The 69,816-nt window shown below is 51.5% G+C and overlaps 5 protein-coding genes across 5 annotated transcripts in view; 4 read left to right on the top strand and 1 right to left on the bottom strand.

Moving 5' to 3' along the window:
- The first annotated feature begins 18,023 nt into the window (after positions 1–18,023).
- LOC116406491 (extracellular calcium-sensing receptor-like) lies at positions 18,024–22,369 on the top strand. The gene is made up of 2 exons (XM_031902830.1): positions 18,024–18,320; positions 22,057–22,369. The coding sequence occupies exons 1-2, from the start codon at positions 18,115–18,117 to the stop codon at positions 22,367–22,369; spliced, it is 519 nt and encodes a 172-aa protein (XP_031758690.1). The 5' UTR covers positions 18,024–18,114.
- A 588-nt stretch (positions 22,370–22,957) lies between these two features.
- LOC100496596 (extracellular calcium-sensing receptor-like) lies at positions 22,958–30,353 on the top strand. Its single transcript, XM_031902831.1, has 4 exons — positions 22,958–23,812; positions 28,231–28,449; positions 28,881–29,004; positions 29,452–30,353. Exons 1-4 carry the CDS (start codon positions 22,961–22,963, stop codon positions 30,351–30,353), a joined length of 2,097 nt encoding a protein of 698 aa, XP_031758691.1. The 5' UTR covers positions 22,958–22,960.
- Positions 30,354–35,780: 5,427 nt separating this feature from the next.
- On the bottom strand, positions 35,781–43,084 carry LOC116410829 (WAP four-disulfide core domain protein 12-like). The gene is made up of 4 exons (XM_031901962.1): positions 42,825–43,084; positions 36,632–36,805; positions 36,179–36,320; positions 35,781–35,909 (listed from the first exon to the last, which is right to left on the bottom strand). The coding sequence occupies exons 1-3, from the start codon at positions 42,904–42,906 to the stop codon at positions 36,184–36,186; spliced, it is 393 nt and encodes a 130-aa protein (XP_031757822.1). The 5' UTR covers positions 42,907–43,084; the 3' UTR covers positions 35,781–35,909; positions 36,179–36,183.
- Positions 43,085–46,293: 3,209 nt separating this feature from the next.
- Positions 46,294–56,213, top strand: LOC116410827 (whey acidic protein-like). Its single transcript, XM_031901958.1, has 7 exons — positions 46,294–46,436; positions 48,391–48,600; positions 48,832–48,981; positions 50,214–50,354; positions 54,891–55,040; positions 55,552–55,720; positions 55,960–56,213. The coding sequence occupies exons 1-6, from the start codon at positions 46,361–46,363 to the stop codon at positions 55,707–55,709; spliced, it is 885 nt and encodes a 294-aa protein (XP_031757818.1). The 5' UTR covers positions 46,294–46,360; the 3' UTR covers positions 55,710–55,720; positions 55,960–56,213.
- Positions 56,214–67,665: 11,452 nt separating this feature from the next.
- The window catches only part of LOC116410826 (keratin-associated protein 10-4-like), a 7,180-nt gene continuing 5,029 nt past the window's right edge, over positions 67,666–69,816 (top strand). The window contains exons 1-3 of the mRNA XM_031901957.1: positions 67,666–67,816; positions 69,105–69,317; positions 69,406–69,555. Coding sequence (XP_031757817.1) covers positions 67,738–67,816; positions 69,105–69,317; positions 69,406–69,555 — 442 coding nt within the window. The 5' untranslated portion in view covers positions 67,666–67,737. The remainder of the gene's footprint in view (positions 67,817–69,104; positions 69,318–69,405; positions 69,556–69,816) is intronic.

A 69,816-nucleotide genomic window follows, 5' to 3' on the forward strand; every position in this document is an offset into this window, starting at 1 on the left:
AGATCACCCTATCTGCCCCCACTCATGCCAGATTATAAGATCACCCTATCTGCCCCACTCATGCCAGATTATAGGATCACCCTATCTGCCCCCACTCATGCCAGATTATAAAATCACCCTATCTGCCCCCACTATGCGATTATATCACTATTGCCCCACTCATGCACGATATAAAATCACCCCTAACTGCCCCCACTCATGCCAGATTATAAATCACCTCTATCTGCCCCACTCATGCCAGATTATAAATCACCCTATCTGCCCACCTCATGCAGATTATAAAATCACCTATCTGCCCCCACTCATGCCAAGATTATAGGATCACCCTACTCTGCCCCCACTCATGCCAGATTATAAGATCACCCTATCTGCCCCCACTCATGCAGATTATAAGATCACCCTATCTGCCCCACTCATGCCAGATTATAAAATAACCCTATCTGCCCCCACTCATGCCAGATTATAAAATCACCCTATCTGCCCCACTCATGCCAGATTATAAATCACCCTATCTGCCCCCACTCATGCCAGATTATAAAATCACCCTATCTGCCCACTCATGCCAGATTATAAATCATCCTATCTGCCCCACTCATGCCAGATTATAAAATCACCTATCTGCCCCTCACTCATGCCAGATTATAAAATCACCCTATCTGTCTGCCCCACTCATGCCAGATTATAGGATCACCCTATCTGACATATGCCAGATTATAAGAATCACCCTATCTGCCCCCACTCATGCCAGATTATAGGATCACCCTATCTGCCCCACTCATGCCAGATTATAGGATCACCCTATCTGCCCCCACTCATGCCAGATATAAAATCACCCTATCTGCCCCACTCATGCCAGATTATAAGAGCACCCTATCTGCCCCCACTCATGCCAAATTATAGGATCACCCTATCTGCCCCCATCATGCCAGATTATAGGATCACCCTATCTGCCCCCACTCATGCCAGATTATAAGAGCACCACTATCTGCCCCCACTCATGCCAGATTATAAGAGCACCCTACTTGCCCCACTCATGCAAATTATAGGATCACCCTATCTGCCCACTCAATGCCAGATTATAGGATCACCCTATCTGCCCCACTCATGCCAGATTATAAATCACCCTATCTGCCCGCCACTATGCCAGATAATAAGAGCACCCTATGCCCCATATGCCAGATTATTAGGATCACCCTATCTTGCCCCACTCATGCCAGATTATAAGAGCACCTATCTGCCCCCACTCATGCCAGATTATAAGAGCACCCTATCTGCCCCCACTCATGCCAGATTATAAGAGGCACCCTCTCTGCCCCCCACTCATGCCAGATTATAAAATCACCCTATCTGCCCCACTCATGCCAGATTATAGATTCACCGCTATCTGCCCCCACTCTCCAGATTATAAGAGCACTATCTGCCCCCACTCATGCCAGATAAAATCACCTATCTGCCCACCCAGTGCCACACCTACAATATAACTGAAGGGCACATGACCTGTAGGCATTTACGTTTTGATTGGTGAAGAGACTAAGAGGCTAAAGGCCAAGTAGGAACCTTCTGCCATGGCTTCTGGGAACTCCAGTTACAGAGGGATTCTGTCGAGAGGCCCCAGTACCCCCAATATACTGCCGCCAGCCTGTGCCTCCGGGGTATTATGGAAACTCTACCGCCCAGATCCCAATGCAAACACTGCTAATTGCAATTAATTTATTGAGCTAAAAAGGCAATTCCGTTACAAGGTTGAAGGGAGGAGCTAAACAGACTAATGAGAAGGGTGATCACATGTCACTCACCTCAGCCTTAAGGAATCTCTCTGAGGTTATGGGGGTAAATTACAAACAAAAAACTTTTTTGAGGCACCAGTGGCATCTTTGAGCCCTAAAAACCTCCTATTGATCCCTGGACTGTTGCCCCTGTGCCCGGCGGCAGCAAAGTTCTCCCTCTTTGTACCAACCGTCACCCACCCCCAACCGACTCTAGAAACCAAATATTTATGTGTATCAAAAAGTCCCTGTAGATCCCACCTACATAACCCCCCTGTCCGACTATGGCACCCACACTCCCCTGACTACTGTACCCCACTGTTTCCGACTATGGCACCCACACCCCCTGACTACTGTACCCCACTGTCCGACTATGGCACCACACCCCCTTACTGTACCCCCCTGTCCGACTATGGACCCACCCCCTGACTACTGTACCCACTGTCCGACTATGGCACCACACCTGACTACTGTACCCCCACTGTCCGACTATGGCACCCACACCCCTGACTACTGTACCCACTTCCGACTATGGCACCCACACCCCTGACTACTGTACCCCACTGTCCGACTATGGCTCCAACACCCCCCGACTACTGTACCACCCATGTCCGAGTGGTAGTGCTGCACTTTGGCTCCAACAACCCCCTGACTACTGTTACCCCACTGTCCGACTTTGGCTCCCACACCCCTTCCTACTGCATGCCCACTGTCCGACTATGGCACCCACACCCCTGACTACTGTACCTCCACTGTCCGACTATGGCACCCACACCCCTGACTACTGTACCCCCACTGACCGACTTATGGCTCCACACCCCCTGACTACTGTACCCCCACGTCCGACTATGGTTCCCACACCCCTGACTACTGTACCGCCACTGTCCGACTATGGCACCCACACCCCCTGACTACTGTACCCCCACGTCCGACTATGGCTCCCACACCCCCTGACTACTGTACCACCACTGTCCGACTAGGCACCCCACCCCTGCTACTGTACCCCCCACTGTCCGACTAATGGCTCCGCACACCCCCTGACTACTGTACCCCCACTGTCCGACTATGGCTCCCACACCCCTGACTAACTGTACCGCCCACTGTCCGACTATGGCACCACACACCCCTGACTACTGTACCCACTGTCTGACTATGGCACCGCACACCCCTGACTACTGTACCCCCACTGTCCAACTATGCACCCACACCCCCTGACTACTGTACCTCACTGTCCAACTATGGCACCCACACCCTGACTACTGTACCCCACCTGTCCGACTATGGCACCCACACCCTGACTACTGTACCCCACTGTCTGACTATGGCACCACACCCCTGACTAGTACTGTAACCCCCACTGTCCAGCGCCCTGAACACTTACATAGAACCCATTACATGGAAGGGGTATTTAGTCCATAACCGTTTCTCCCCCAATAACTGTTCAACTTCCATCAGGTCTCAACTACGTGAAGAGAACCCCTTTCCGCCCCAACACAGGGGAGCCAATAGCATTTAATGCTGACGGAGATAATCCCACGCCGGCTACCATATTGTCAATGTGCAGATTTCTCAATGGCAGTTTTAATCTGGTAAAAGTGGGAGGTTTGACCCCGAAGCCGGCGACTCCATCCTCCTTGATATCAGCTCCATACGGTGGAACGAGAGATTTAGCCAGGTGGTATCTGCCAGGGCCCAGTCTGACTGGCTGCTCATTGGGTTAGGTTCTGTATATTAAATAGAGAAGATCCGTTGTTTCCTGGGGAGTTAGGGAATGTGGGGCAGTGGGGCAGAGACGCCATAGGGGCAATTATCCAATCATTGTGACCCCTCGAAATACTCATTGGGGCATCTCCCAGCCTTACTGCCCCCCCAAGAACACCTCCAACCACTGCCCATTTTGTGCCTGGGAAAGTGATTGTTGGGTTGAGGGAATTCACCAATAAAACATTAAATACTATTCAGATTATACAAAGGGGCTTGTAGGGCCCCCAGCACAATCTTCTTTAGGGCCCCCCTAAATGTGCACCCAGCCATGTCCCTGGGCTCTATACACTGCGGGGCCCATGTGTGTGAGTTTCTGGTTCTGATCCCATGTTTCCCATCCAGGTGCCCCCATCCATGTGCAGCACCAACTGCCGCCCAGGTTCCTGGAAAGCCCCCGGAGAGGGCAGCCCATCTGTTGCTATGACTGCATCCCGTGCCCCTGGGGGACTAACCAACACTACAGGTTTGTTTCACCCAAAACTGCCGGGTTATTCAGGAGGAAGAGTAGAGTGGTTGCATAGCCTTAGAGTTACAAGGGGTGAGGGTATCACTACTCATGGCACAACACATTGAACCCAACTACAACCCCAGTCTGCACCAATCCCTAGTGCCATCAGCTCCATGCAGATCAGTGTGAGCCATTCTGGTGGGATCACTTAGTCTACACCGACCCATTCAGCCCAACACAAGTGCCACCATGATGGGTCCCTAGGAGATCCTAATCATATGGGTTTCTTCAATGGTTTCTCCTTCAGCCAGGCCTGAAGCCTATTTGTGTGTTCTGGGGGGATTACTCATGGGGGCGCCATTGGGGGGCTCAACAAGGGCCCTGCTATATATTTCTATCAACATGTGAAGCTCAGATGACATTTAGTTGAGGAATAACAGGGCTATCTCTTGCAGACGCGGCCGAATGCTTTACATGCCCCCGGGACAGTGGCCCAATGAGGAGCAGAACATGTGTGTGCCCAAAGTGATAGAATTCCTCTCATATCAGGGCCACTGGGAATCTTCCTGCCGTCACAGTCATCATCTTCTTCCTCATAACTCTGGCCATCCTCTTATCTTCATGAAATACCGGGGAACCCCAATAATCAAGGCCACAAACAGGGAGCTGAGTTTCATCTCCTGGTGTCCTCACCCTGTGCTTCCTCTGCTGCCTCATCTTCATCGGTTCCCCTTCCCCAATTGACTTGCCCCCTGCGCGACCCTGTTCATGGTGGTCTTCTCTATCAGCGCATCTCACTATCCGTCCTGGCTAAGACCAATCATGGTGATTGTGGCCTTCAAAGCCACCAAAATGCACAGTCCCTGAGGAAATGGTTGGACCAAAGATCCCTCGTACGGTGTGGCACTTTGCACCACGGCGCAGGTTGGCATTTGTGGGGCGTGGCTTCTCCTCTCTCCGCCTTTCCCACAAGTGAACGCAGAGATTGAGAACACAAACTGATACGTGAAATGTCACGAGGGCCAAAGCCTTTTCTTTTTATGTCACTTTGGGCTTCATGGGCTTCCTGGCAATGGTCAGTTTCTTTGCTGCTTTCCTGGCACGGAACCTGCCCGGGAGCTACAATGAGGCCAAACTCATCACCTTCACGCATGTTTGGTCTTCTGCAGCGTGTGGGTCTCCTTCATCCCGCCATCTGAGCACCAAGGGCAAGTACACTGTATCCGTACAGATATTCGCCATCTTGGCCCTCCAGCGCGGGGCTTCTAGCCTGTATATTTCTGCCCAGTGCTATATTGTACTGCTGCGGCCTGACAGGAACAGCCGGGGCGTATAACCAAGTTGGTCACATGATCACAGCCTACAGGGAATGGTCACAGCCCCAGCACCCAATCACATTCACACACACTAGGGCCAGTTTTGCCAGGAGCCAATTAACCTGCGATATGGTTTTGGGGTTGTAGGAGGAACCCACAGAGACACGGGGAGACCATACAAGACGCCTTGTGCCCGCAGCAACACTGACAACTGCACCACTGCGCCTCCAACTGCATAATATAAGGATATTAGACTAAGACTTGACTGCTATATAAGCACTTGGCCAGTGAGCTTGCACCTCATAACGCTGATTAGTGACTTCTAGTAGCCCAGAATTGAACCTCAGAGGCCACATTACTATTGTTATTGCCTATTGCCCCCTGGGGCAACCTACAGATGCTGGCACCCCTCACTGTGAAGCCAGTAGGGTGGTTATTACTTTACTAATTCAACCCTATAATTATATTCTTATTATTAGATATTATTATGTCTGAGACATAAATGTCAGTCCCAGGGCAGAGTTGCCCCAGGGGAAGGGGCATTACACAGTTTATAGGGATGGGGCACTGCCAGGCCCAGACTAAGAGCCCCAGAGGGAGGGGGGCCTTGGATCACTCACATAAGAACCACATTTATGTTATTTGTGCTCTTCCCTGCAGTTGGTCTTCTCTGTAGGGGGTGGGGCTTATTCCTATAACTCCGCCTGGGAACAGGTAAGGGGGCATTTCTGCATGGCGCTCAGAGTAGAGAAGGGGTGGGACAGAGTGGGTGCACAGACTGGGTCAGAAACAGGAAGGGGTGGACAGAGTGGGTGCACAGACTGGGTCAGAAACAGGAAGGGGTGGGACAGAGTGGGTGCACAGACTGGGTCAGAAACAGGAAGGGGTGGGACAGAGCGGGTGCACAGACTGGGTCAGAAACAGGAAGGGGTGGGACAGAGCGGGTGCAACAGACTGGGTCAGAAACAGGAGGGTGGGACAGAGCGGGTGCACAGACTGGGTCAGAAACAGGAAGGGGTGGGACAGAGCGGGTGCAGAGACTGATTCAGAAACAGGAAGGGGTGGGACAGAGCGGGTGCACAGACTGGGTCAGAAACCAGGAAGGGGTGGGACAGGCGGGTGCACAGACTGGGTCAGAAACAGGAAGGGGTGGGACAGGGCGGGTGCAGAGACTGGGTCAAGAAACAGGAAGGGGTGGGACAGAGCGGCGTGGCAGGGACTGGTCAGAAAACAGAGAGGGTGGGACAGAGCGGTGCAGGGACTGGGGTTCAGAAACAGGAAGGGGTGGGACAGAGCGGGTGCAGGGCTGGTCAGAAACAGGAAGGGGTGGGACAGAGCGGAGTGCAGGGACTGGGTTCGAAACAGGAATGGGGTGGGACCAGAGCGGGTGCAGAAACTGGTCGAGAAACAGGAAAGGGGTGGGACAGAGCGTGTGCAGAGACTGGGTCAGAAACAGGAAGGGTGGTGACAGAGCGGGGTCAGACCCTGGATCAGAAACAGGGAGGCTTGCCTACTCAGCATTATGGAGGACAAGTAGGAGGCACTGCCTCTGCTGTTGTCGCCGGTTCCTGCCTACTGTGGCCCGAACGTGTGATGCATTCCTCCGCTGGTGGGACTGAGCCCCGGAAAAAAAATGGATTTACTGCTTATTTACGCCTCCATCAAACTCACATACCCTGCCTAGAGTGCCCTGTCTTGGGTGGGCGGCAGGAAATTCTATTGCGTTGCGTCCGGTGCAAGCCATATAACAATGTGCGGGAGGCAGCGGGGAGCCAGGCACAGATATAGGGGAGGAGGGCCCAGAGGAGTAAATTTATCGTCAGCTGGAACCTCACTCCAGGTATCTTTAATGAACTCACTAGATCTGTTTGTACGGTCAAGGAATGTGGAGGAATCTGAATAGGGGCTGCCGTTGGTCAGTTTGGGAAAATGACTTCCTCCAATGCACCCTGAAGCCCAGAGTAAGGTTGGGTCAGTCCATTGGCAGTTTTGCAGGGGGGGTCTGTGTCTCGGGTAAACAAAATGTTTCCCCCACTCCGCGTATAGTTCAGCCCTTTGTAGTTTGTTGTTTTCCTGAGCAATTGCTAGTGGTTCCAACTGCCAGGTGGGGCCAAGAGATGGGGGGGACAGGGGGCAATCCCGGCTGTGCCTCTGTGCTGATGGTTCAGGATGGGGTTTCCATTGACTCTCCACCTAGCAGTGGTTCTCTATATAAAAGTTAATCCAGCCTATAAATCCTCTGCCTGTGTTTAGTGTGGCAGCAAGTCCCATAGGTAGGTTCCTCTAGTGGTTCGCATAGGTAGGTCCCATAGGTAGGGTCCCATAGTAGGTCATCTCGACCGAGCCAAAGGCTTTTCCCAGTCTGTAAGAGTATTGGCCTATTTAGTGTGAGCCGCCTGATGTTTAAGTTGGGGCCCTACTCGTGTGGTTATTAGAGGCTGGCACTTTAGCTATAGACTTGTAATGTCCACATTGAGAAGGGGGATCGTCTGTCATGCCCACACATGCGAGGGATCTCCTCCTGTTCTGGGTATTACATATGACCTTGCCACCCTCAGAGTATTGGGTAGTTTGTCACTGTTTAGGGTGTCTAAAATATGATGTGGATTATAAGTTCGCAGGGTACGCATCCGGCTGGTGATTGTGTGGGGGGAGGCTTTGCGGGCTGCAGTAATTGTGGCTTTTGGTTTATGGTGGGTTAGGTAGTTGGACTGGTGAGTGTCCTCTGTGGGGAGGGGACTGGTGGGGAGGTATCCTGAATTGATCGTTTGGTGGCTCCCCCTGTGGAAGTGTATAGGTGGCATTTAGTCTTTGGTCGTAATATTCTGCCATCGCCGTTGTTACCCTTCTACTGTGACAGTTGGGAGTTTAGCTTGCCGGGCTAGAGTCTGTTCTCTCCCTGCCTCAAATATTCTTGTTGTATAAGGAGTTGTTTTCTGTCAGAATCCACCTTGTTTCCAGTGTTAGAGCTCCAGCACACTTGAATTCCTGGTGGGTTGGCTGCGTAGTCCCTCTGCGCCTGGAACAACTGTAGCTCAAGGAGATCCACTTGTTTCAGTGTTAGAGCTCAGCACAATTGAATTCCTGGTGGTTGGGGCTGCGTAGTCCCTCTGTGGCCTGGAACAATTAGCCTCAAGGAGATCCACTTGTTTCAGTGTTAGAGCTCCAGCACATTGAATTGCCTGGTGGTTTGGGCTTGCGTAGTCCCTCTACGCCTGTAAGAAATTAGCCTCTAAGGATATCCACTTGTTTTCAGTGTCAGGGCTCAGCACATTGAATTTGCTGCGGGTTGGGCTTGGCAGAGTCCTCTACTCGCCTGTACAAATTAGCCTCAAGGAGATCCACTTGTTTCAGTGTTTAAGAGCTCAGCCACATTGAATTGCCTGGTGTTGGTTGGGTGCCGTAGTCCTTCTGCGCCTGGAAAAATTAGCCTCAAAGGAGATCCATTGTTTCAGTGTTAGAGCTCGACATTGATGCCTGGCGGGTTTGGGTCTGCAATATGCCCTCTGCACCTGCACATTACCTAGATTATCCTAATTGTAGTACTATAGGTAGGTGTCACACATTGAATTGCCCTGGTGGTTGGGCTGGCGTAGTCGTCTACGCCTGTAACAAATTAGGCCTCAGGGATATCCACTTGTTTTCAGTGTCGGGCTCAGCACATTGATTGCCTGGACGGGTTTGGGGTGCAGAGTCCCTCTAGCGGCCTGTAACAAATTAGCCTCAAGGAGATCCACTTTTCAGTGTTAAGAGCTCAGCAATTGAATTGCCTGGTGGGTTGGCTGCGTATCCTTCTGCGCCCTGAACAAATTAGCCTCAAGGAGATCCACTTGTTTTCGTGTAGATGCTCCCCACATTGAATTGCCTGGCGGGTTGGGCTGGTAGTCCTTCTGCGCCTGGTAACATATTAGCCTCAAGGAGATCCACTTGCTCTTGGCGTTTTAATGGTCTTGTCTCAATTTGACCCGTATAACTGCTCTGAGGCATCCCAGAGGGCACTTGGGGGGTAGAATTGGCATTGCCCTCCCAATATTGTACAGTGGCTTCAATTGCTGGCTTGGGGATATCAGGGTATTTAAAGCCAGGATGGCGGCTGAGGCGCCAATTCTAGATTGTGCCGGGGGCTTCTTGGTGTCTAAAGTGGTCAAAGTGAGAGCCCACCTGGTAGTACGTAGCCCCCTCCACACAGTGGGACGTGAAGCCTTGAGATACCAGGGTCATGCGGGTGTGTGAGCTACTGAGTGGGCTTTTATCCCAGGGTACTGCAGTCTCCATGGTTTCTTCTGAACGCACGCTAGAAAGCGGTGGAATGTGAGCTCTGCCCAGGGGTATTTTGTCTAACTGGGGGTTCCAACCATATTATGCACAGGGGCGGCAACCAACTAGGTTCAGTATTTGAATCATCATTTATGAGATTTCGGGGTACATATGTCACTGATACAGAATTTTTTTCAAAATGGTGCAGATTTTCGGGGTACATATTCCCGGTGCAGATTCGGGGTATTATTCAACGGGTGCAGATTGGGGTACATATTTCACGGTGCAGATTTCGGGTACATATTCCCGGTGCAGATTTCAGGTACATATTTACTGGTGGCATGATTTCGGGGTAATATTTTTTCCACTGGTGCAGATTTGGGGTACGATTTCCACTGTGCAGATTTCGGGGTACATATTCCACTGGTAGCAGTTATTGGGGGTACATAATTCACGATGGTGCAGATTTTCGGGGTACATATTACCTGGTGGCAGATTTGGGGGTACATATTCACTGGTGGCAGATTTCGGGGTACAATATTTCACTGGTGCAAGATATGGGGGTACATAATTCACTGGTGCAGATTTCGGGTACATATTCACTGGTGCAGATTTTGGGGGTACAAATATTCACTGGTGGCAGATTTTCGGGGTACATAATTCACTGGTGCAGATTTGGGGCTACATATTCACTGTGCAAGATTTCGGGTACATATTCCACTGGTGCAGATTTGGGGGTACATATTTCACGTGGCAGATTTAGGGGTACATATTCTACTGTGCAGATTTTCGGGGTACATATTCACGGTGCACTATTTTGGGGACATATTTAACCGGGTGCAGATTTCGGGGTACTATAATTCCAACGGTGCAGAATTTCGGGTACATATGTCCACCGGTGCAGATTTCAGGGTACATATTCACTGGTGCAGATTTCAGGGTACATATTTACCAGTTCGATTGGGGTACATATTCACTGGTGCAGATTTAAGGGGTAGCATATTCACTGGTGCAGATTTCGGGGTACATATTCACTGGTGCAGATTTCGGGGTACATATTACTGGTGGCAGATTTCGGGTAACATACTTCACTGGTGCAGGATTTCGGGGTACATATTCACTGGTGCAAGATTTCGGGGTACAATTCCTGGTGCAGATTTCGGGGTACATATTCCACTGGTGCACGGGGCATATTCGGGGTTCGGGACACATATTCACTTGGTGCAAGATTTCGGGGTACATAGTTCACTGGTGCAGATTTGGGTACATAGTTCACTGGTATTCGGGTACAGATTCTGGTAGAATAACCGATCAGACCACTGATATTATCCGAGAAGGTTCGGTGGCAGGTCGGTGTCAGTTCCTTAGCTCCTCCCCCAGGGGCAATTTGATGGTTTTCTGTGTATCTAATATAGTAGAAATGTAGGAAGAAAGGAACAATCATTCCCACAACCTTTACCCTCCGAACCCTCCCCTCCCTTGACCCCTCCCTGCCCCTTCCTGCCCCTTCCGCCTCTGACCCCTCCCATGCCCCCTCCCCTGCCCCTGTCCCTCTCCTGCCCTCCCTGCCCCCTCCCTGCAAATGCACATGGGGAATTAATAGCCCTGGGGCAGCAATCGATTTAAGGGGTAACAATGTACTGGAGTTCATACTGGAAATAAGGAGCTGTACTTCCCCCTTCGTATGCACACTCCCTATCTGCACCTAACTTGCCAGCATCTTGTTGCCCCCCCGTGGCACTGCTCAATCCCTGGTGGCACTCGGGCAAGCCTGCCCCGCAGGATCCGTACAGAGCGTCTCTTAAATGGGGGGCAGGGGCCGGACTTATCTGGCAGGGGGGAAAAAAGGATGTAAAAGGCCCTCACGGTGCACAGCAAACCCCTCCCCTCTTGAGCCCAGGTGGCTTCCTCCTGAATGGGAGGGGCTAATGCATGGATGGGGCAGCTGATAGGATTACAGGGAGGTTCTTCAGAATGGAGGGGCCTCCTGTACCAACTGTGCCCCACTTACCAGCAGGGGCAGGAGCCCCACTTACCCAGCGGGGGCAGGGCTAACAGCGAGGAGCCCCACTTACCCAGCAGGGGCAGCAGCCCCACTTCCCAGCAGGGGCAGGAAGCCCACTTGTAGCCATACCGCAGAGGGGCAGGAGACAGCGCTCTACAGCCGAGAAAGCAGCACCTTTCTGCCTTTCAGTCGGTGGGTGGGTCTGACACTGGGGTTTCCCGCTATTGGGTCGATGCCTGCACCGGGGGTAATCCACGTCCATGGGGCACAGGTTGGTATCACAAGAACAACTCAGGCTCTGGAAGCAGAGAGATTAGACATTCCTGTGTTATACAGTACAGGGGGGGTACTACTGTATCTACTGTAGGGGGTGAGTGAGTGTAGGAGGAGGCCAGACCGGGGGGGTGAGTTGAGAATTAGGAGCAGGCAGACCGTGGGGTGATGAGTGTAGGACAGGCCAGACCGAGGTGGTGAGTGGTGTGGGAAACAGGCCCAGCCGGGGGGTGAGTGAGTATAGGACAGGCCAGACCGTGGGTGAGTGATGTAGGACAGGCCAGACGCGGGGTGAGTGAGTGTGGGACAACGGCCAGACCCGGGGGTGAGTGAGTGTAGGAGGGGCCAGACGGGGGTGAGTGCAGGACAGGCCAGACCGCGGGGGTGAGTGAGTTAGGAGCAGTGCCAGACCGTGGGTGAGTGAGTGTAGGACAGGCCAGACGCGGGGTGAGTGAGTGGTGGACAGGCAGACCGGGGGTGAGTGAGTATAGGAGGGGCCAGACCGGGGTGAGTGAAGTATAGGACAGGCCAGACGCGGGGTGAGTTTGAGTGTAGGACAGGCCAGACACGGGGGTGAGTGAGTGGTGGGACAGGCCAGACCCGGGGGTGAGTGAGTGTAGGAGGGGCCAGTACCGGGGGTGGAGTGAGTATAGGACAGGCAGACGGGGGGTGAGTGAGTGTAGGAAGGGGCGCAGACCGGGGGTGAGTGAAGTGTAGGACTGGCCAGACCGGGGTGAGTGGTGTGGGACAGGCCAGACCGTGGGGGTGAGTGAGTGGTGGGACAGGCCAGACCTGGGGTGAGTGAGTGTGGGACAGGCCAGACGGGGTGAGTGAGTGTGGGACAGGCAGACCGGGGGTGAGTGAGTGTAGGAGGGGCCAGAACCGGGGTGAGTGAGTGTAGACAGGCCAGACCGGGGGTGAGTGAGTGTGGGACTGGCCAGACCGGGGGTGAGTGAGTGTAGGAGGGGCCAGACCGGGGGGTGAGTGAGTGTAGGACAGGGCCAGACCGGGGGTGAGTGAGTGTAGGGAAGCAGGCCAGACTGGGGGGTGAGTGAGTGTGGGACAGTGCCAGACGCGGGGGTGATGAGTGTAGGACAGGCAGACGGGGGGTGAGTAGAGTGTAGGACAGGCCAGACCGGGGGTGAGTGTAGGCAGGCAAAACCGAACAAAACAAGGGGGGTGAGTGAGTGGTAAGGACTGGCCAGACGGGGGGTGAGTGGAGTGGTGAAGTGTAGGACAGGCCAGAACCGGGGTGAGTGGTGTAGGACAGGCCAGACGGGGGTGAGTGTAGACAGGCCAGAACCGGGGGTGAAGTGAGTGTAGGTACAGGCCGCCGGGGGTGAGTGAGTGTAGGAGGGGCCAGACCGGGGGTGGAAGTGTAGGACAGGCCCAGACCGGGGTGAGTGAGTGTGGGACAGGCCAGACGGGGTGAGTGAGTGTGGGGACAGGCCAGACCGGGGTGTGAGTTGAGTGTGGGACAGGCCAGACCGGGGGTGAGTGAGTGTAGGACAATGCCAGACGGGGGGTGAGTGTAAGTGTAGGACTGGCCAGACCGGGGTGAGTGAGTGTAGGACAGGCCAGACCGGGGTGAGTGAGTGTAGGAGGGGCCAGACCAGGGGTGAGTGAGTGTAGGAGGGGGCCAGACCGGGGGGAGTGTAGGAGCAGACGGGGGTGAGTGAGTTAGGGAGGGGCCTGACGGGGGGTGAGTGTAGGCACTAGACCGGGGTGAGTTGAGAACCCAGTTGGCAGAAATATATTACAATATAAGGCAATACAATCCGCTGTATAAAGGGGGGGCCCCCCCCATTTGGCTTGGCAGCTTAATGCCCAGATGGGTTAATGCCATTTTGCACTGATACTCGGGGGGGGCAGAGGGGCCTGTTGTTGTCTGTAGGGATGGGGCTAAGCTAACAAATGGTGGCGGGGGGGGGGGGGGGGCAGAGCTGTTGGGCGCGCTCCTAAGAGGGTGCTGTGTCCTTAACATGTTAGCCAGTTACACTGTAACTATCTGCCCGACTAATCTGCGCTCTCTCATGGTTGGTTTCCACTCCTGCTGGGCTGGGTATAGTTTGCCCTGTTGGATCTCTAGTAAATACGTAGTTAAGTCATTACCCAGATCCTGCACCAACTGCACTGGGAAGCCAACAAGCGGGGTTACGGGAGGGGGGGCTTAGGGGCGTGCCACCCCAGGGGACCCCAACATACCCAGGGATTCCCAGCCCTGTGGCCCCCAGCTGTACCAGAGGCAGTTGCTAGGGTGCTGACCATGAGGCCAGTTGTTAGGGTGCTGTCCGCAGAGGCAGTTGCTAGGTGCAGTACCAGAGGCAGTTTGCAGGGTCTTGTACAATGAGGCAGTTGTTAGGTGCTAGTACAGAGGCAGTTGCTAGGGTGCAGTACCAGAGGCAGTTTGCCTAGGGTGCTGTACGCAGAGTTCAGTTGCTAGGGTGGCTGTATGCCAGAGTCAGTTGCTAGGGGTGCTGGAGTTGTGGGCAGCCTCCCCAGTAAAGCGCCTCGTGGTAGGGGGGGTAGGTAGGTGTGTGGGGTGTCACGGAAAATTGAATCTGTTTAAACTATGACCCAGTGCTCGTCTGCCCCGGGCGCCCACTGTCATCACTGGATTCCAGTCACTAATCCCTGTAGCGCTGGGGGGGGCAGTCTACACATAGGGGCCCTGTAACAGCATCACATGGTCCTCATTAACCCCTTGCTGGATTCACAGAAGAAACAACTCTGAGCGCATGTAGGGCTTCCTATTTGCCCAGCCCTGCCCCATTGGTTTCTACCCTGAGCTCATGTTGTGGGCCTCTGGTAATAGTTAGCCGGGGGTTACGGCAGCATTTATACACTGACAGGGGGCTCTGTAATAGTTTAGGGGGTTTACGGCAATAATACACTGGTGACAGGGGGGCTCTGTATAGTTAGGGGGGGGTTCACGGCAACATAATACACTGACAGGGGGCTCTGTGGTGCAAAGCTTGAGTCTGGCAGGCCGACGAAATCCAATATGCGGATAGTAGTACACTACCACCAGACTTGCTGGTATATCTATGCATATTGGGCAATCAAACCTGGTTCAGTAGGCCTCTGGTGTTCCTATTGGGGTGTGTGTTGCCTTTGTACACAAGAAATTGTGTGAGATAATGCCGGCAAATTGCAACATTTTTATGCGATTTTCTGAAATATCATAAAAATCTGCAAACTTAGGAAAGCTTTACAGCTTGGTACTTTGGAGTAGAAAGACACGGGTAGCCATTTTAGATTCGGGGGAATGTGTACTTTCCAAAAATATATGGCTTTCTGGGGTGGGGGTACTTTCCAAAAATATATGGCTTTCTGGGGTGGGGGTACTTTTTGTGGCTTTATCCCACATATAATGATGTAAATGTGTTGATTTTGCAGGAGCTGAATTGACAGAAATGACAGTTCATATGGGGGTTCCCATTGGGCCCCTACATGCCACATACTTAGCTAAACCTATACATATTGGGCATCAAACTGTTCAGGGGACCCCTGGCGTTCATATTTAGGGGGTGTATCTGGTTACTTTATGGCCTGTAGGAGATCAGATTCTATAGACTGGAAACTTTGAAGCGATTTTTCAAAAAATTCACAAATTGTGATAAAAAGCAATAAGTTTAGGAAAGCATTGCGACTTGGTAGTTTGGAGCAGACAGAAAGTTCTACCTATTCTGGATTCCCCACAATCTGTTCTTTCCAAAAATGTATCATTTTCTGGGATAAACTTTCTGTTAGTGGGAGTTTTGGCCTTGAAATCTAAAGTCTGCAGCTTTCTGGCCGGGAGTTTGTGGCCTATACACGTGGGAATTCCCCATAAACCTATATGTGTTTGGTATTGGCACCATCAGCAGGGATAGGACTTATCCAATCAGTACAATTATTTCTGTTTCTGGTATATGTGGTTATATTATGGAAAATGTGATTTTATTTTAATTTTTAGACATTTAGAAGCCTATATCTTGTTACAGAATTGGAATTACATGATTTTCCTGGGTAAACTAAAAGCCCCCCCCCGAGGAAAGGCCCCTAAAGTGAAAGAGCGCAAAATGTTCACAAACTGTCTGGCAGTACACGTTCTCTACTGGCCTCACTGTGTAACTATAACTAACCCCTACCGGCCTCACTGTGTAACTATAACTAACCCCTACCGGCCTCACTGTGTAACTATAACTAACCCCTACCCGCCTCACTGTGTAACTATAACTTACCCCTACCCGCCTCACTGTGTAACTATAACTTACCCCTACCGGCCTCACTGTGTAACTATAACTAACCCCTACCGGCCTCACTGTGTAACTATAACTAACCCCTACCCGCCTCACTGTGTAACTATAACTAACCCCTACCGGCCTCACTGTGTAACTATAACTAACCCCTACCGGCCTCACTGTGTAACTATAACTAACCCCCTACCGGCCTCACTGTGTAACTATAACTAACCCCTACCCGCCTCACTGTGTAACTATAACTAACCCTACCGGCCTCACTGTGTAACTATAACTTACCCCTACCCGCCTCACTGTGTAACTATAACTAACCCCTACCCGCCTCACTGTGTAACTATAACTAACCCCTACCCGCCTCACTGTGTAACTATAACTAACCCCTACCCGCCTCACTGTGTAACTATAACTAACCCCTACCGGCCTCACTGTGTAACTATAACTAACCCCTACCCGCCTCACTGTGTAACTATAACTAACCCCTACCCGCCTCACTGTGTAACTATAACTAACCCCTACCGCCTCACTGTGTAACTATAACTAACCCCTACCGGCCTCACTGTGTAACTATAACTAACCCCTACCCCGCCTCACTGTGTAACTATAACTAACCCCTACCGGCCTCACTGTGTAACTATAACTAACCCCTACCGGCCTCACTGTGTAACTATAACTACCCCTACCGGCCTCACTGTGTAACTATAACTAACCCCTACCCGCCTCACTGTGTAACTATAACTTACCCCTACCCGCCTCACTGTGTAACTATAACTTACCCCTACCAACCTCACTGTGTAACTATAACTTACCCCCTACCCGCCTCACTGTGTAACTATAACTTACCCCTACCCGCCTCACTGTGTAACTTAACTAACCCCCCTCACTGTGTAACTATAACTTACCCCTACCAACCTCACTGTGTAACTATAACTTACCCCTACCAACCTCACTGTGTAACTATAACTTACCCCTACCCGCCTCACTGTGTAACTATAACTAACCCCTACCGCCTCACTGTGTAACTATAACTTACCCCTACCGGCCTCACTGTGTAACTATAACTAACCCCTACTGGCCTCACTGTGTAACTATAACTTACCCCTACCCGCCTCACTGTGTAACTATAACTTACCCCTACCCGCCTCACTGTGTAACTATAACTAACCCCTACCCACCTCACTGTGTAACTATAACTAACCTAAGGCCGGTAGGGGTTAGTTATAGTTACACAGTGAGGCCAGTAGGGGTAAGTTATAGTTACACAGTGAGGCGGGTAGGGGTTAGTTATAGTTACACAGTGAGGCCAGTAGGGGTTAGTTATAGTTACACAGTGAGGCCGGTAGGGGTAAGTTATAGTTACACAGTGAGGCGGGTAGGGATTAGTTATAGTTACACAGTGAGGCCAGTAGGGGTTAGTTATAGTTACACAGTGAGGCGGGTAGGGGTAAGTTATAGTTACACAGTGAGGCTGGTAGGGGTTAGTTATAGTTACACAGTGAGGCCAGTAGGGGTAAGTTATAGTTACACAGTGAGGCTGGTAGGGGTTAGTTATAGTTACACAGTGAGGCCGGTAGGGGTTAGTTATAGTTACACAGTGAGGCCGGTATGGGTAAGTTATAGTTACACAGTGAGGCGGGTAGGGGTAAGTTATAGTTACACAGTGAGGCGGGTAGGGGTTAGTTATAGTTACACAGTGAGGCGGGTAGGGGTTAGTTATAGTTACACAGTGAGGCGGGTAGGGGTTAGTTATAGTTACACAGTGAGGCGGGTAGGGGTTAGTTATAGTTACACAGTGAGGCGGGTAGGGGTAAGTTATAGTTACACAGTGAGGCGGGTAGGGGTAAGTTATAGTTACACAGTGAGGCGGGTAGGGGTAAGTTATAGTTACACAGTGAGGCGGGTAGGGGTAAGTTATAGTTACACCTCACACCCAATACACATAGTTACTTTGTTCTTTTGCCAGGAGATCCCTCTGCTCCTGGGGAGCCCATTGGCCGAGCCCCACAAGGTTCCTGCACTGAGGGGGCATCACCCAGAAGCCTCTATGAGAAGATTCCTGCAGGCCCTCCTGCTCCTCTGCTCCCTGGGGGAGGGACACCCCGGCCCGGCCTGCAGCCTCCAAAGCTGGGACATGGACTCATTCTCCCAACCCGGGGATGTTCTTATTGGGGGGGTGTTTGTCATCCACTCTGGCTTTGTATTCCCACGGCCCACTTTCCAGGAGATGCCCCAGCCGGCTTCATGCAAGGAGTAAGTGGTGTGTCAGGGGGTAGAACTACATGGGATCTGATTGGGGGAGCTGTGCCCTGAGGCACTCAGTAAGGATATCACCTTGTAATGCTGGGATAGTGCCCCACAATGCCTTGCCAGGGGTGGGCAGGTTCAACACAATAGGGTAAAGTAGTTTGCCAAACATACCCTGGGGGCCAATGCCAACAGTCTAAGGGACACCACAAAGTCTCTGCTGCCAAGATATGCCCAGCCCTCTGTAGCTTTGGGGCCCAAGTCTCACAGCCTGAGGATGGGACTTAGTTCTCCACTTTGGGGCAGAAAGGATATGTTGTCGACCTTTCTCAGCAGCACAAAGTAGATGGAGGCACCATTGTACCCCTGTTGTACAGCCCTATAGGAGGCCTCTCCCTCTGGGGAAGTGGGGAGAAGTACAATAACAACTAGAAAGGGAAGTTTGAGAACAAACTTCATGTTGGGTTGAAAAATGTGAAATCTGATCTGTTGTTGGCTCCGCCCACTTTTTCTAACCTTGGACCCACAGTATTAAGTAAAAACCACTGTGCAAAGTTTGGGGACCCTGGGTTTAATAGTGTCTGAATGGCAGCAACTAAAATTTCCCCACTGAAAGTCAACAAGTGACATCTGATTGGCGGTCAGTGGCTCCGCCCACTTTTTATAATCTGAAATTGCAGTTCCCAGTGACTAACTGCAAAGTTTAGGGACCCTGGGATTAATAGTTAGAGAACAACAGCAGTTTAAATTTAAACAAAAAAAAAATCAATAGGTGAATTGTGATTGGCTGTTGGTTGCTCCACCCACTTTTTAAAACCTAAAAATGCAGCCCCCTAGTGACCCTGGTGTTAATACTGTGAGAATGGCAGGAGGATGGATTTCCCCATTGAAAATCAATAGTTAAAATCTGATTGGCTGTTGGTGGCTCCACCCACTTTTTCTAATTCTGAACCGCAGTTACCTGGTGCCTAACCCTGCAAAGTTTGGGGATCCCGGTGTTATTACTGTGAGACTGGCAGCAGGTTGGATTTCCACCAAGTCAATAGGTAAAATCCGATTGGCTGTTCACAGCTCCGCCCACTTTTGGGCATCCAGCAATCATTATATTTTTATTCAGGCTAAGCCCATGACTGTGATTCAAGTTTGGGGGGTGTGGCCTCAAAGCTGTAAGATTGGCAGCAGTTTGACAATCTTCCCTGTCAATGAGGTCAATGAAGAAGAAGTTGGGGTTTTCAACCCAACATAATTATCTGTAATGTATTTCTCTGTCCATACTACTGAGGGTTTTCTTCTCTGTATGTTGTTCTGAACATCTTCTTTGTATGTTCTACTGAGGGTCTTCTCTGTATGTTGTTCTGAACATCTTCTTTGTATGTTCTACTGAGGGTTTTCTTCTCTGTATGTTGTTCTGAACATCTTCTTTGTATGTTCTACTGAGGGTTTTCTTCTCTGTATGTTGTTCTGAACATCTTCTTTGTATGTTCTACTGAGGGGTTTTCTTCTCTGTATGTTGTTCTGAACATCTTCCTTTGTATGTTCTACTGAGGCGTTTTCTTCTCTGTATGTTGTTCTGACATCTTTCTTTGTATGTTTCTACTGAGGGTTTTCTTCTCTGTATGGTTGTTCTGAACAATCTTCTTTGTATGTTTCTACTGAGGGTCTTCTCTGTATGTTGTTCTGAACATCTTCTTTGTATGTTCTACTGAGGGTTTCTTCTCTGTATTGTTTGTTCTGAACATCCTTCTTTGTATGTTCTACTTAGGGTTTTCTTCTCTGTATGTTTGTCTGAACATCTTCTTTGTATGTTCTTACTGAGGGTTTCTTCTCTGTATGTTGTTCTGAAACATCTTCTTTGTATGTTCTACTGAGGGTTTTCTTCTCTGTATGTTGTTCTGAACATCTTCTTTGTATGTTCTACTGAGGGTTTTCTTCTCTGTATGTTGTTCTGAACATCTTCTTTGTATGTTCTACTGAGGGTTTTCTTCTCTGTATGTTGTTCTGAACATCTTCTTTGTATGTTCTACTGAGGGTTTTCTTCTCTGTATGTTGTTCTGAACATCTTCTTTGTATGTTCTACTGAGGGTTTCTTCTCTGTATGTTGTTCTGAACATCTTCTTTGTATGTTTCTACTGAGGGTTTTCTTCTCTGTATGTTGTTCTGAACATCTTCTTTGTATGTTCTACTGAGGGTTTTCTTCTCTGTATGTTGTTCTGAACATCTTCTTTGTATGTTCTACTGAGGGTTTTCTTCTCTGTATGTTGTTCTGAACATCTTCTTTGTATGTTCTACTGAGGGTTTTCTTCTCTGTATGTTGTTCTGAACATCTTCTTTGTATGTTCTACTGAGGGTTTTCTTCTCTGTATGTTGTTCTGAACATCTTCTTTGTATGTTCTACTGAGGGTCTTCTTGTCTGTATGTTGTTCTGAACATCTTCTTTGTATGTTTCTACTGAGGGTTTTCTTCTCTGTATGTTGTTCTGAACATCTTCTTTGTATGTTCTACTGAGGGTTTTCTTCTCTGTATGTTGTTCTGAACATCTTCTTTGTATGTTCTACTGAGGGTTTTTCTTCTCTGTATGTTGTTCTGAACATCTTCTTTGTATGTTCTACTGAGGGTTTTCTTCTCTGTATGTTGTTCTGAACATCTTCTTTGTATGTTCTACTGAGGGTTTTCTTCTCTGTATGTTGTTCTGAACATCTTCTTTGTATGTTCTACTGAGGGTTTTCTTCTCTGTATGTTGTTCTGAACATCTTCTTTGTATGTTCTACTGAGGGTTTTCTTCTCTGTATGTTGTTCTGAACATCTTCTTTGTATGTTTCTACTGAGGGTTTTCTTCTCTGTATGTTGTTCTGAACATCTTCTTTGTATGTTCTACTGAGGGTTTTTCTTCTCTGTATGTTGTTCTGAACATCTTCTTTGTATGTTCTACTGAGGGTTTTCTTCTCTGTATGTTGTTCTGAACATCTTCTTTGTATGTTCTACTGAGGGTTTTCTTCTCTGTATGTTGTTCTGAACATCTTCTTTGTATGTTCTACTGACGGGTTTTCTTCTCTGTATGTTGTTCTGAACATCTTCTTTGTATGTTCTACTGAGGGTTTTCTTCTCTGTATGTTGTTCTGAACATCTTCTTGTATGTTCTACTGAGGGTTTTCTTCTCTGTATGTTGTTCTGAACATCTTCTTTGTATGTTCTACTGAGGGTTTCTTCTCTGTATGTTGTTCTGAACATCTTCTTTGTATGTTCTACTGAGGGTTTTCTTCTCTGTTATGTTGTCTGAACATCCTTCTTTGTATGTTCTACTGAGGGTTTTCTTCTCTGTATGTTGTTCTGAACATCTTCTTTGTATGTTCTACTGAGGGTTTTCTTCTCTGTATGTTGTTCTGAACATCTTCTTTGTATGTTCTACTGAGGGTTTTCTTCTCTGTATGTTGTTCTGAACATCTTCTTTGTATGTTCTACTGAGGGTTTTCTTCTCTGTATGTTGTTCTGAACATCTTCTTTGTATGTTCTACTGAGGGTTTTCTTCTCTGTATGTTGTTCTACTGAGGGTCTTCTTCTCTATATGTCTGAAGCTGGTTTGTTCCCAGTATCTTCAAATGGAAATGTTCCCAGCGTGTCCAACATTTTTGCCCTGGATGATGTTGATGATAATAATAACGGCTCCTGTATTTTATCTTACACCAGACACAGATCTGATAAACATGAATAGAAAGTTCTGTATGAGTTTTTTTGTGTCTTTCAGCTTCCAGACCCGATATTACCGGGACTTTCTGGGCCTGATATTTGCCATTGATGAAGTTAATCGTTCTCCTGATCTCCTACCCAACATCACCTTGGGCTTCAGGCTGTTTGACTCTTGTATGTTTGAGCTCCGGGCAACTGGGGGCGCTCTAACTGTCATGTCGGGGATGAGAAATCCGGCTCCTGGATATGACTGCCATGAACACTCTCATGTGGTTGGGATTGTGGGAGAACTGTTCTCTGCCCTCTCTCTGCCCATTGCCAGGGTACTAGGCGTCCTACACGTCCCACAGGTACAGCGCTCTCTGAAATAAACCATTTGTTATTCTATTTTGTATGAAGTCAGTACAAGTGTAGGTTGGATTAAAGCTTTAGGTGGCCATACACAGGCCAATAGGGCCCCTCCCTGCCTGACTGGAATGGTGGCCCTCCTGTTCTTCCGATTGTTTGTGAAAAGTACAGAGTGATTCTTGCAATTGTGCCCCCCATAGTACAATGTGAGACTCAATGTTGGGAGGGAGGGACATTATTTTGGGGGCTTTTAAAAGTATTTTTTTAGGGGTTTCAACACCCACATTGGCATGAGATTCGGCGTAGCTGGGCGGAATGCACAGAGCCATTTGCTCTCAGCCAAACACCGACCTGGGCCCAACAGGCAACAGGGATCTGGGGTACTTGTAGATCAGCACTGTCCCACATACAGAGAGGCCTATGCAGTTCATGGGAGTCAGTCAGGAGGGTGGAAAATACCTTTTAGGGCCCCATGAACCCCTTTGCCCCCAGTTGGACAGCCCTGTGGAGATAATAGACTTGGCAGTTGATGGCATCACCAGTCAATAGCAGGATGGGCCAACAGGACGGTAAGTACTAGTTAGAGTAATAGAGTAATGTCACTACTACTAATAATGTCTCCCTTACAGATCAGCCACGGATCCACCCTATCGGCACTGAGTAACAAGATCAACTTCCCCTCTTTCCTTCGTACTGTGCCCAGTAATATGTTCCAGAACACGGCTCTCACCCGCCTCGTTGGCCTCTTTGGCTGGACTTATGTAGGGATGCTGGTGGTGGACAATGATGCAGGGGAACAAGGGGGGCAGGTTATTCGAGCTGGCATAGAGAAGGCTGGCAGCTGCGTGGCATTTCTGGAGAAGATCCACTTGAGCTACTCCATGGCCCAGATACAAAGGGTGGTGGATGTTATTAGGAAGAGCTCGGTCAATGTGATTATTCTTCACAGCCCTGAGGACCATGTGAAGGTTCTGCTGGATTCACTGTATGATGAGGGGGTGACAAACAAAGTCTTCATTTCTTCAGCTTCCTTTGCGCTTAGACTTGGTATCTTCTCCAGAAAGGCATGGAAAGTCCTAAATGGGACAATTGGACTGATTCCTAGCACAGGCGCCATGCCAGGCTTTGAGGAATTCCTGGGTTCCCTTCACCCATCCAGATACAATAAATACCCCTTGATACGGGCGCTGTGGGAGAAAGCTTTCAGCTGCCGGTGGCCGGGTGGGGAGACCCAAGAGAACAAGACAGAGCCAGCAGTGTTCCTGCCACTTTGCACGGGGGAGGAAGACCTCAGAGGGTTGGTCCCTTCGTTATTCGAGATGAAGGACCTCAGTTACACGTATCATGCCTACCTGGCGGTATTTGCCTATGCCCAGGCTCTGCACTCACTGCTCCTGTGCCAGGCTCCCACGGAGAAGTCTCACTATGGCACGTGTGGCGATGCCAGGGACACACAACCATGGCAGGTAAATGGGAATCTAAATAGAGAAAATATCCTGCCCTTGTTTGTGTAAATAGTGGCCTTCTGTAGCAGAGAATTGCCCCTCCTGGGGAATTATAATTGCCCCTGTAGTTCCCTATTCACTGTACCCCACCATGTGTAACTAGGGACCCTCCTAACTCTGGGCACAGCACTAACAGCCAGAGTCCATTTAGACCATGTACCATTGATATCAGGAGTTCCTTGGGCCTGGGCTTCTCTAACTTCTGCCCCCCACTCATGCCAGATTATAAAATCACCCTATCTGCCCCCACTCATGCCAGATTATAAAATCATCCTATCTGCCCCAGTCATGCCAGATTATAAAATCATCCTATCTGCCCCCACTCATGCCAGATTATAAAATCACCCTATCTGCCCCACTCATGCCAGATTATAAAATCACCCTATCTGCCCCCACTCATGCCAGATTATAAAATCACCCTATCTGCCCCCACTCATGCCAGATTATAAAATCACCCTATCTGCCCCCACTCATGCCAGATTATAAAATCACCCTATCTGCCCCCACTCATGCCAGATTATAAAATCACCCTATCTGCCCCCACTCATGCCAGATTATAAAATCACCCTATCTGCCCCCACTCATGCCAGATTATAAAATCATCCTATCTGCCCCCACTCATGCCAGATTATAAAATCACCCTATCTGCCCCACTCATGCCAGATTATAAAATCACCCTATCTGCCCCCACTCATGCCAGATTATAAATCACCCTATCTGCCCCCACTCATGCCAGATTAAATCCCTATTGCCCACTAGCAGATATAAATCACCTATCTGCCCCCACTCATGCCAGATTATAAAATCACCCTATCTGCCCCACTCATGCCAGATTATAAAATAACCCTATCTGCCCCCACTCATGCCAGATTATAAAATCACCCTATCTGCCCCCACTCATGCCAAGATTATAAAATCAACCCTATCTGCCCCCACTCATGCCAGATTATAAAATCACCCTATCTGCCCCCACTCATGCCAGATTATAAAATCATCCTAGCTGCCCCCACTCATGCCAGATTTATAAAATCACCCTATCTGCCCCCACTCATGCCAGATTATTAAATCACCCTATCTGCCCCCACTCATTGCCAGATTATAAGGATCACCCTATCTGCCCCCACTCATGCCAGATTATAAGATCACCCTATCTGCCCCCACTCATGCCAGATTATAGGATCACCCTATCTGCCCCCACTCATGCCAGATTAATAAATCACCCTAATCTGCCCCCACTCATGCCCAGATTATAAAATCACCCTATCTGCCCCCACTCATGCCAGATTATAAAAATCACCCTATCTGCCCCCACTTCATGCCAGATTATAAGATCACCCTATCTGCCCCCACTCATGCCAGATTATAAAATCACCCTATCTGCCCCACTCATGCCAGATTATAAAATCACCCTATCTGCCCCCACTCATGCCAGATTATAAGATCACCCTATCTGCCCCCACTCATGCCAGATTATAAGATCACCCTATCTGCCCCCACTCATGCCAGATTATAAGATCACCCTATCTGCCCCACTCATGCCAGATTATAAAATAACCCTATCTGCCCCCACTCATGCCAGATATAAATCCCACTCATGCCAGATTATAAAATCACCCTATCTGCCCCCACTCATGCCAGATTATAAATCACCCTATCTGCCCCCACTCATGCCAGATTATAAAATCATCCTATCTGCCCCCACTCATGCCAGATTATAAATCACCCTATCTGCCCCCACTCATGCCAGATTATAAAATCACCCTATCTGCGCCCCACTCATGCCAGATTATAGGATCACCCTATCTGCCCCCACTCATGCCAGATTATAGAATCACCCTATCTGCCCCCACTCATGCCAGATTATAGGATCACCCTATCTGCCCCCACTCATGCCAGATTATAGGATCACCCTATCTGCCCCCACTCATGCCAGATTATAAAATCACCCTATCTGCCCCCACTCATGCCAGAATTATAGAGCACCCTTATCTGCCCCCACTCATGCCAAATTATAGGATCACCCTATCTGCCCCCACTCATTGCCAGATTATAGGATCACCCTATCTGCCCCCCACTCATCCAGATTATAAGAGCAACCCTATCTGCCCCCACTCATGCCAGATTATAAGAGCACCCCTATCTGCCCCACTCATGCCAAATTATAGGATCACCCTATCTGCCCCCACTCATGCCAGATTATAGGATCACCCTATCTGCCCCCACTCATGCCAGATTATAAAATCACCCCTATCTGCCCCCACTCATGCCAGATTATAAGAGCACCCTATCTGCCCCCACTATGCCAGATTATAGGATCACCCTAATCTGCCCCCACTCATGCCAGATTATAAGAGCACCCTATCTGCCCCCACTCATGCCAGATTATAAGAGCACCCTATCTGCCCCCACTCATGCCAGATTATAAGAGCACCCTATCTGCCCCCACTCATGCCAGATTATAAAATCACCCTATCTGCCCCCACTCATGCCAGATTATAGGATCACCCTATCTGCCCCCACTCATGCCAGATTATAAGAGCACCCTATCTGCCCCCACTCATGCCAGATTATAAAATCACCCTATCTGCCCCCCACCCAGTGCCACACCTACAATATAACTGAAGGGCACATGACCTGTAGGCCATTTACGTTTTGATTGGTGAAGGACTAAGAGGCTAAAGGCCAAGTAGGAACCTTCTGCCATGGCTTCTGGGAACTCCCAGTTACAGAGGGATTCTGTCGAGAGGCCCCAGTACCCCCCAATATACTGCCGCCCAGCCTGTGCCTCCGGGGTATTATGGAAACTCTACCGCCCAGATCCCATGCAAACACTGCTAATTGCAATTAATTTATTGAGCTAAAAAGGCAATTCCGTTACAAGGTTGAAGGGGAGGAGCTAACAGACTAATGAGAAGGGTGATCACATGTCACTCACCTCAGCCTTAAGGAATCTCTCTGAGGTTATGGGGGTAAATTACAACAAAAAACTTTTTTGAGGCACCAGTGGCATCTTTGAGCCCTAAAAAGCCTCCCTATTGATCCCTGACTGTTGCCCCTGTGCCCGGCCAGCAAGTTCTCCCTCTTTGTACCAACCGTCCCACCCACCCCAACCGACTCTAGAAACCAAATATTTATGTGTATCAAAAAGTCCCTGTAGATCCCACCTACCATAACCCCCCTGTCCGACTATGGCACCCACACCCCCTGACTACTGTACCCCCACTGTCCGACTATGGCACCCACACCCCCTGACTACTGTACCCCCACTGTCCGACTATGGCACCCACACCCCCTGACTACTGTACCCCCACTGTCCGACTATGGCACCCACACCCCCTGACTACTGTACCCCCACTGTCCGACTATGGCACCCCACACCCCCTGACTACTGTACCCCCACTGTCCGACTATGGCACCCACACCCCTGACTACTGTACCCCCACTGTCCGACTATGGCACCCACACCCCCTGACTACTGTACCCCCACTGTCCGACTATGGCTCCCACACCCCCTGACTACTGTACCCCCACTGTCCGACTTTGGCTCCCACACCCCCTGACTACTGTACCCCCACTGTCCGACTTTGGCTCCCACACCCCCTTACTACTGCACCCCCACTGTCCGACTATGGCACCCACACCCCCTGACTACTGTACCTCCACTGTCCGACTATGGCACCCACACCCCCTGACTACTGTACCCCCACTGACCGACTATGGCTCCCACACCCCCTGACTACTGTACCCCCACTGTCCGACTATGGTTCCCACACCCCTGACTACTGTACCGCCACTGTCCGACTATGGCACCCACACCCCCTGACTACTGTACCCCCACTGTCCGACTATGGCTCCCACACCCCCTGACTACTGTACCACCACTGTCCGACTATGGCACCCACACCCCCTGACTACTGTACCCCCACTGTCCGACTATGGCTCCCCACACCCCCTGACTACTGTACCCCACTGTCCGACTATGGCTCCCACACCCCCTGACTACTGTACCCCCACTGTCCGACTATGGCACCCACACCCCCTGACTACTGTACCCCCACTGTCTGACTATGGCACCCACACCCCTGACTACTGTACCCCCACTGTCCAACTATGGCACCCACACCCCCTGACTACTGTACCTCCACTGTCCAACTATGGCACCCACACCCCCTGACTACTGTACCCCCACTGTCCGACTATGGCACCCACACCCCCTGACTACTGTACCCCCACTGTCTGACTATGGCACCCACACCCCCTGACTACTGTACCCCCACTGTCCAGCGCCCTGAACACTTACATAGAACCCCATTACATGGAAGGGGTATTTAGTCCCATAACCGGTTCTCCCCCCAATAACTGTTCAACTTTCCCATCAGGTCCTCAACTACGTGAAGAGAACCCCTTTCCGCCCCAACACAGGGGAGCCAATAGCATTTAATGCTGACGGAGATATCCCAGCGGCCTACCATATTGTCAATGTGCAGATTCTCAATGGCAGTTTTAATCTGGTAAAAGTGGGGAGGTTTGACCCCGAAGCCGGCGACTCCATCCTCCTTGATATCAGCTCCATACGGTGGAACGAGAGATTTAGCCAGGTGGGTACTGCCAGGGCCCAGTCTGACTGGCTGCTCATTGGGTTCAGGTTCTGTATATTAATAGAGAAGATCCGTTGTTTCCTGGGGAGTTAGGGAATGTGGGGCAGTGGGGCAGAGACGCCATAGGGGCAATTATCCAATCATTGTGACCCCCCGAATACTCATTGGGGCATCTCCCAGCCTTACTGCCCCCCAAGAACATCTCCAACCAACTGCCCCATTTGTGCCTGGGAAAGTGATTGTTGGGTTGAGGGAATTCACCAATAAAACATTAAATACTATTCAGATTATACAAAGGGGCTTGTAGGGCCCCCAGCACAATCTTCTTTAGGGCCCCCCTAAATGTGCACCCAGCCATGTCCCCCTGGGCTCTATACACTGCGGGGCCCATGTGTGTGAGTTTCTGGTTCTGATCCCATGTTTCCCACCAGGTGCCCCCATCCATGTGCAGCACCAACTGCCGCCCAGGTTCCTGGAAAGCCCCCCGGAGAGGGCAGCCCATCTGTTGCTATGACTGCATCCCGTGCCCCCTGGGGGACATAACCAACACTACAGGTTTGTTTCACCCCAAAACTGCCGGGTTATTCAGGAGGAAGAGTAGAGTGAGTTGCATAGCCTTAGAGTTACAAGGGGTGAGGGTATCACTACTCATGGCACAAACACATTGGAACCAACTACAACCCCAGTCTGCACCAATCCCTAGTGCCATCAGCTCCATGCAGATCAGTGTGAGCCATTCTGGTGGGATCACTTAGTCCTACACCGACCCATTCAGCCCAACACAAGTGCCACCATGATGGAGTCCCTAGGAGATACTAATCATATGGGTTCTTCCAATGGTTTCTCCTTCAGCCAGGCCTGAAGCCTATTTGTGTGTCTGTGGGGGGATTACTCATGGGGGCGCCATTGGGGGGCTCAACAAGGGCCCTGCTATATATTTCTATCAACATGTGAAGCTCAGATGACATTTAGTTGAGGAATAACAGGGCTATCTCTTTGCAGACGCGGCCGAATGCTTTACATGCCCCCGGGACCAGTGGCCCAATGAGGAGCAGAACATGTGTGTGCCCAAAGTGATAGAATTCCTCTCATATCAGGAGCCACTGGGAATCTTCCTCGCCGTCACAGTCATCATCTTCTTCCTCATAACTCTGGCCATCCTCTTTATCTTCATGAAATACCGGGGAACCCCAATAATCAAGGCCACAAACAGGGAGCTGAGTTTCATCCTCCTGGTGTCCCTCACCCTGTGCTTCCTCTGCTGCCTCATCTTCATCGGTTCCCCTTCCCCAATGACTTGCCCCCTGCGCCAGACCCTGTTCATGGTGGTCTTCTCTATCAGCATCTCATCCGTCCTGGCTAAGACCATCATGGTGATTGTGGCCTTCAAAGCCACCAAAATGCACAGTCCCCTGAGGAAATGGTTGGGACCAAAGATCCCTCGTACGGTGGTGGCACTTTGCACCACGGCGCAGGTTGGCATTTGTGGGGCGTGGCTTCTCCTCTCTCCGCCTTTCCCACAAGTGAACGCAGAGATTGAGAAGCACAAACTGATACGTGAATGTCACGAGGGCCAAAGCCTTTTCTTTTATGTCACTTTGGGCTTCATGGGCTTCCTGGCAATGGTCAGTTTCTTTGCTGCTTTCCTGGCACGGAACCTGCCCGGGAGCTACAATGAGGCCAAACTCATCACCTTCAGCATGTTGGTCTTCTGCAGCGTGTGGGTCTCCTTCATCCCGGCCCATCTGAGCACCAAGGGCAAGTACACTGTATCCGTACAGATATTCGCCATCTTGGCCTCCAGCGCGGGGCTTCTAGCCTGTATATTTCTGCCCAAGTGCTATATTGTACTGCTGCGGCCTGACAGGAACAGCCGGGGGCGTATAACCAAGTTGGTCACATGATCACAGCCTACAGGGAATGGTCACAGCCCCAGCACCCAATCACATTCACACACACTAGGGCCAGTTTTGCCAGGAGCCAATTAACCTGCCGATATGGTTTTGGGGTGTAGGAGGAACCCACAGAGACACGGGGAGACCATACAAACGCCTTGGGCCCCAGCAACACTGACAACTGCACCACTGCGCCTCCAACTGCATAATATAAGGATATTAGAACTAAGACTTGACCTGTATAAAGCACTTGGCCAGTGAGCTTGCACCTCATAACGCTGATTAGTGACTTCTAGTAGCCCAGAATTGAACCTCAGAGGCCACATTACTATTGTTATTGCCCTATTGCCCCCTGGGGCAACCTACCAGATGCTGGCACCCCTCACTGTGAGCCAGTAGGGTGGTTATTACTTTACTAATTCAACCCTATAATTATAATTCTTATTATTAGATATTATTATGTCTGAGACATAAATGTCAGTCCCAGGGCAGAGTTGCCCCAGGGGGAAGGGGCATTACACAGTTATAGGGATGGGGGCACTGCCAGGCCCAGACTAAGGAGCCCAGAGGGACGGGGCCTTGGATCACTCACATAAGAACCACATTTATGTTATTTGTGCTCTTCCCTGCAGTTGGTCTTCTCTGTAGGGGGTGGGGCTTATTCCTATACTCCGCCTGGGAACAGGTAGGGGGCATTTCTGCATGGCGCTCAGAGTAGAGAAGGGGTGGGACAGAGTGGGTGCACAGACTGGGTCAGAAACAGGAAGGGGTGGGACAGAGTGGGTGCACAGACTGGGTCAGAAACAGGAAGGGGTGGGACAGAGTGGGTGCACAGACTGGGTCAGAAACAGGAAGGGGTGGGACAGAGCGGGTGCACAGACTGGGTCAGAAACAGGAAGGGGTGGGACAGAGCGGGTGCACAGACTGGGTCAGAAACAGGAAGGGGTGGGACAGAGCGGGTGCACAGACTGGGTCAGAAACAGGAAGGGGTGGGACAGAGCGGGTGCAGAGACTGATTCAGAAACAGGAAGGGGTGGGACAGAGCGGGTGCACAGACTGGGTCAGAAACAGGAAGGGGTGGGACAGAGCGGGTGCACAGACTGGGTCAGAAACAGGAAGGGGTGGGACAGGGCGGGTGCAGAGACTGGGTCAGAAACAGGAAGGGGTGGGACAGAGCGGGTGCAGGGACTGGGTCAGAAACAGGAAGGGGTGGGACAGAGCGGGTGCAGGGACTGGGTCAGAAACAGGAAGGGGTGGGACAGAGCGGGTGCAGGGACTGGGTCAGAAACAGGAAGGGGTGGGACAGAGCGGGTGCAGGGACTGGGTCAGAAACAGGAAGGGGTGGGACAGAGCGGGTGCAGAAACTGGGTCAGAAACAGGAAGGGGTGGGACAGAGCGTGTGCAGAGACTGGGTCAGAAACAGGAAGGGGTGGGACAGAGCGGGGTCAGACCCTGGGTCAGAAACAGGGAGGCTGCCTACTCAGCATTATGGAGGACCAAGTAGGAGGCACTGCCTCTAGACTGTGTGCCCGGTCCCTGCCCTACTGTGCCCGAACGTGTATCATTCTCCGCTGGGTGGGACCTGAGCCCCCCCGGAAAAAACAATGGATTATGCTTATTTACCCTCCATCAAACTCACATACCCTGCCAGAGTGCCCTGTCATTGGTGGGCGGCAGGAAATTCTATTGGTTGCGCCCGGTGCAACCATATAAAATGTGCGGAGGCAGCGGGGAGCCAGGCACAGATATAGGGGAGGAGGGGGGCCCAGAAAATTTTGTCACTGGATACCCAGGTATTTAAATGAATCTGCTAGTTGTAGGTCAGGATGTGGAGGACTGATAGGGGCTGCCGGTTGGTCAGTTGGGAAAATGACTTCCTCCAATGCACCCTGAGCCCAGAGTAGGTTTGGGTCAGTCCATTGCAGTTTGCAGGGGGGGTCCTGTGTCTCGGAGATACAACAAAATGTTTCCCCCACTCCGCGAAGTTTCAGCCCTTTGTAGTTTGTTGTTTTCCTGACAGCAATTGCTAGTGGTTCAACTGCCAGGGGGGCAAAGAGATGGGGGGACAGGGGGCATCCCGGCCTTGTGCCTCTGTGCTGATGGTCAAGGATGGGGTTCCATTGACTCTCACCCTAGCAGTGGGTTCTCTATATAAAAGCTTAATCCAGCCTATAAATCCTCTGCCTGTGTTATAGTGTGGCAGCAAGTCCCATAGGTAGGTCCCATAGGTAGGTTCCATAGGTAGGTCCCATAGGTAGGTCCCATAGGTAGGTCCATTCGACCGAGCCAAAGGCCTTTTCCCAGTCTATAGAGAGTATTGGCCTATTTAGTGTAGAGCCGCCTGATGTTAATGTTGGGGGCCCTACTCGTGTGGTTATTACGAGGCTGGCACTTTAGCTAAGACTGTAATGTCCACATTGAGAAGGGGGATCGGTCTGTATGCGCCACATTGCGAGGGATCTCCTCCTGTTCTGGGTATTACCACTATGACTGCCACCCTCAGAGATTGGGGTAGTTTGTCACTGTTTAGGGTGTCTAAATATGATGTGGAATTATATGTTCCGCAGGGTACCCATCCGGGCCTGGTGATTGGTGTGGGGGGAGGGCTTGCAGGGCCTGCAGTAATTGGCTTTTGGTTATGGGTGGGTTAAGGTAGTTGGACTGGTGAGTGTCTCGTGTGGGGAAGGGGACTGTGGGGAGGTATCCCTGAATTTGATCGTTTGTGGCTCCCCCCTTGGAAGTGTATAGGTGGCATTTAGTCTTTGGGTCGGTAATATTTCTGCCATCGCCCGTTGTTACCCTTCCTACTGTGACAGTTGGGAGTTTAGCTGCCGGGCTAGGAGTCTGTTCTCTCCCTGCTCAAATATTCTTTGTTGGTATAAAGGAGTTGTTTTCTGTCAGATCCACTTGTTTCAGTGTTAGAGCTCCGCACATTGAATTGCCTGGTGGGTTGGGCTGCGTAGTCCCTCTGCGCCTGGAACAAATTAGCCTCAAGGAGATCCACTTGTTTCAGTGTTAGAGCTCAGCACATTGAATTGCCTGGTGGGTTGGGCTGCGTAGTCCCTCTGTGCCTGGAACAAATTAGCCTCAAGGAGATCCACTTGTTTCAGTGTTAGAGCTCAGCACATTGAATTGCCTGGTGGGTTGGGCTGCGTAGTCCCTCTACGCCTGTAACAAATTAGCCTCAAGGATATCCACTTGTTTCAGTGTCAGGGCTCAGCACATTGAATTGCCTGGCGGGTTGGGCTGCAGAGTCCCTCTACGCCTGTAACAAATTAGCCTCAAGGAGATCCACTTGTTTCAGTGTTAGAGCTCAGCACATTGAATTGCCTGGTGGGTTGGGCTGCGTAGTCCTTCTGCGCCTGGAACAAATTAGCCTCAAGGAGATCCACTTGTTTCAGTGTTAGAGCTCAGCACATTGAATTGCCTGGCGGGTTGGGCTGCATAGTCCCTCTGCACCTGCAACAAATTAGCCTCAAGGAGATCCACTTGTTTCAGTGTCAGGGCTCAGCACATTGAATTGCCTGGTGGGTTGGGCTGCGTAGTCCCTCTACGCCTGTAACAAATTAGCCTCAAGGATATCCACTTGTTTCAGTGTCAGGGCTCAGCACATTGAATTGCCTGGCGGGTTGGGCTGCAGAGTCCCTCTACGCCTGTAACAAATTAGCCTCAAGGAGATCCACTTGTTTCAGTGTTAGAGCTCAGCACATTGAATTGCCTGGTGGGTTGGGCTGCGTAGTCCTTCTGCGCCTGGAACAAATTAGCCTCAAGGAGATCCACTTGTTTCAGTGTTAGAGCTCCCCACATTGAATTGCCTGGCGGGTTGGGCTGCGTAGTCCTTCTGCGCCTGTAACATATTAGCCTCAAGGAGATCCACTTGCTCTTGGCGTTTAATGGCTTGTCTCAATTTGACCCGTATAACTGCTCTGGAGGCATCCCAGAGGGCACTTGGGGGGGTAGAATTGGCATTGCCCTCCCAATATTGTACAGTGGCTTCATTGCTGGCTTGGGGGATATCAGGTATTTAAGCCAGATTGGGCTGAGGCGCCAAATTCTAGATTGTGCGGGGGCTTCTTGGGTGTCTAAAGTGAGTCAAGTGAGAGCCCACCTGGTAAGTACGTAGCCCCTCCCACAAGTGGGGTGAAGCCTTGAGATACCAGGGTCTATGCGGGTGTGTGAGCTACTGAGTGGGCTTTATCCCCAGGGTACTGCAGTCTCCATGTTTCTTCTGACCACCTAGAAAGGGTGGAATGTGAGCTCTGCCCCAGGGGTATTTTGTCTAACTGGGGGTTCACAACCATATTATGCACAGGGGCGCAACCACTAGTTCAAGTAATTTGATCATCATTTAATGAGATTTCGGGGTACATATTCACTGATACAGATTTCATGGTGCAGATTTCGGGGTACATATTCACCGGTGCAGATTTCGGGGTATATATTCACCGGTGCAGATTTCGGGGTACATATTCACCGGTGCAGATTTCGGGGTACATATTCACCGGTGCAGATTTCAGGGTACATATTTACTGGTGCAGATTTCGGGGTACATATTCACTGGTGCAGATTTGGGGGTACATATTCACTGGTGCAGATTTCGGGGTACATATTCACTGGTGCAGATTTGGGGGTACATATTCACTGGTGCAGATTTCGGGGTACATATTCACTGGTGCAGATTTGGGGGTACATATTCACTGGTGCAGATTTCGGGGTACATATTCACTGGTGCAGATATGGGGGTACATATTCACTGGTGCAGATTTCGGGGTACATATTCACTGGTGCAGATTTGGGGGTACATATTCACTGGTGCAGATTTCGGGGTACATATTCACTGGTGCAGATTTGGGGGTACATATTCACTGGTGCAGATTTCGGGGTACATATTCACTGGTGCAGATTTGGGGGTACATATTCACTGGTGCAGATTTAGGGGTACATATTCACTGGTGCAGATTTCGGGGTACATATTCACTGGTGCATATTTTGGGGTACATATTAACCGGTGCAGATTTCGGGGTACATATTCACCGGTGCAGATTTCGGGGTACATATTCACCGGTGCAGATTTCAGGGTACATATTCACTGGTGCAGATTTCAGGGTACATATTTACCAGTTCAGATTTGGGGGTACATATTCACTGGTGCAGATTTAGGGGTACATATTCACTGGTGCAGATTTCGGGGTACATATTCACTGGTGCAGATTTCGGGGTACATATTCACTGGTGCAGATTTCGGGGTACATATTCACTGGTGCAGATTTCGGGGTACATATTCACTGGTGCAGATTTCGGGGTACATATTCACTGGTGCAGATTTCGGGGTACATATTCACTGGTGCAGATTTCGGGGTACATATTCACTGGTGCAGATTTCGGGGTACATATTCACTGGTGCAGATTTCGGGGTACATAGTCACTGGTGCAGATTTCGGGGTACATATTCACTGGTACAGATTTAAAGATACAGACACAGATATTATCCAGAGAAGGTTCCGGTGCAGGTCGGTGTCAGTTCCTTAGCTCCTCCCCCAGGGGCAATTTGTGGTTTCTGTGTATCTATATAGTAGAAATGTAGGAAGAAAGGAACAATCATTCCCACAACCTTTACCCTCCCTGACCCCTCCCCCTCCCTGACCCCTCCCTGCCCCCTTCCTGCCCCCTTCCTGACCCCTCCCTGCCCCCTCCCTGACCCCTCCCTGCCCCCTTCCTGCCCCCTCCCTGCCCCCTCCCTGCAAATGCACATGGGGAATTAATAGCCCTGGGGCAGCAATAGATTAAGGGGTAACATGTACTGGAGTTCATAATGAATAAGGAGCTGTACTTACCCCTTCTATGCACACTCCCATCTGCACCTCTTGCAGCATCTTGTTGCCCCCGGGCACTGCTCATCCCTGTGGCACTCGGGCAGCTGCCCCCCAGGATCCGTACAGAGCGTCTCATTAAATGGGGGGCAGGGGCCGGACTTATCTGCAGGGGGGGAAAAAAGGATGTAAAAGGCCCTCATGGTGCAAGCAAACCCCTCCCCTCTGAGCCCAGGTGGCTTCTCCTGAATGGGAGGGGCTAATGCATGGAATGGGGCAGCTGATAGGATTACAGGGAGGTTCTTCAGAATGGGAGGGGCCTCCTGTACCAACTGTGCCCCACTTACCCAGCAGGGGCAGGAGCCCCACTTACCCAGCAGGGGCAGGAGCCCCACTTACCCAGCAGGGGCAGGAGCCCCACTTACCCAGCAGGGGCAGGAGCCCCACTTACCCAGCAGGGGCAGGAGCCCCACTTACCCAGCAGGGGCAGGAGACAGCGCTTCCTACAGCCGGAGAAGCAGCACCTTTCTGCCCCTTTACAGTCGGTGTGGGTCTGACACTGGGGTTTCCCGGCTATTGGGTCGATGCCGCACCGGGGGTAATCCACGTCCATGGGGCACAGGTTGGTATCAACAAGAACAAACTCAGGCTCTGGAAGCAGAGAGATTAGACATTCCTGTGTATACAGTACAGGGGGGGTACCTACTGTATCTACTGTACCGGGGGTGAGTGAGTGTAGGAGGGGCCAGACCGGGGGTGAGTGAGTATAGGACAGGCCAGACCGTGGGTGAGTGAGTGTAGGACAGGCCAGACCGGGGGTGAGTGAGTGTGGGACAGGCCAGACCGGGGGTGAGTGAGTATAGGACAGGCCAGACCGTGGGTGAGTGAGTGTAGGACAGGCCAGACCGGGGGTGAGTGAGTGTGGGACAGGCCAGACCCGGGGGTGAGTGAGTGTAGGAGGGGCCAGACCGGGGGTGAGTGCAGGACAGGCCAGACCGGGGGTGAGTGAGTATAGGACAGGCCAGACCGTGGGTGAGTGAGTGTAGGACAGGCCAGACCGGGGGTGAGTGAGTGTGGGACAGGCCAGACCGGGGGTGAGTGAGTGTAGGAGGGGCCAGACCGGGGGTGAGTGAGTATAGGACAGGCCAGACCGTGGGTGAGTGAGTGTAGGACAGGCCAGACCGGGGGTGAGTGAGTGTGGGACAGGCCAGACCCGGGGGTGAGTGAGTGTAGGAGGGGCCAGACCGGGGGTGAGTGAGTATAGGACAGGCCAGACCGGGGGTGAGTGAGTGTAGGAGGGGCCAGACCGGGGGTGAGTGAGTGTAGGACTGGCCAGACCGGGGGTGAGTGAGTGTGGGACAGGCCAGACCGGGGGTGAGTGAGTGTGGGACAGGCCAGACCGGGGGGTGAGTGAGTGTGGGACAGGCCAGACCGGGGGTGAGTGAGTGTGGGACAGGCCAGACCGGGGGTGAGTGAGTGTAGGAGGGGCCAGACCGGGGTGAGTGAGTGTAGGACAGGCCCAGACCGGGGGTGAGTGAGTGTGGGACTGGCCAGACCGGGGGTGAGTGAGTGTAGGAGGGGCCAGACCGGGGGTGAGTGAGTGTAGGACAGGCCAGACCGGGGGTGAGTGAGTGTAGGACAGGCCAGACCGGGGGTGAGTGAGTGTGGGACAGGCCAGACCGGGGGTGAGTGAGTGTAGGACAGGCCAGACCGGGGGTGAGTGAGTGTAGGACAGGCCAGACCGGGGGTGAGTGTAGGACAGGCCAGACCGGGGGTGAGTGAGTGTAGGACTGGCCAGACCGGGGGTGAGTGAGTGGTGAGTGTAGGACAGGCCAGACCGGGGGTGAGTGAGTGTAGGACAGGCCAGACCGGGGGTGAGTGTAGGACAGGCCAGACCGGGGGTGAGTGAGTGTAGGACAGGCCAGACCGGGGGTGAGTGAGTGTAGGAGGGGCCAGACCGGGGGTGAGTGTAGGACAGGCCAGACCGGGGGTGAGTGAGTGTGGGACAGGCCAGACCGGGGGTGAGTGAGTGTGGGACAGGCCAGACCGGGGGTGAGTGAGTGTGGGACAGGCCAGACCGGGGGTGAGTGAGTGTAGGACAGGCCAGACCGGGGGTGAGTGAGTGTAGGACTGGCCAGACCGGGGGTGAGTGAGTGTAGGACAGGCCAGACCGGGGGTGAGTGAGTGTAGGAGGGGCCAGACCAGGGGTGAGTGAGTGTAGGAGGGGCCAGACCGGGGGTGAGTGTAGGACAGACCGGGGGTGAGTGAGTGTAGGAGGGGCCTGACCGGGGGTGAGTGTAGGACAGACCGGGGGTGAGTGAGACCCAGTTGGGCAGAAATATATTACAATATAAGGACAAACAATCCCTGTATAAAGGGGGGGCATTGCTTGGCAGCTTAATGCACAGAATGGGTTAATGCCCATTTTGCACTGATACTGGGGGGGCAGAGGGGCTGTTGTTGTCTGTAGGGATGGGGCTAAAGCTAAACAAATGGTGGCGGGGGGGGGGGGGGGGCAGAGCTGTTGGGCGCCTCTAGAGGGTGCTGTGTGCCTACATGTTAGCCAGTTACACTGTACTATCTGCCCGACTATCTGCGCTCTCTATGGTTGGTTCCACTTCCTGCTGGGCTGGGTATAGTTGCCCTGTTGGATCTCTAGTAAATACGTAGTTAAGTCATTACCCAGAATCCTGCACAACTGCACTGGGAAGCCAACAAGCGGGGTATACGGGAGGGGGGGCTTAGGGGCTGCCACCCCAGGGGACCCCACACCATACCCCAGGGATTCCCAGCCTGTGGCCCCCAGCTGTACCAGAGGCAGTTGCTAGGGTGCTGTACCAGAGGCAGTTGTTAGGGTGCTGTACCAGAGGCAGTTGCTAGGGTGCAGTACCAGAGGCAGTTGCTAGGGTGCTGTACCAGAGGCAGTTGTTAGGGTGCAGTACCAGAGGCAGTTGCTAGGGTGCAGTACCAGAGGCAGTTGCTAGGGTGCTGTACCAGAGTCAGTTGCTAGGGTGCTGTACCAGAGTCAGTTGCTAGGGTGCTGGGAGTTGTGGGCAGCCCCTCCCCCAGTAGCGCCTGTAGGTAGGTAGGTAGGTGTGTGGGTGTCACGGAAATGAATCTGTTTAAACTATGACCCAGATGCCTCTCTGCCCCGGGGCCCCACTGTCATCACTGGATTCCAGTCACTAATCACCTGTAGCGCTGGGGGGGGGGCAGTCTCACATAGGGGCCCTGTAACAGCATCACATGGCTCCTCATTAACCCCTTGCTGGATTCACAGAGAAACAAACTCCTGAGCGCATGTAGGGCTTCCTATTTGCCCCAGCCCTGCCCCATTGGTTCTACCCCTGAGTCATGTCTGTCCCTTTCCCTTCCCTGCACTGCTGGTTCTGACTCCTGATACAACTCCCCAATACCCATTCATCCCTCATTCTCACTGGGTTTATAGTTATGTGTAACTGTCACTATGTCTGTCCCTTTCCCTTCCCTGCACTGCTGGTTCTGACTCCTGATACAACTCCCCAATACCCATTCATCCCTCATTCTCACTGGGTTTATAGTTATGTGTAACTGTCACTATGTCTGTCCCTTTCCCTTCCCTGCACTGCTGGTTCTGACTCCTGATACAACTCCCCAATACCCATTCATTCCTCATTCTCACTGGGTTTATAGTTATGTGTAACTGTCACTGTGTCTGTCCCTTTCCCTTCCCTGCACTGCTGGTTCTGACTCCTGATACAACTCCCCAATACCCATTCATTCCTCATTCTCACTGGGTTTATAGTTATGTGTAACTGTCACTGTGTCTGTCCCTTTCCCTTCCCTGCACTGCTGGTTCTGACTCCTGATACAACTCCCCAATACCCATTCATTCCTCATTCTCACTGGGTTTATAGTTATGTGTAACTGTCACTGTGTCTGTCCCTTTCCCTTCCCTGCACTGCTGGTTCTGACTCCTGATATAACTTCCCAATATCCATTCATTCCTCATTCTCACTGGGTTTATAGTTATGTGTAACTGTCACTGTGTCTGTCCCTTTCCCTTCCCTGCACTGCTGGTTCTGACTCCTGATACAACTCCCCAATACCCATTCATTCCTCATTCTCACTGGGTTTATAGTTATGTGTAACTGTCACTGTGTCTGTCCCTTCCCTGCACTGCTGGTTCTGACTCCTGATACAACTCCCCAATACCCATTCATTCCTCATTCTCACTGGGTTTATAGTTATGTGTAACTGTCACTGTGTCTGTCCCTTCCCTGCACTGCTGGTTCTGACTCCTGATACAACTCCCCAATATCCATTCATCCCTCATTCTCACTGGGTTTATAGTTATGTGTAACTGTCACTGTGTCTGTCCCTTTCCCTTCCCTGCACTGCTGGTTCTGACTCCTGATACAACTCCCCAATACCCATTCATCCCTCATTCTCACTGGGTTTATAGTTATGTGTAACTGTCACTGTGTCTGTCCCTTTCCCTTCCCTGCACTGCTGGTTCTGACTCCTGATACAACTCCCCAATATCCATTCATTCCTCATTCTCACTGGGTTTATAGTTATGTGTAACTGTCACTGTGTCTGTCCCTTTCCCTTCCCTGCACTGCTGGTTCTGACTCCTGATACAACTCCCCAATATCCATTCATTCCTCATTCTCACTGGGTTTATAGTTATGTGTAACTGTCACTGTGTCTGTCCCTTTCCCTTCCCTGCACTGCTGGTTCTGACTCCTGATACAACTCCCCAATATCCATTCATTCCTCATTCTCACTGGGTTTATAGTTATGTGTAACTGTCACTGTGTCTGTCCCTTTCCCTTCCCTGCACTGCTGGTTCTGACTCCTGATACAACTCCCCAATATCCATTCATTCCTCATTCTCACTGGGTTTATAGTTATGTGTAACTGTCACTGTGTCTGTCCCTTCTCTGCACTGCTGGTTCTGACTCCTGATACAAACTCCCCAATATCCATTCATTCCTCATTTTCACTGGGTTTATAGTTATGTGTAACTGTCACTGTGTCTGTCCCTTTCCCTTCCCTGCACTGCTGGTTCTGACTCCTGATACAACTCCCCAATATCCATTCATTCCTCATTCTCACTGGGTTTATAGTTATGTGTAACTGTCACTGTGTCTGTCCCTTCTCTGCACTGCTGGTTCTGACTCCTGATACAACTCCCCAATATCCATTCATTCCTCATTCTCACTGGGTTTATAGTTATGTGTAACTGTCACTGTGTCTGTCCCTTTCCCTTCCCTGCACTGCTGGTTCTGACTCCTGATACAACTCCCCAATATCCATTCATTCCTCATTCTCACTGGGTTTATAGTTATGTGTAACTGTCCCTGTCCCTTTCCCTTCCCTGCACTGCTGGTTCTGACTCCTGATACAACTCCCCAATACCCATTCATTCCTCATTCTCACTGGGTTTATAGTTATGTGTAACTGTCACTGTGTCTGTCCCTTTCCCTTCCCTGCACTGCTGGTTCTGACTCCTGATACAACTCCCCAATATCCATTCATTCCTCATTCTCACTGGGTTTATAGTTATGTGTAACTGTCACTGTGTCTGTCCCTTTCCCTTCCCTGCACTGCTGGTTCTGACTCCTGATACAACTCCCCAATACCCATTCATTCCTCATTCTCACTGGGTTTATAGTTATGTGTAACTGTCACTGTGTCTGTCCCTTTCTCTTCTCTGCACTGCTGGTTCTGACTCCTGATACAACTCCCCAATATCCATTCATCCCTCATTCTCACTGGGTTTATAGTTATGTGTAACTGTCACTGTGTCTGTCCCTTTCCCTTCCCTGCACTGCTGGTTCTGACTCCTGATACAACTCCCCAATATCCATTCATTCCTCATTCTCACTGGGTTTATAGTTATGTGTAACTGTCACTGTGTCTGTCCCTTTCCCTTCCCTGCACTGCTGGTTCTGACTCCTGATACAACTCCCCAATATCCATTCATTCCTCATTCTCACTGGGTTTATAGTTATGTGTAACTGTCACTGTGTCTGTCCCTTTCCCTTCCCTGCACTGCTGGTTCTGACTCCTGATACAACTCCCCAATACCCATTCATCCCTCATTCTCACTGGGTTTATAGTTATGTGTAACTGTCACTGTGTCTGTCCCTTTCCCTTCCCTGCACTGCTGGTTCTGACTCCTGATACAACTCCCCAATATCCATTCATCCCTCATTCTCACTGGGTTTATAGTTATGTGTAACTGTCACTGTGTCTGTCCCTTTCCCTTCCCTGCACTGCTGGTTCTGACTCCTGATACAACTCCCCAATACCCATTCATCCCTCATTCTCACTGGGTTTATAGTTATGTGTAACTGTCACTGTGTCTGTCCATTTCCCTTCTCTGCACTGCTGGTTCTGACTCCTGATACAACTCCCCAATACCCATTCATCCCTCATTCTCACTGGGTTTATAGTTATGTGTAACTGTCACTGTGTCTGTCCCTTTCCCTTCCCTGCACTGCTGGTTCTGACTCCTGATACAACTCCCCACCAGCTGTGCCCACTCGTGCCCCCCAGGCCCCATATCCACCAACTGTATCAACCCCATGCAATGCCCCCAAATGACTTTGCCGAGTGCTGAACTGGGGGTATGTAGATATATGTATATAGGGGGCAGTTAGGGGCCCCAGGAGGGACTTACCTTCAGGGACCACATCTCCGTGGGATATCAAGGTGGTGGCTGAGAGAGTGAGGAGCAAGGGGCCCCACATTAGAGTCATCATGGTGTCCTGACGGGTCCCACAGAACCTGCCCCGCACTGACAGAACCTGCCCCGCACTGACAGAACCTGCCCCAGACTGACAGAACCTGCCCCGCACTGACAGAATCTGCCCCGCACTGACAGAATCTGCCCCGCCGGCTCCTATAGGTACAAGCACAGGGCCCAGTGCACCTTCTCTGTGGAATGACAGAAATTTGGCACCAACTTCCTTGTTCCTCCCCGGTGGGGCCCTCACCCCCCCAGTCACATGTCTCACCCCCCCAGTCACATGCCTCACCCCAAACTTCCTTGTAGATTCTATTGCCCCCCCCGGGCAACTGTAAATCGGGCCCAAGTCTTAGCTGCCCACAACAAATTCTGGCTCCATGACCAGTGGTTCCGTGGGAGAGGGTTGAGCTAATGATGAGTATTGGGCTGACTGGTTCCGTGTTTTGTCCCAGGAAAAACAGCAGGTGGGCCCCAAGCTGGGCTACATGGGCAACACTGGATGGTGCCCCTCCCTCTCCAGGGGGCTCAGCATAGCAGAACATTATGGATCAGAACCACCCAGCAGTATTGGGACTGGGGGAAATAATCTCCCATAGCTTTCATTTCATTTGTACTGGAGTGAGGAACAGGTCTATCCGGCCCGATGGGTTCATCTAAGGATCCGACTGTCAGTGGAACAATAACTCACAGAACTGAGACTGGAAACTTCCATCCACCCAGCCCTAAGCCCAGATCATTCCTACTGCACTGGCCTAGCCCATTGGTGCCCCCCAATATCTACTGGGGTTTCTCACCCTCCTTCTCCATGGGACAGTGACCCCCACATGGCCATATTCTGCCCTATAACCACAAATGTGGCTCTCACTGCTGGCTGAGTGGGAGTTGAGTGGGGGTTGAGTTGGAGTTGAGTGGGGGTTGAGTTGGAGTTGAGTGGGGGTTGAGTTGGAGTTGAGTGGGGGTTGAGTGGGAGTTGAGTGGGGGTTGAGTTGGAGTTGAGTGGGGGTTGAGTTGGAGTTGAGTGGGAGTTGAGTGGGAGTTGAGTGGGGGTTGAGTTGGAGTTGAGTGGGAGTTGAGTGGGGGTTGAGTTGGAGTTGAGTGGGGGTTGAGTGGGGGTTGAGTGGGAGTTGAGTGGGGGTTGAGTTGGAGTTGAGTGGGGGTTGAGTGGGAGTTGAGTGGGGTTGAGTTGGAGTTAAGTGGGGGCTGAGTGGGAGTTGAGTGGGAGTTGAGTGGGGGTTGAGTGGGGGTTGAGTTGGCATTGAGTGGGAGTTGAGTAGGAGTTGAGTGGGGGTTGAGTGAGAGTTGAGTGGGGGTTGAGTGGGGGTTGAGTGGGGGTTGAGTTGGAGTTAAGTGGGGGTTGAGTGGGAGTTGAGTGGGGGTTGAGTTGGAGTTGAGTGGGGGTTGAATGGGGGTTGAATGGGGGTTGTGTGGGAGTTGAGTGGGGGTTGAGTTGGAGTTGAGTGGGGGTTGAGTTGGAGTTGGGTGGGGGTTGAGTGGGGGTTGAGTTGGAGTTGGGTGGGGGTTGAGTTGGAGTTGGGTGGGGGTTGAGTGGGTGTTGAGTGGGGGTTGAGTTGGAGTTGAGTGGGAGTTGAGTGGGGGTTGAGTTGGAGTTGGGTGGGGGTTGAGTGGGAGTTGAATGGGGGGTTGAGTGGGAGTTGAGTGGGGGTTGAGTTGGAGTTGACCATGCCACGCCCCCAAGGAGCAACGTTACAGTAATTTGGCCCATGTAGCCCCCAGTGCCCCATCCTGTTTATTGTCTCAGGGGCCCCTCTGGGCAGCGTCTGGGTTGGAGCAAAGATCCAGGGAGGGAGATAATAGAACATGTTTAGGGCAAATATTGTCAGAAGGAAAAACTGGGCCATGTGACCCCACCCAACTCACTCAGGCCACACCCACATACGTATTGGAAAGTTTCACATTTCCAGGAATGGAGGGAGGGGCCAGTCTGGTTACTGTGGGTGGGGCTCACATTCTCTCTCTCATTAAAGCCTCAATGTGCAGCTGCAATCAGTAGGATTAACCCCACATGCACTTTATATACTGTATATACCTTTATATAATATATACATACCTCTATATATACTGTATATACCTCTATATGGCACTATATATACAGAAATAATCAATGAGGACATTTTGCTCTGAATCCTTCATCCTTTTCCTCTGGAGCTGAAAGTCTCCCCCAAGAAGCTAAATAAGTATAAAGTTCTTCCTTAGTTGTAACCCCCCCGAGGGGCTCAGTAAGGATACATTCAGTTCATTCGAAGGAGTCTCGGGGGGGTTCCAACACCCCAGCAGTGGGGGGAATCTTGGCTCGTTGGTAGGAGTCTCGGGGGGTTCCAACAAACCAGCAGTGGGGGGGGGAATCTTGGCTTCTTGGTAGGAGTCTCGGGGGGTTCCAACAAACCATCAGTGGGGGGGAATCTTGGCTTGTTGGTAGGAGTCTCAGGGGGGTTCCAACAAACCATCAGTGGGGGGGAATCTTGGCTTGTTGGTAGGAGTCTCGGGGGGTTCCAACACCCCAGCAGTGGGGGGGGGTCTTGGCTCGTTGGTAGGAGCCTCGGGGGGTTCCAACAAACCAGCAGTGGGGGGAATCTTGGCTCGTTGGTAGGAGTCTCGGGGGGTTCCAACACCCCAGCAGTGGGGGGAATCTTGGCTCGTTGGTAGGAGTCTCGGGGGGTTCCAACAAACCAGCAGTGGGGGGGAATCTTGGCTCGTTGGTAGGAGTCTCGGGGGTTCCAACACCCCAGCAGTGGGGGGAATCTTGGCTCGTTGGTAGGAGTCTCGGGGGGTTCCAACACCCCAGCAGTGGGGGGAATCTTGGCTCGTTGGTAGGAGTCTCGGGGGTTCCAACACCCCAGCAGTGGGGGGAATCTTGGCTCGTTGGTAGGAGTCTCGGGGGGTTCCAACACCCCAGCAGTGGGGGGAATCTTGGCTCGTTGGTAGGAGTCTCGGGGGTTCAACAACCAGCAGTGGGGGGAATCTTGGCTCGTTGGTAGGAGTCTCGGGGGGTTCCAACACCCCAGCAGTGGGGGGGAATCTTGGCTCGTTGGTAGGAGTCTTGGGGTTCCAACACCCCAGCAGTGGGGGGGGAATCTTGGCTCCTCGGGGGGTTCCAACACCCAGCAGTGGGGGGGAATCTTGGCTCGTTGGTAGGAGTCGTCCCCCGGGGGGGGTTCCCAACACCCAGCAGTGGGGGGGAATCTTGGCTCGTTGGTAGGAGTCTCGGGGGTTCCAACACCCAGCAGTGGGGGGGGGAATCTTGGCTCGTTGGTAGGTTCTCGGCTGGGAAATGTCTTCAAATCTCAATGTTAATTAGTATTCAGCCACACCATGATTTATAATTAGACAGTAATTAGAGGCCCCTCCCTTTCTACTTCCTCGTTCCCTTCGGTCCCTTCCCTGAGCTCCAGGTATAAATCCTGCCGAGTGGGAGATACCTGGGACTCATTGCTCACTCACCGACCAACATGGGCCCGACTGCCACCTTCCTGCTCCTGGGCTTCTGCCTCTGCTCTCTGGGCACCTGGGCTCAGGGACACAACGGTGAGTAGCCCAGAGACCCCCAATCCCTTACTGCCCCTCCCCAGTGTGTGGGCACTCTCTTGCCCTTTGTTGTATTAGATGTGGGCTGCCCCTTGCCTTTGGGGCACTAATGGGTATTTGGGAGATGGACTGTCCCTTGCCCTGGGGCATTAAGGGGTATTTGGGAGATGGACTGTCCCTTGCCCTGGGGCACTAAGGGGTATTTGGGAGATGGACTGTCCCTTGCCCTGGGGCACTAAGGGGTATTTGGGAGAAAGACTGTCCCTTGCCCTGGGGCACTAAGGGGTATTTGGGAGATGGACTGTCCCTTGCCCTGGGGCACTAAGGGGTATTTGGGAGATGGACTGTCCCTTGCCCTGGGGCACTAAGGGGTATTTGGGAGATGGACTGTCCCTTGCCCTGGGGCACTAAGGGGTATTTGGGAGATGGACTGTCCCTTGCCCTGGGGCACTAAGGGGTATTTGGGAGATGGACTGTTCCTTGGGGCACTAATGGGTATCTGGGAGATAGACTGCCCCTTGCCCTTGGGGCACTAAGGGGTATTTGGGGGGTGGACTGTCCCTTGCCCTGGGGCACTAAGGGGTATTTGGGAGATGGACTGTCCCTTGCCCTTGGGGCACTAAGGGGTATTTGGGAGATGGACTGCCCCTTGCCCTTGGGGCACTAAGGGGTATTTGGGAGATGGACTGTCCCTTGGGGCACTAAGGGGTATTTGGGAGATGGACTGCCCCTTGCCCTTGGGGCACTAAGGGGTATTTGGGGGATGGACTATCCCTTGCCCTGGGACACTAAGGGGTATTTGGGGGATGGACTGTCCCTTGCCCTTGGGGCACTAAGGGGTATTTGGGAGATGGACTGTCCCTTGCCCTTGGGGCACTAAGGGGTATTTGGGAGATGGACTGTCCCTTGCCCTTGGGGCACTAAGGGGTATTTGGGGGATGGACTATCCCTTGCCCTGGGACACTAAGGGGTATTTGGGGGATGGACTGTCCCTTGCCCTTGGGGCACTAAGGGGTATTTGGGAGATGGACTGTCCCTTGCCCTTGGGGCACTAAGGGGTATTTGGGGGATGGACTGTCCCTTGCCCTTGGGGCACTAAGGGGTATTTGGGATAGGGACTGCCCCTTGCCTTTGGGGCACTAAGGGGTATTTGGGGGATGGACTGTCCCTTGCCCTTGGGGCACTAAGGGGTATTTGGGGGATGGACTGTCCCTTGCCCTTGGGGCACTAAGGGGTATTTGGGAGAGGGACTGCCCCTTGCCTTTGGGGCACTAAGGGGTATTTGGGGGATGGACTGCCCTTTGCCCTGGGGCACTAAGGGGTATTTGGGAGATGGACTGCCCCTTGCCCTTGGGGCACTAAGGGGTATTTGGGAGATGGACTGTCCCTTGGGGCACTAAGGGGTATTTGGGAGATGGATTGCCCCTTGCCCTTGGGGCACTAAGGGGTATTTGGGGGGATGGACTATCCCTTGCCCTGGGACACTAAGGGGTATTTGGGGGATGGGCTGTCCCTTGGGGCACTAAGGGGTATTTGGGAGAGGGACTGCCCCTTGCCCTTGGGGCACTAAGGGGTATTTGGGAGAGGGACTGCCCCTTGCCCTTGGGGGCACTAAGGGGTATTTGGGGGATGGACTGCCCTTTGCCCTGGGGCACTAAGGGGTATTTGGGAGATGGACTGCCCCTTGGGGCACTAAGGGGTATTTGGGAGATGGACTGCCCCTTGCCCTTGGGGCACTAAGGGGTATTTGGGGGATGGACTATCCCTTGACCTTGGGGCACTAAGGGGTATTTGGGGGATGGACTGCCCCTTGCCCTGGGACACTAAGGGGTATTTGGGGGATGGACTGCCCCTTGCCCTTGGGGCACTAAGGGGTATTTGGGAGAGGGACTGCCCCTTGCATTGGGGGCACTAAGGGGTATTTGGGACAGTTACCACTTACCTTTACGTGCAGGTCACATGGATCACGATGATGATGATGATGGTGATGGGGTCGGTTGGGCGGACAGGCGCCGTGTGAAGGCCGGAGAGTGCCCGGCAGATGTGGACTCCCCCGTGTGTAACGGGACCCTCAGGGCAAAATGTAATCGAGACTCCCGCTGTGACGATAAGGCCAAATGCTGCTTCTCCGGCTGCAGGAACAGATGCCGCCTCCCACTGGAAGGTAAAGAGCAGAGGCGGCTCCTCGGGGGCGGGGACGGGGGCGGCTCCTCGGGGGCGGGGACAGGGGCGGGGACAGGGGGTTCTGAGTTGATTTATACAAATAGAAGGGGATTATTTTAGACAAATTTGCTGAGATGTTTTGTTGTAGTCGGGATTAGCCCTGGGTCTGTATGGTGGGTTGGACCAATCCCGGAGCAGCAATGACCTGCCCCTCACGGGGTATTTCCTACAGACAAGAACACTATGTGCCCCTACTTTGATGCCTCCAAGTGTCCCCTGAAAAATTCCACCATCAATGAGTGTTACAGTGACGTCCAGTGTCAGGGATCCGAGAGGTGCTGCTGCTTCAACTGCCGGCGAGAGTGCACTCCCACTGTGAGAGGTGAGACTCCCTACTATAGCTTTACTAATGGGTGAGTGAGTAGTACTACAGGCTGATCAGTGAGTGAGTAGTACTACAGGCTGATCAGTGAGTGAGTAGTACTACAGGCTGATCAGTGAGTGAGTAGTACTACAGGCTGATCAGTGAGTGAGTAGTACTACAGGCTGATCAGTGAGTGAGTAGTACTACAGGCTGATCAGTGAGTGAGTAGTACTACAGGCTGCTCAGTGAGTGAGTAGTACTACAGGCTGATCAGTGAGTGAGTAGTACTACAGGCTGATCAGTGAGTGAGTAGTACTACAGGCTGATCAGTGAGTGAGTAGTACTACAGGCTGATCAGTGAGTGAGTAGTACTACAGGCTGATCAGTGAGTGAGTAGTACTACAGGCTGATCAGTGAGTGAGTAGTACTGTAGGCTGATCAGTGAGTGAGTAGTACTACAGGCTGATCAGTGAGTGAGTAGTACTACAGGCTGATCAGTGAGTGAGTAGTACTACAGGCTGATCAGTGAGTGAGTAGTACTACAGGCTGATCAGTGAGTGAGTAGTACTACAGGCTGATCAGTGAGTGAGTAGTACTACAGGCTGATCAGTGAGTGAGTAGTACTGTAGGCTGATCAGTGAGTGAGTAGTACTACAGGCTGATCAGTGAGTGAGTAGTACTACAGGCTGATCAGTGAGTGAGTAGTACTACGGCTGATCAGTGAGTGAGTAGTACTACAGGCTGATCAGTGAGTGAGTAGTACTACAGGCTGATCAGTGAGTGAGTAGTACTACAGGCTGATCAGTGAGTGAGTAGTACTACAGGCTGATCAGTGAGTGAGTAGTACTACAGGCTGATCAGTGAGTGAGTAGTACTACAGGCTGATCAGTGAGTGAGTAGTACTACAGCTATCAGTGAGTGAGTAGTACTACAGGCTGATCAGTGAGTGAGTAGTACTACAGGCTGATCAGTGAGTGAGTAGTACTACGGGCTGATCAGTGAGTGAGTAGTACTACAGGCTGATCAGTGAGTGAGTAGTACTACAGGCTGCTCAGTGAGTGAGTAGTACTACAGGCTGATCAGTGAGTGAGTAGTACTACAGGCTGATCAGTGAGTGAGTAGTACTACAGGCTGATCAGTGAGTGAGTAGTACTACAGGCTGATCAGTGAGTGAGTAGTACTACAGGCTGATCAGTGAGTGAGTAGTACCGTAGGCTGATCAGTGAGTAAGCCCTGTGTTTGTGTTGCAGTGAAACCCGGCCAGTGCCCGGCTGTGAGTGGCAAGTGCCCGGCAGTGACCCCCAAGCCTGCCTGTAGGACGGACGATGACTGCGACGGGAGCAAAAAGTGCTGTCAGTCCTGTGGGTCCAAATGTTTGGAGCCTGAGAAAGGTACCGAGGCGCCAGCCCCTCCCTATTGTATTGGGGCATTTGGGGCATTTCCTACAGGTTTCATTGGGAATATTTCATGGAATTAATGGAATGACATGAGCAACTAACTGGCCCTACTGTCTCCGTCTTGTCCTACTGTCTCCATCTTGCCCTACTGTCTCCATCTTGCCCTACTGTCTCCATCTTGTCCTACTGTCTCCATCTTGCCCTACTGTCTCCGTCTTCCCCTACTGTCTCCATCTTGTCCTACTGTCTCCATCTTGTCCTACTGTGTCCATCTTGTCCTACTGTCTCCATCTTGCCCTACTGTCTCCGTCTTCCCCTACTGTCTCCATCTTGTCCTACTGTCCCCATCTTGCCCTACTGTCCCCATCTTGCCCTACTGTCCCCATCTTGTCCTACTGTCTCCATCTTGTCCTACTGTCTCCATCTTGCCCTACTGTCTACTGTCCTACTGTCCCCATCTTGTCCTACTGTCTCCATCTTGCCCTACTGTCCCCATCTTGTCCCTACTGTCTCCATCTTGCCCTACTGTCCCCATTTGCCCTACTGTCTCCATCTTGCCCTACTGTCTCCATCTTGCCCTACTGTCCCCATCTTGTCCTACTGTCCCCATCTTGCCCTACTGTCTCCATCTTTGCCCTACTGTCCCCATCTTGTCCTACTGTCCCCATCTTGCCCTACTGTCTCCATCTTGCCCTACTCTCTCCATCTTGCCCTACTGTCTCCATCTTGCCCTGCTTGTCCTACTGTCTCCATCTTGCCCTACTGTCCCCATCTTGTCCTACTGTCCATCTTGCCCTACTGTCACCCATCTTGTCCTACTGTCCCCATCTTGCCCTACTGTCTCCATCTTGCCCTACTGTCTCCCATTTGCCCTACTGTCTCCATCTTGCCCTGCTTGTCCTACTGTCTCCATCTTGCCCTACTGTCCCCATCTTGTCCTACTGTCCCCATCTTGCCCTACTGTCTCCATCTTGCCCTACTGTCCCATCTTGTCCTACTGTCCCCATCTTTCCCTACTGTCTCCATATTGCCCTACTGTCCCCATCTTGCCCTATTGTCTCCATCTTGCCCTACTGTCTCCATCTTGCCCTACTGTCCCCATCTTGCCCTACTGTCCCCATTGCCCTACTTGCCCTACTGTCTCCATCTTGCCCTGCTTGTCCTACTGTCTCCATCTTGCCCTACTGTCTCCATCTTGCCCTACTGTCCCCATCTTGCCCTACTGTCTCCATCTTGCCCTACTGTCTCCATCTTGTCCTACTGTCCTACTGTCCCATCTTGCCCTAACTGTCTCCATCTTGTCCTACTGTCCCCATCTTGCCTACTGTCCCCATCTGCCCTACTGTCTCCATTTGCCCCTACTGTCCCCATCTTGCCCTCTGTCCCATCTTGCCTGCTGTCCTATGTCTCCATCTTGCCCCTACTGTCTCATCTTGTCCTAACTGTCCCATCTTGCCCTACTGTCTCCATCTTGCCCTACTGTCTCCATCTTGCCCTACTGTCCTCCATCTTGCCCTAACTGTCCCCATCTTGCCCTACTGTCTCCATCTTGCCCTACTGTCTCCATCTTGCCCTGCTTTGTCCTAATGTCTCCATCTTGCCCTACTGTCCCCCCATCTTGCCCTACTGTCTCCATCTTGCCGTACTGTCTCCATATTGGCCCTGCTTGTCCTACTGTCTCCATCTTGCCCCTACTGTCCCCATCTTGTCCTACTGTCCCCATCTTGCCCTACTGTCTCCATCTTGCCCTACTGTCCCCCATCTTGTCCTACTGTCCCCATCTTGCCCTACTGTCTCCATCTTGGCCCCTCTGTCTCCATCGTGCCCTACTGTCCCCATCTTGCCCTACTGTCTCCATCTTCCCCTACTGTCCCCATCTTGCCCTACTGTCTCCATCTCGCCCTACTGTCTCCATCTTGCCCTGCTTGTCCTACTGTCTCCATCTTGCCCCTACTGTCCCCATCTGTCCTACTGTCCCCATCTTGCCTACTGTCCCCATCTTGTCCTACTGTCCCATCTTGCCCTACTGTCTCCATCTTGCCCTACTGTCTCCATCTTGCCTGCTTGTCCTACTGTCTCCATCTTGCCCCTACTGTCCCCATCTTGTCCTACTGTCCCCATCTTGCCCTACTGTCTCCATCTTGCCCTACTGTCCCCATCTTGTCCTACTGTCCCCATCTTGCCCCTACTGTCTCCATCTTGCCTACTGTCTCCATCTTGCCCTACTTTCTCCATCTTGCCTACTGTCCCCATCTTGCCCTACTGTCTCCATCTTGCCTACCTGGTCTCCATCTTGCCCTGCTTGTCCCTACTGTCTCCATCTTGCCCTACTGTCCCCATCTTGTCCTACTGTCCCCATCTTGCCCTACTGTCTCCATCTTGCCCTACTGTCCCCCATCTTGTCCTACTGTCCCCATCTTGCCCTACTGTCTCCATCTTGCCCTACTGTCTCCATCTTGCCCTACTGTCTCCATCTTGCCCTACTGTCCCCATCTTGCCCTACTGTCTCCATCTTGCCCTACTGTCTCCATCTTGCCCTTGCTTGTCCTACTGTCTCCATCTTGCCCTACTGTCTCCATGTTGTCCTACTGTCCCCATCTTGCCCTACTGTCTCCATCTTGCCCCTACTGTCTCCATCTTGCCCTACTGTCTCCATCTTGCCCTACTGTCCCCATCTTGCCCTGCTTGTCCTAATGTTCTCCATCTTGCCCTACTGTCTCCATCTTGTCCTACTGTCCCCATCTTGCCCTACTGTCTCCATCTTGCCCTACTGTCCCATCTTGCCCTACTGTCTCCATCTTGCCCTACTGTCTCCATCTTGCCCTGCTTGTCCTAATGTCTCCATCTTGCCCTACTGTCCCCCATCTTGCCCTACTGTCTCCATCTTGCCCTACTGTCTCCATATTGCCCTGCTTGTCCTACTGTCTCCATCTTGCCCTACTGTCCCCATCTTGTCCTACTGTCCCCATCTTGCCCTACTGTCTCCATCTTGCCCTACTGTCCCCATCTTGTCCTACTGTCCCCATCTTGCCCTACTGTCTCCATCTTGCCCTACTGTCCCCATCTTGCCCTACTGTCTCCATCTTGCCCTACTGTCTCCATCTTCCCCCTACTGTCCCCATCTTGCCCTGCTTGTCCTAATGTCTCCATCTTGCCCTACTGTCCCCATCTTGCCCTACTGTCTCCATCTTGCCCTACTGTTTCCATCTTGTCCTACTGTCTCCATCTTGCCCTACTGTCTCCATCTTGTCCTACTGTCTCCATCTTGTCCTACTGTCTCCATCTTGCCCTACTGTCTCCATCTTGCCCTACTGTCTCCATCTTGCCCTACTGTCCTCCATCTTGTCCTACTACTCTCCATCTTGCCCTACTGTCTCCATCTTGCCCTACTGTCCCCATCTTGCCCTGCTTGTCCTAATGTCTCCATCTTGCCCTACTGTCTCCATCTTGTCCTACTGTCCCATCTTGCCCTACTGTCTCCATCTTGCCCTATTGTCTCCATCTTGCCACTGTCTTCCATCTTGCCCTACTGTCTCCATCTTGCCCTACTGTCCCCATCTTGCCCTACTGTCTCCATCTTGCCCTACTGTCTCCATCTTGCCCTGCTTGTCCTAATGTCTCCATCTTGCCCTACTGTCCCCATCTTGCCCTACTGTCTCCATCTTGCCCTACTGTCTCTCTTGCCCTACTGTCCCCATCTGTCCTACTGTCCCCATCTTGCCCTACTGTCTCCATCTTGCCCTACTGTCTCCATCTTGTCCTACTGTCTCCATCTTGCCCTACTGTCCCCATCTTGCCCTAATGTCTCCATCTTGCCCTACTGTCTCCATCTTGCCCTACTGTCCCCATCTTGCCCTACTGTCTCCATCTTGCCCTACTGTCCTGCCATCTTGCCCTACTGTCTCCATCTTGCCCCCTACTGTCTCCATCTTGTCCTACTCTTTCCATCTTGCCCTACCTGTCTCCATCTTGCCCTACTGTCCCCATCTTGCCCTGCTTGTCCTAATGTCTCCATCTTGCCCTACTGTCTCCATCTTGTCCTACTGTCCCCATCTTGCCCTACTGTCTCCATCTTGCCCTACTGTCTCCATCTTGCCGTACTGTCTCCATCCTGTCCTACTCTCTCCATCTTGCCCTACTGTCTCCATCTTGCCCTACTGTCTCCATCTTGCCTTACTGTCTCCATCTTGTCCTACTGTCCCCATCTTGCCCTACTGTCTCCATCTTGCTCTACTCTCTCCATCTTGCCCTACTGTCTCCATCTTTCCCTACTCTCTCCATCTTGCCTTGCTGTCTATCCCTTCATAATGGAGTTCCTGTGGATGCCCATGAGGGGGCTATTTGGATGCCTATAAAACAAGTCTGACTGCCCCTCTGATCTTAAGACCCCTTATAGATGGCAGTTGGTAAACCGGTCATGTGACAGTGCCACTGGGGACCTTTTGATGCTGAGAGTTGCAGTTCAGGCTGAGAGACACCATTGCAAGATGCAGTAAGTTCTCAGCTGACTCCTATCTGCCCCCCATACAGAGCGCCAGGGCTACTGCCCCCTAAGCACAGAGAACCTGTCGTGCCTTATTACCCCGGGGAAACCCCAGTGCCGGAGGGATGACGACTGCACCAAGAACTGGAAGTGCTGCCTGTCCAATAACAGGATGGAGTGTGTGCGGCCCCTCAAAGGTACCAAGCCCCCCCCCTCACAGCAGTACTGCTGCCAGGGAGGCGTGGCCTAGCAGTTATGGGCGGGATTATGATGGATTGGGGTGTAGTTTGGCTGTGCTCTGGGCAGAGATGTTTGCCAACGAGATCTTTTATCTAATAACTCACAGCAACCAATCAATTTCTCCCTGTTAGCTGCTGTTTGGTTGCTAGGGGCTAGTAGACAAGGAACTAACTGCTGATTGGTTGCTAGGGGCTAGTAGACAAGGAGCTAACTGCTGTTTGGTTGGTAAGGGCTAGTAGGCAAGGAACTAACTGCTGATTGGTTGCTAGGGGCTAGTAGGCAAGGAACTAACTGCTGTTTGGTTGCTAGGGGCTAGTAGGCAAGGAACTAACTGCTGTTTGGTTGCTAGGGGCTAGTAGACAAGGAAGTAACTGCTGTTTGGTTGCTAGGGGTTTCTAGCTTTGGGTTTTTGGCTGATGTGGGCAAATTGGTTAAAATAAAACTTTGACTGATATTTTCCTTTTGCAGAGAAACCCGGGCAGTGCCCAGCGTCCGGCACAAAGTGCCCCCTACCTGCCCCCAAGGTGCCCTGTAGCTCCGACCGTAACTGCCATGGGGGCAAGAAGTGCTGCAAGCTCGCGTGTGGAATGTTCTGCTCTGATCCTGTCTCTGATTGGCTGGTGTAGAGCTGCAGTGGGTAAGGACAGGTGGGAGGGGGCTATTGAAGTCTATCTGCCACCTGGTTGGGTCACATGATCCAGGTGTAAGTGACAGTTTGTATTTTTAAAGGGACAACTGCACGTGTTGTGGGAGGGGCCACGTGGCATTTGGATCGGGAGGGGTTAGTTGCCCCAGGAATGGGTTTGGGCACTTTCCAGGGCCACAAAGGGGCCAAAATGGCAGCGCCAGTAACTCCGCCTCTTTCTCTCTCCCCAGGGGCCCCCCCTCCGGTATGGAACAAGAGGATGTGCCCTCCTGCCGAGCAACAGAATGCTCCTCCCCCCCTAAACCTGCATGTGCCCCCCCCCCTGGAATCAGAATGTGACCCCCCCCTGGAATCAGAATGTGACCCCCCCATGTCCTACCAGAATGTGCCGCCCCCCCCTCATGTTATCAGTCTCTGGGTACCAATTATGAGTCTGTATTAACCCTACTGTGACCAATAAAGTTGCCCATGAAGCAGTTCCTGATTGGTTGCCCTGTACATTAATGGCCGCCGGTTACACAAACGACCCACAAACTCATTTCCTATGAATTTAATGTCACAATAAAAGAGCAAAGTGTAGAGTAAAGGGCAAGTAATGAGCAACGTGTAGAGTAAAGGGCAAGTAATGAGTAACGTGTAGAGTAAAGGGCAAGTAATGAGTAACGTGTAGAGTAAAGGGCAAGTAATGAGTAACGTGTAGAGTAAAGGGCAAGTAATGAGCAACGTGTAGAGTAAAGGGCAAGTAATGAGTAACGTGTAGAGTAAAGGGCAAGTAATGAGCAAAGTGTAGAGTAAAGGGCAAGTAATGAGCAAAGTGTAGAGTAAAGGGCAAGTAATGAGTAACGTGTAGAGTAAAGGGCAAGTAATGAGTAACGTGTAGAGTAAAGGGCAAGTAATGAGTAACGTGTAGAGTAAAGGGCAAGTAATGAGTAACGTGTAGAGTAAAGGGCAAGTAATGAGTAACGTGTAGAGTAAAGGGCAAGTAATGAGTAACGTGTAGAGTAAAGGGCAAGTAATGAGCAACGTGTAGAGTAAAGGGCAAGTAATGAGTAACGTGTAGAGTAAAGGGCAAGTAATGAGCAAAGTGTAGAGTAAAGGGCAAGTAATGAGCAAAGTGTAGAGTAAAGGGCAAGTAATGAGCAAAGTGTAGAGTAAAGGGCAAGTAATGAGCAAAGTGTAGAGTAAAGGGCAAGTAATGAGCAAAGTGTAGAGTAAAGGGCAAGTAATCAGCGCAGATGACGGTACGATCCTGTCTCGGTACTAATGGGCCCCCCTCCTGTGTATATGATACAGGTATTTAAAGAACAGAGGATTGGGGGGGGTCAGCCCCTGAGGGGAGTCAGACCCAGGGGGGGGAAAGGTATTTTCTGGGTTCTCTCCCTTCGGCCCCCCCCCCGGGCTGGCACCCCTACAATTACCCTGCGACACAGGCCGGGTACCATTAGCTGCAGGGGGGAGACTCCCCAACAGAGGGGGGGTAATATATTGGGAGGGGGGGTATTACTGGTGCCAATATGTAGGGAAACTGGTGCTACAGTGACACCTACTGGCTGTATGGGGAGTGGGACCCGAGTGTCACTGCCAGCGACTGACCCATCACTACATGTCACTGTCACTTTAAGAACCCACCTGATGCGTCCAAGCCACTCCCACTACTTACCTGTGTGTCATGGATTTACAGTTACAACAAACAATTTCAAGAAGTGGCATTTAATGAGTTAAACAAGACTAAAGCTCTGCCCCGGGGCCCGTGGCCCATACATACCCAGTAGCCCAGAGTCCCCCCAAGGCACCTCCGCTGCCCCCACCAGTAGGGATAATGTTTACTGATATCCCCATAGCAACCAATCATATCTTTACTTTTACTGTTTAAATGTAATTGCTGATTGGTTGCTATGGGCAACATCACCAGTGATATTAATCTCCAATCTCAGTAAACACGCCCCTTTGTGTATCAATTGCAGTAATACATTATAATGGGAAATGTACCCAGTAAGGGACGTCCAGTTCAGTTTGTGGGCGTGGTTCCTGTTCAGCCAATGGTATGGGACCTGCTGTCTCACGTCAGGGGTTTAGACTGTAAATAGTAGAAGTTTATGTAGGGGCTGAGGGTTTAGTTACCCTTTAGAGTTCTGACACATTAGATAGTTACAGGATTGTCCTGCAGTTCAGTAACCGGCCAGTAGGTGTCAGCCCTGTATTCTGTATAAAGGGGAGCTTCCATGGTCTCTTTGGGTTCTGTGCTGCGGTACTGACAGGGCCCAGTGGGTTCCAGTAGGGATCAGTGTCAGACCGGGATGCCTGGGGCCCACCTGTAAGCACCGTGGCCCCCCCCCCCACTCCTCAATCTCTTTATTTTCCTCATCTTTTCATACAATTACCCTTCTATTTACAAGAACCCAGGGTCATTGATTGGTGCAAATGGCAGGATCAGAGCAGTTAGAGCAGCCAGAGGCTCCAACAAGGGGGCAGTGAGGGTTAGTGCCCAGCGGTGCCAGCAGTGCCAGTGCTGCCAGGATAGGGACCCACAGGCTCAGGGATAGAGAGATTCCTGGAGTAATTGCCCCACTTGGGGCTTCTCCCAGCGCCGGGGATTGTGGCCCCCAAGAACCTTTACCCTCTGTTCTATCATATTTGTTATTTGATCATAAACAATATAAGGGCCCATAGGGTGTAAAACTATCTACCCCACAGAACTGCCCCCACCCCCCATGCCCCAACCCTCACTGACATGCCCCCATCCCTGGCAAAGAGCCTGTGCCAATCAAATAACCAGTCCAGTCCCCACCCCCCCATGCCCCAATCTCTCAGCCCCAACTCATCTCTCTAAAGGAGTCCTGGGAAATCCAAGTCCGGCCTGAACGGAACCGGGGGGGGGGGGTATAACCCCCAATGGTAACGAGTCACACAAAGACAATGGGTCTGGGGGCTGGGGGGGTCATACACTTACACCCAACCCCGTGTTGCACCCCTACACTCACACCCAACCCCGTGTTGCACCCCTACACTCACACCCACCCCCTTGTTGCACCCCTACACTCACACCCAACCCCTTGTTGCACCCCTACACTTACACCCAACCCCTTGTTGCACCCCCTACACTTACACCCAACCCCTTGTTGCACCCCTACACTCACACCCACCCCCTTGTTGCACCCCTACACTCACACCCAACCCTTGTTGCACCCCTACACTTACACCCAACCCCTTGTTGCACCCCCTACACTCACACCCAACCCCGTGTTGCACCCCTACACTCACACCCAACCCCTTGTTGCACCCCTACACTCACACCCAACCCCTTGTTGCATCCCTACACTCACACCCAACCCCGTGTTGAACCCCTACACTCACACCCAACCCCTTGTTGCACCCCTACACTCACACCCACCCCCTTGTTGCACCCCCCTACACTTATACCCACCCCCTTGTTGCACCCCCTACACTTATACCCAACCCCGTGTTGCACCCCTACACTCAACCCAACCCCGTGTTGCACCCCTACACTCACACCCAACCCCGTGTTGCACCCCTACACTCACACCCAACCCCTTGTTGCACCCCTACACTCACACCCACCCCCTTGTTGCACCCCCTACACTTATACCCACCCCCTTGTTGCACCCCCTACACTTATACCCAACCCCGTGTTGCACCCCTACACTCACACCCAACCCCGTGTTGCACCCCTACACTCACACCCAACCCCTTGTTGCACCCCCTACACTTATACCCAACCCCGTGTTGCACCCCTACACTCACACCCAACCCCTTGTTGCACCCCTACACTCACACCCAACCCTGTGTTGCACCCCTATACTTACACCCAACCCCTTGTTGCACCCCTACACTCACACCCACCCCCTTGTTGCACCCCCTACACTTATACCCAACCCCTTGTTGCACCCCTACACTCACACCCAACCCCTTGTTGCACCCCTACACTCACACCCAACCCCTTGTTGCACCCCTACACTCACACCCAACCCCTTGTTGCACCCCTACACTCACACCCAACCCCTTGTTGCACCCCTACACTCACACCCAACCCCTTGTTGCACCCCTACACTTACACCCACCCCCAACAGGAATTGTCATTAATTGGAATGTTCCCTTCAGATCCGGATTGTGTAACACAAAGGGCCGGTGTTGCAATAAACCTTACGGCTTCGCACGACGGGGCAGGTATTTTGGCACCAACAACGAGCAACACGAGGCTCTGTGATTGGCTCAATGTAGGAGTGTTGTGAATGAGCCCCTCTTTAATAATCTGTATTTTGGTTCTTGTGTCCGTCTTGTGAGCTGAGTGTTAGCAGTGTGGTTCCTTCTCCCTTCCCTTCCCACTGCCGGAAGGAGACAGCTGTAACAGTCTCTAAGGCATCGCTAGCTGTCCCTTTGATGCTGACAGTCAGTCCCAGGTTGGTCCCTGCAAGGAATTTCTCTTCCTGTTTATTTATTCGTTCCAAGCTGCCGATATCGAGTAAGAAAAGCGTTTTTTGGGTCACAGAATGGCTTTTTAACTCTCTCTCTGCCAGGTACATTGAATTATCCCAGATAACTACGTTGCCCCCCTGATCTGTTAGTCCGGCCGTCACTCCAGTTTCTCATTTCCCGGAGAGCTGAGGTTCTTATCTACTATCTGGTTGCCATGGTCGTTGCCAGGGTCCGTGCACCCATGAAGGAGTATCAGTACCACAGGGACCATGGGAAGCCCCACGTGCCCAACCCTTCCCATAAGTACAGGGCAAAATGAGGCTGGGGGGCTAGAGACTTCGGCCCCTGAGTTGTAGGACCCCCATTCTCCCTATTCTGCAGGGGGGGAACATTACTTTTTGTTTTTCTTTATTAAGAGGGAAGGGAGTGTAGAGCTGGGGAGTTTCCTGGGGTTCCAAGGAAGGGCACCCAGGGGCCCCATATTGCCCCATGCCAGGTAGGTCGGCTTCTGGTTGGGAAGGGTGTTGTTGACTAGAGTTCTCCAGAATGGGAGGGTTGGGGGGCCAAGGATTTCCATTGTAGAAGAAGGGCTGTTTGGCAGAGTAGAGAAGCTGGAGGTGCAGAGTCTGGTACCGCTGCCCCCTGGGACTGGCCATAGAGCCCTTGGCATTAGCCCTGGCTGCTGTTTGGGTGACTCTGGCACCGGGCGTAGCCGAGAGATTTCCCCATGGCAACAGATATGACGTCACTGCCCATAAAGGTTGTGAAATGGGAGTTAATTGCGACTCCCAGTAATTAAGTGGATTTAGTAAGTGGATTAGGAATTCACTAGTCAGAACCCATGTGGATCTGCCCCACTCGGCTCCTCTTATTGCCCAGTTACTCAGTGCCAACCTCGACCCTCCTCGGGCATCAGCAGGGTCTTGTGCAACTACATTATTCCCATATCGCTCATCAGCACCCGGAGTAACTGCCCCTTCACCCTTGTAGCCCAGCTCAGATGCCCCCTAGATGACTTCATGGTGCCCCAGGCCGGTGGGATTGGGTAAAGTAGTTGGAAGGGTCTTTCATGGGGGCAGGGGGGGTGACACGGGGGCAGGGGGGTGACACCTGGGCAGACAGGTGGGGGCAGAATGTAGGAGTCTGACCCTCCCCCACAGGGCAATGTCCTGATGTTTGTTATTCTGTTATTGGCTCTGGAACCAGCCAATCCGTGGCCCTATGGATATTGTGCATCTGTGTAACTGAATGGGGCCAAATGAAGAGACTCAGGGGCCCCAGGATGGTCTGGATAGGACCCTCAGAGGGAACTTGTGGAACTGCCCTACTGGGTCCCACCCTCGCGGCTCCTCTGTCCCCACTGTCTTGGTATTGGGGCTGGGCCTAGGGGCAGGTAGGGACAAGTAGGGGCAGATAGGGGCAGGTAGGAGCTGGGCCTAGGGGCAGGTAGAGGCAGGAAGGGGCAGGTAGGAGCTGGGCCTAGGGGCAGGTAGGAGCTGGGCGTAGGGGCAGGTAGGAGCTGGGAGTAGGGGCAGGTAGGGGCAGGTAAAAGCAGGAGGGGGCAGGTAGAGGCAGGAAGGAGAGGCACGTGACACAATGGTGAGTGCGGGGCATGTACCTCTCTTGTCAGCCGAACCCTGGCCCCCTGAGGAGCCACTCTCCTTCTCCTTCATCTCCTTCTCCTTCTACTCCTTCTCCTTCTTCTCCTTCTCCTTCTTCATCTGCTCCTTCTCCTTCTTCTCCTTCTTCTCCTTCTTCTCCTTCTCCTCCTTCTCCTTCTCGTTCTCCTCCTTGTCCTTCTCCTTCTTCTCCTTCTCCTTCTCTTTCTTCTTCTCCTTCTCCTTCTTCTCCTTCTCCTTCTTCTCCTTCTACTCCTTCTCCTTCTTCTCGTTCTCCTTCTTCTCCTTCTCCTTCTTCTTCTCCTTCTTCTCCTTCTCCTTCTTCTCCTTCTCCTTCTCCTTCTTCTTCTCCTTCTTCTCCTTCTCCTTCTTCTCCTTCTTCTCCTTCTCCTTCTTCTGCTCCTTCTTCTTCTTCTCCTTCTACTTCTTCTCCTTCTTCTCCTTCTTCTCCTTCTCCTTCTCCTCCTTGTCCTCCTTCTCCTTCTACTCGTTCTCCTTCATCTCCTTCTCCTTCTTCTCCTTCTACTCCTTCTCCTTCTTCTCCTTCTCCTCCTTCTCCTCCTTCTCCTCCTTTTCCTTTTCCTTCTCCTTCTTCTCCTTCTCCTTCTTCTCCTTCTACTCCTTCTCCTTCTTCTCCTTCTCCTTCTCCTCCTTCTCCTTCTTCTCCTTTTCCTTCTCCTCCTTCTCCTTCTTCTCCTTCTCCTTCTTCTCCTTCTCCTTCTGCTTCTCCTCCTTTTCCTTCTCCTTCTTCTCCTTCTCCTTCTCCTTCTTCTCCTTCTCCTTCTCCTTCTTCTTCTCCTTCTCCTTCTTCTCCTTCTCCTTCTTCTTCTCCTTCTTCTTCTTCTCCTTCTACTCCTTCTCCTTCTTCTCCTTCTTCTCCTTCTTCTTCTTCTCCTTCTTCTCCTTCTCCTTCTTCTCCTTCTTCTCCTTTTTCTCCTTCTTCTTCTCCTTTTTCTCCTTCTCCTTCTCCTTCTCCTCCTTCTCCTTCTCCTTCTCCTTCTTCTCCTTCTTCTTCTTCTCCTTCTACTTCTTCTCCTTCTTCTCCTTCTCCTTCTCCTCCTTCTCCTTCTTCTCCTTCTACTCGTTCTCCTTCATCTCCTTCTACTCCTTCTCCTTCTTCTCCTTCTCCTCCTTCTCCTCCTTCTCCTCCTTCTCCTCCTTTTCCTTTTCCTTCTCCTTCTTCTCCTTCTCCTTCTTCTCCTTCTACTCCTTCTCCTTCTTCTCCTTCTCCTTCTTCTCCTTCTCCTTCTCCTCCTTCTCCTTCTTCTCCTTCTCCTTCTCCTCCTTCTCCTTCTTCTCCTTCTCCTTCTTCTCCTTCTCCTTCTGCTTCTCCTCCTTTTCCTTCTCCTTCTTCTCCTTCTCCTTCTCCTTCTTCTCCTTCTCCTTCTCCTTCTTCTTCTCCTTCTTCTCCTTCTCCTTCTTCTTCTCCTTCTTCTTCTTCTCCTTCTACTCCTTCTTCTCCTTCTTCTCCTTCTTCTCCTTCTTCTTCTTCTCCTTCTTCTCCTTCTCCTTCTTCTCCTTCTTCTCCTTTTTCTCCTTTTTCTCCTTCTTCTTCTCCTTTTTCTCCTTCTCCTTCTCCTTCTCCTCCTTCTCCTTCTCCTTCTTCTCCTTCTTCTTCTTCTTCTTCTCCTTCTCCTCCTTCTCCTTCTTCTCCTTCTTCTCCTTCTCCTCCTTCTACTCCTTCTCCTTCTTCTCCTTCTTCTTCACCTTTTTCTCCTTCTCCTTCTCCTCCTTCTCCTTCTCCTTTTTCTCCTTCTACTTTTTCTCCTTCTTCTCCTTCTTCTCCTTCTTCTTCTCCTTCTCCTTCTCCTCCTTCTCCTTTTTCTCCTCCTTCTCCTTCTCCTTCTACTCCTTCTCCTTCTTCTCCTTCTCCTTCTTCTTCTTCTCCTTCTACTCCTTCTCCTTCTCCTTCGTCTCCTTCTTCTTCTCCTTCTTCTTCTTCTCCTTCTACTCCTTCTTCTCCTTCTCCTTCTTCTTCTCCTTCTCTTTCTACTCCTTCTTCTCCTTCTCCTTCTTCTCCTCCTTCTCCTTCTCCTTCTTCTCCTTCTCCTTCTTCTCCTTCTCCTTCTTCTTCACCTTCTCCTTCTTCTCCTTCTTCTCCTTCTCCTCCTTCTCCTTCTTCTCCTTCTCCTTCTTCTCTTTCTACTCCTTCTCCTTCTTCTCCTTCTCCTTCTTCTTCTCCTTCTACTCCTTCTCCTTCTTCTCCTTCTCCTTCTTCTGCTTCCACTCCTTCTCCGTCTTCTCCTTACATAGTTATAGTTACATAGTTACATAGGGTTGAAAAAAGACCAGTGTCCATCAAGTTCAACCCATCCAAGTAAACCCAGCACACCTAACCCACACCTACCAATCTATACACTCGCATACATAAACTATAAATACAACCACTAGTACTAACTGTAGATATTAGTATCACAATAGCCTTGGATATTCTGATTGATCAAGAACTCATCCAGGCCCCTCTTAAAGGCATTAACAGAATCTGCCATTACCCCATCACTAGGAAGGGCATTCCATAACCTCACTGCCCTCACCGTGAGGAACCCCCTACGCTGCTTCAAATGGAAGCTCCTTTCCTCTAATCTAAAGGGGTGACCTCTGGTGCGTTGATTGTTTTTATGGGAAAAAAGAACATCCCCCAACTGCCTATAATCCCCTCTAATGTACTTGTACAGAGTAATCATGTCCCCTCGCAAGCGCCTCTTTTCCAGAGAAAACAACCCCAACCTCGACAGTCTCACCTCATAGTTTAACCCTTCCATCCCCTTTACCAGTTTAGTTGCAGTCTCTGCACTCTCTCCAGCTCATTAATATCCTTCTTAAGGACTGGAGCCCAAAACTGCCCCCCATACTCACGGTGAGGCCTTACCAGGGACCTATAAAGGGGCAAAATGATGTTCTCATCCCTTGAGTCAATGCCCTTTTTATACAAGACAGCACTTTATTTGCTTTAGTAGCCACAGAATGACACTGCCTGGCATTAGACAACTTGTTATCAACAAAAACCCCCAGATCCTTCTCCATTAAGGATCCCCCCAACTCACTCCCATTCAGTAGATAGTTTGCGTTTATATTATTTCTACCAAAGTGCATAACTTTGCACTTATCAACATTGAACCTCATTTCCCAGTTTGCTGCCCAGTTATCTAATTTTGTCAAATCGCTCTGCAAAGCGGCACATCCTGCATGGAACTTATAGTTTTGCACAATTTAGTATCATCAGCAAAAATAGAAACAGTACTGTCTATGCCCACCTCCAGGGCATTAATAAACAAGTTAAAAAGCAAAGGCCCAAGGACTGACCCCTGCGGTACCCACTAACCACACTGGCCCAATTAGAAAATGTTCCATTTACAACCACTCTTTGTACTCTATCCTTCAGCCAGTTCTCTATCCAATTACAAATATTATGTTCTAGGCCAATATACCTTAATTTGATCATTAACCTTCTGTGAGGTACTGTATCAAACGCTTTAGCAAAGTCCAAGTAGATCCCATCCACTGCCATTCCAGCATCAAGGTTCCTGCTCACCTCCTCATAAAAGGCGACTAAATTAGTCTGGCAAGATCTGTTACCCATAAACCCCTGTGGCACAAACTAATAGTATTGTGAGCTGCAATGTATTCAAGTACCCTATCTCTTATTACCCCTTCCAAAACCTTTCCTACTACTGATGTCAGACTAACAGGCCTATAGTTTTCAGGCTGAGAACGGGATCCCTGTTTAAATAACGGCACCACATTAGCAATCCGCCAGTCTCTTGGCACCATGCCAGACCTCAATGAATCCTGGGAAATTAAGTGAAGAGGTTTGGCAATCACAGCGCTCAGCTCATTTAATACCCTGGGATGAATCCCATCCGGCCCTGGACCTTTGTTTACCTTCTCCTTCTTCTTCTCCTTCTTCTCCTTCTACTCCTTCTTCTCCTTCTTCTCCTTCTCCTTCTTCTCCTTCTCCTTCTCTTACTTCTTCTCCTTCTCCTTCTCCTTCTTCTCCTTCTCCTTCTTCTCCTTCTTCTCCTTATCCTTCTTCTTCTTCTCCTTCTACTCCTTCTCCTTCTTCTCCTTCTCCTTCTTCTCCTTCTCCGTCTTCTCCTTCTTCTCCTACTTCTTCGCCCTATAGCGGAGCAGGCTGCTTGTGCTTTTCTATGCAATCCCGTCCCCCGTCTTTTTGTGGCGCCGCTCCGAACCCCCCAATTTTTCCATTGACTTTGACAGGGAAGATTTCAAACTGCTGCCGCACTTGCAGCTTTGAAGCTACACCCCCCAAACTTGAATAACATAATCATAGGGTCACCCCGAATGAAACAGCGACATTTGTTGGATGACCCCAATGTGGGAGGGGCCAACAACAGCCAATCAAATTTTACCCATTGACTTTAATGGGGTAATTGAAACTGCTGCCAATCTTACAGCTTTGAGGCCACACCCCCCAAACTTGAATCACACAGTCATGGGCTCAGCCTGAATGAAAATATAATGATTGTTGGATGCCCAAAAGTGGGCGGAGCTGTGAACAGCCAATCAGATTTTATTTATTGATTTGACAGAAATTCAACCTGCTGCCAGTCTCACAGTAATAACGTCGGGGCCCCAAACTTTTTACACTTGGTCACTAGGGGACTGCAGTTTTAGTTTTGAAAAGTGGGCGGAGTCACCAACAGCCAATCAGATTTCACCTACTGATTTTTATTGGTTTGTTGCCAGGGTTCCCAAACTTTGATAGTCAGACACTGGGTGACTACGCATTTAAGGTTTTTTGTATTTTTGTAAGTGGGTGGAGCCACCAACAGCCAATCAGATTTTGCGTATTGACTCTAAATGGGGAAACCCAACCTGCTGCCAGTCTCACAGAATTAACACCAGGGTCCCCAAACTTTTCACAGTTGGTCACTAGGGGACTGCAGTTTTAGTTTTTAAAAAGTGGGCGGGGCCACCAACAGCCAATCAGATTTCACCTATTGAATTTTATTGGTTTGATGCCAGAGTTCGCAAAATTTGCACAGTCAGTCACTGCATGACTTCGTACTCAAGGTTAGAAAAGTGGGCGGGTCCAACAACAACGTCCCCAAAATTTGCAAAGTTGGTCATTGGGGGACTGCAGTTCAAAAATAGGAAAAGTGGGTTGGGCCACTAACAGCCAATCAGATTTCATCCATTGAATTTTATTGGTTTAAATTTAAAATGCTGCCAGTCTCACACTATTTATGCCAGGGTGCCCACTGTTTGTCACTGGGTGACTTCCACTCAAGGTTAGAAAAAGGGGGCACACCTACCAATCACAATTCACCTATTGACTTTTATTGGTTTAAATGTAAAATGCTGCCAGTCTCACACTATTTATGCCAGGGTGCCCACTGTTTGTCACTGGGTGACTTCCACTCAAGGTTAGAAAAAGGGGGCGGAGCCACCAATCACAATTCACCTATTGACTTTTATTGGTTTAAATTTAAACTGCTGCCATTCTGTAACTATTAATCCCAGGGTCCCTAAACTTTGCAGAATTAGTCACTGGGTAACTGCAGTTCCAGGTTAGAAAAAGGGGGTGGAGCCACCAGCCGCCAATCAGATGTCATTGACTTTCAGTGGGGAAATTTAGTTGCTGCCATTCAGACACTATTAAACCCAGGGTCCCCAAACTTTGCACAGTGGTTTTTACTGTATAACTGGGGTTCAAGGTCAGAGAAAGTGGGCGGAGCCCATTCAGTGACTTCATGTTTTTCAACCCAACATGAAGTTTGTTCTCAAACTCCCCTTTCTAGTTGCCATTGTGTAATTGTGTAATAGTGTAATTGTGTAATAGTGTTATTGTGTAATAGTGTTATTGTGACGCACAGAGTTGCATTAATAGGATTTTATTAGTCACAATCTTCCTCATTCCTTATTGGGCCCTTCCCTGGGCCCCGGGGTATAAATCCTCTCACTGGGAACTCACTGACTGACTGACTGGGCAACATGGGCCTGACCGCTGCCCTCCTGCTGCTGGGGCTCTGCTCCCTGTGCTCCCTGGGCACCTTGGCACAAACCCCCACACGTGAGTACCCCTCTCCCTCCTGCCCCTGACCCTCCCCATACTCCTTGCTGCACTCTATAGGCCAGTTTGGCAGATCCCACTATTCCCCTGGGCTTATTCTGAGCTTTTCATATAGTTTCCCATTGGATTCTAATGCAAATTCTCTTTTCTCTCGGATTCACTGCTTTCTGGTTCCCTCCCTCTCCAACTGCCCCTTCCCTGCTCTCAGATTAACACTCCAGCCCTTATCCTATCCCACTTACACTACTGCCCCCAACTAATATCTCTCCCAGACTTACCCCTCCTCCTCCCCTGCCCCCCACTCCCCTGCCCCTCACTCCCCTGCCCCCCACTCCTCCTCCCCCCACTCCCCTGCCCCCCACTCCTCCTCCCCCACTCCTCCTCCCCCCACTCCCCTGCTCCCCACTCCTCCTCCCCCACTCCCCTGCCCCCCACTCCTCCTCCCCCCACTCCTCCTCCCCCCACTCCCCTGCTCCCCACTCCTCCTCCCCCACTCCCCTGCCCCTCACTCCCCTGCCCCCACTCCCCTGCCCCTCACTCCCCTGCTCCCCACTCCTCCTCCCCCCACTCCCCTGCCCCTCACTCCTCCTCCCCCCACTCCCCTGCCCCTCACTCCTCCTCCCCCCCACTCCCCTGCCCCTCACTCCCCTGCCCCTCACTCCTCCTCCCCTCACTTCCCTGCCCCTCACTCCTCCTCCCCTCACTCCCCTGCCCCTCACTCCCCTCACCCCCCTGCTCCTCACTCCCCTCCCCCCACTCCCCTCAGTCCTCCTCCCCTCACTCTCCTGCCCCTCACTCCCCTGCCCTTCACTCCCCTCCCCCCCACTCACTCCCCTGCCCCTCATTCCCCTCACCCCCTCACTCCCCTGCCCCCCCCACTCACTGCTCATCCCCTCACTCCTCTGCCCCTCCCTCCCCCCCACTCCGCTCATTCCCCTGCCCCTCACTCCCCTGCCCTTCACTCCCCTCCCCCCCACTCACTCCCCTGCCCCTCATTCCCCTCACCCCCTCACTCCCCTGCCCCCCCCTCACTCACTGCTCATCCCCTCACTCCCCTGCCCCTCCCTCCCCCCCACTCCGCTCATTCCCCTGCCCCTCACTCCCCTCACCCCCACTCCCCTCACTCCTCCTCCCCTCACTCCCCTGCCCCTCACTCCCCTCCCCTCCGCTCCCCCCAACTCCCCTCACTCCTCCTCCCCCCCACTCCCCTCACTCCTCCTCCCCTCATGCACAATAGAACTTTCTGTAGGTTCTGCCCTAATTGCCCCCCCTTTATATTGGCTCCCAGCACCAGTAACGAAGGAATCTGCAGAGGAACCCGATGCCGCCGGTTCTGGGATTATTAGGCCGTGGGTGAAGCCCGGAACTTGCCCTTTGCCGGTGAATAAAGAGTCATGTGATCCGTCCCTGGCCCCCCCATGTAGAAACGACCAGGACTGCAAGGGCAAAAGGAGATGCTGTTTCAATGGCTGCGCAAAGACATGTCTCCTCCCACTGGAAGGTAAAGAGTCGGTTCCTCGGGGGCGGGGCCTATGACATTAAGCGCAGAGAGTCTACCTTCATTCTAATTGGCTGAATTATTCTTACAGACAAGAAGGATTCCTGCCCCTACTTTAATGCCTCCATCTGTATCTACGCGCGGCCGGGGCCCAGTCAGTGCGACTCTGACGCTCAGTGCCAGGGAACGGAGAGGTGCTGCTGCGACTACTGCCGGCGGGCCTGCACCCCAACTGTCACTGGTGAGTAACCTGCACCCCAACTGTCACTGGGGAGTAACCTGCACCCCAACTGTCACTGGGGAGTAACCTGCACCCCAACTGTCACTGGGGAGTAACCTGCACCCCAACTGTCACTGGTGAGTAACCTGCACCCCAACTGTCACTGGGGAGTAACCTGCACCCCAACTGTCACTGGGGAGTAACCTGCACCCCAACTGTCACTGGGGAGTAACCTGCACCCCAACTGTCACTGGTGAGTAACCTGCACCCCAACTGTCACTG

Source organism: Xenopus tropicalis, chromosome 5, assembly GCF_000004195.4.
Source record: "Xenopus tropicalis strain Nigerian chromosome 5, UCB_Xtro_10.0, whole genome shotgun sequence".
Lineage (NCBI taxonomy): Eukaryota > Metazoa > Chordata > Amphibia > Anura > Pipidae > Xenopus > Xenopus tropicalis.

Coding starts and splice junctions, on each gene's coding strand:
- LOC116406491 (XM_031902830.1), top strand. CDS start 18,115: ATGAGAAGATTCCTGCAGGCCCTCCTGCTCCTCTGCTCCCTGGGGGAG. Junction 18,321..22,056: donor CAGCCGGCTTCATGCAAGGA/GTAAGTGGTGTG, acceptor TGTGTCTTTCAG/CTTCCAGACCCGATATTACC.
- LOC100496596 (XM_031902831.1), top strand. CDS start 22,961: ATGTCTCCCTTACAGATCAGCCACGGATCCACCCTATCGGCACTGAGT. Junction 23,813..28,230: donor GGGACACACAACCATGGCAG/GTAAATGGGAAT, acceptor CTTTCCCATCAG/GTCCTCAACTACGTGAAGAG. Junction 29,005..29,451: donor GGACATAACCAACACTACAG/GTTTGTTTCACC, acceptor ATCTCTTTGCAG/ACGCGGCCGAATGCTTTACA.
- LOC116410829 (XM_031901962.1), bottom strand. CDS start 42,906: ATGATGACTCTAATGTGGGGCCCCTTGCTCCTCACTCTCTCAGCCACC. Junction 36,806..42,824: donor CGGAGATGTGGTCCCTGAAG/GTAAGTCCCTCC, acceptor CTCTGCTTCCAG/AGCCTGAGTTTGTTCTTGTT. Junction 36,321..36,631: donor CTGTCTCCTGCCCCTGCTGG/GTAAGTGGGGCT, acceptor CCCCCCCTGCAG/ATAAGTCCGGCCCCTGCCCC.
- LOC116410827 (XM_031901958.1), top strand. CDS start 46,361: ATGGGCCCGACTGCCACCTTCCTGCTCCTGGGCTTCTGCCTCTGCTCT. Junction 50,355..54,890: donor ATGTTTGGAGCCTGAGAAAG/GTACCGAGGCGC, acceptor CCCCCCATACAG/AGCGCCAGGGCTACTGCCCC. Junction 55,041..55,551: donor GTGTGTGCGGCCCCTCAAAG/GTACCAAGCCCC, acceptor TTCCTTTTGCAG/AGAAACCCGGGCAGTGCCCA.